Source organism: Mus pahari, chromosome 14, assembly GCF_900095145.1.
Source record: "Mus pahari chromosome 14, PAHARI_EIJ_v1.1, whole genome shotgun sequence".
Lineage (NCBI taxonomy): Eukaryota > Metazoa > Chordata > Mammalia > Rodentia > Muridae > Mus > Mus pahari.
In genome coordinates, this window is record NC_034603.1 from 19,730,302 (window position 1) to 19,798,592 (window position 68,291).

General features: G+C 50.2%; 5 protein-coding genes across 8 annotated transcripts in view; 2 read left to right on the plus strand and 3 right to left on the minus strand.

The window, feature by feature from the left end:
- The window catches only part of Phykpl (5-phosphohydroxy-L-lysine phospho-lyase), a 17,910-nt gene extending 6,473 nt beyond the window's left edge, over nt 1–11,437 (plus strand). Inside the window, exons 5-13 of one of the 3 annotated variants that reach the window (XM_021211682.2) lie at nt 1–34; nt 110–226; nt 1,535–1,617; nt 1,847–2,072; nt 6,795–6,949; nt 7,157–7,246; nt 7,956–8,086; nt 8,960–9,013; nt 9,496–9,645. The exon at nt 1–34 is cut by the window's left edge and continues 54 nt beyond it. In XM_021211682.2, the coding sequence (XP_021067341.1) occupies nt 1–34; nt 110–226; nt 1,535–1,617; nt 1,847–2,072; nt 6,795–6,949; nt 7,157–7,246; nt 7,956–8,086; nt 8,960–9,013; nt 9,496–9,629 (1,024 nt within the window). In that variant the 3' untranslated portion in view covers nt 9,630–9,645. Of the gene's footprint in view, nt 35–109; nt 227–1,534; nt 1,618–1,846; nt 2,073–6,794; nt 6,950–7,156; nt 7,247–7,955; nt 8,087–8,959; nt 9,196–9,495; nt 9,646–11,183 lie in introns of those variants that run through there. The other 2 variants (XM_029545721.1, XM_029545720.1) reach the window with 2 other exon arrangements.
- On the minus strand, nt 9,263–15,124 carry Hnrnpab (heterogeneous nuclear ribonucleoprotein A/B). Of its 2 annotated transcripts, XM_021211683.2 has the most exons (8): nt 14,939–15,124; nt 14,612–14,858; nt 13,729–13,897; nt 12,945–13,103; nt 12,679–12,810; nt 10,981–11,083; nt 10,139–10,279; nt 9,263–9,866 (listed from the first exon to the last, which is right to left on the minus strand). In XM_021211683.2, exons 2-8 carry the CDS (start codon nt 14,833–14,835, stop codon nt 9,796–9,798), a joined length of 999 nt encoding a protein of 332 aa, XP_021067342.1. In that variant the 5' UTR covers nt 14,836–14,858; nt 14,939–15,124; the 3' UTR covers nt 9,263–9,795. The 2 variants fall into 2 exon arrangements, with proteins under 2 accessions (XP_021067342.1, XP_021067343.1); XM_021211684.2 differs by lacking the exon at nt 10,139–10,279 and having other exon boundaries at nt 14,939–15,122.
- A 12,881-nt stretch (nt 15,125–28,005) lies between these two features.
- Nhp2 (NHP2 ribonucleoprotein) lies at nt 28,006–31,538 on the plus strand. Its single transcript, XM_021213397.1, has 4 exons — nt 28,006–28,228; nt 28,339–28,408; nt 30,631–30,736; nt 31,183–31,538. The coding sequence occupies exons 1-4, from the start codon at nt 28,069–28,071 to the stop codon at nt 31,306–31,308; spliced, it is 462 nt and encodes a 153-aa protein (XP_021069056.1). The 5' UTR covers nt 28,006–28,068; the 3' UTR covers nt 31,309–31,538.
- A 915-nt stretch (nt 31,539–32,453) lies between these two features.
- Rmnd5b (required for meiotic nuclear division 5 homolog B) lies at nt 32,454–44,920 on the minus strand. Its single transcript, XM_021213253.2, has 10 exons — nt 44,655–44,920; nt 38,308–38,493; nt 36,767–36,912; nt 36,508–36,648; nt 35,591–35,691; nt 35,327–35,493; nt 34,341–34,506; nt 33,208–33,310; nt 32,964–33,118; nt 32,454–32,881 (listed from the first exon to the last, which is right to left on the minus strand). The coding sequence occupies exons 2-10, from the start codon at nt 38,444–38,446 to the stop codon at nt 32,818–32,820; spliced, it is 1,182 nt and encodes a 393-aa protein (XP_021068912.1). The 5' UTR covers nt 38,447–38,493; nt 44,655–44,920; the 3' UTR covers nt 32,454–32,817.
- A 7,351-nt stretch (nt 44,921–52,271) lies between these two features.
- Nucleotides 52,272–60,275, minus strand: N4bp3 (NEDD4 binding protein 3). The gene is made up of 5 exons (XM_021212847.1): nt 59,876–60,275; nt 55,103–55,450; nt 54,350–54,862; nt 53,456–53,710; nt 52,272–53,329 (listed from the first exon to the last, which is right to left on the minus strand). The coding sequence occupies exons 2-5, from the start codon at nt 55,418–55,420 to the stop codon at nt 52,802–52,804; spliced, it is 1,614 nt and encodes a 537-aa protein (XP_021068506.1). The 5' UTR covers nt 55,421–55,450; nt 59,876–60,275; the 3' UTR covers nt 52,272–52,801.
- Nucleotides 60,276–68,291: the final 8,016 nt, after the last annotated feature.

Genomic DNA, 68,291 nt, shown 5'->3' on the forward strand with positions numbered 1-68,291 from the left:
GAATCTGGATGGCCAGAAGGAATGGGTCCATGTGGTATGCACACCCGCCATCAGCAACAGGTCAGTCTCCATCGCCAAGCCTGGATGACATAGAAGTCTCTCCCCACAGGCTCCTCTCCCAGACACCTACCGGGGCCCCTACAGGGAGGACCACCCCAATCCAGCAGAGGCCTATGCCAGCGAGGTGAAGCATGTCATCAGCAGTGCACAGGAGAAGGGCAGGAAGGTAACCACATCTTGGCCTGAGCAACTTAGTGAAACCCTATAAAAAATTACTTTAAGTTTTTAAATTATTTCAGTTATTTTGTGTGTATGGGTGTTTTGCCTACATGTATGTCTGTGCACCATGGGGGCTAGAAGAGAATATTGGATCCCCAGTATGGTTGTGAGCTATCATATGGGTGCTGGATATTGAATTCAGGTCCTTTGAAAGAGCAGCCATGCCCTTAACCACTGAGCCATCTCTCCAGCCCCAGAATTTTTTAAACAGTCAAAAGAAAGACGGGAAACCTGGTATGGGTAGCACACATATTAAATCCCAGCTCTCGGGAGGCAGAAGCAGATAAACAAGGAAGGTGAGGAGACCTGAGGACTGGCTGTTCTCTCACTCTTGGGCTGCATGGCCGATGTATTTTACTGGGGCAGCCTAGAGACAGGGACCATGGGGCTGCCTTTCCAGGGTAGTCTATGGGGATTCTGTGGAGAGACGGAGGGTAATGTATACCCTGGGAGACCAAGGCCTCTGCCTCCCCACAATACTAGCAACTGGGTTCTCTAGGACTGAAGCAGTAACCAGAAAACAGTGTTTGGGAAAGGGTAAGTCAGCAGAACCAGCTGAGGGTCTTTAATGCTCCGCAGACAGTTCTAAAGATCCAATTTCCCAAGATGACCATAGTGCAGCAAACCTTTAATCCCAGCACTTGGGAGACAGACATAAGAAGATCTCTGAGTTCAAGGCCAGCCTGGTCTACAGAGTGAGTTCAATATATCCAGGGCTACACAGAGAAACCCTGTCTCGAAAATCCAAAAGATAAGTAAATATAAAAGAAGCATCAGCTGTCCAATGTGCCAGAGAAGCCTCCAAAAAGCTCCAAGAGGAAGCACTGAGGAGTTCACGCATGGGTAAAGGGCTTTAGGTTAGACAGATATGACCTCCATGTCTGGATTGGAGCATCCTGAGAGCAGTATGAAAAACAGAAAAAGGTATTGCATAAGACAGCATCTGCAATAGCCAGAGACAAGAAGTGGACTCAGAGATGTGACAGCCATGAGACAATGGATGTCATCAAGATGTGTTAAAGGAACGTGTAGGTAAGGATAGAACTACATTTTTGTTCTAGGGAGGGTGACACTAGTGCTGGTTACCACATGGGGACAGGGCAGAAAAGGTTTAAGGTGGGGGGGGGGGTGCTGCTTATGTGAATTTAATTGAAGCAAGCCCAAGTACAAGGGGCTAGAGATATCAAGAAGGTGATGCACTCTTAGATGTGACGCAGCACGCAAAGGAAGGGGCACTGAACTGTCTCATCCACAGATCGCAGCCTTCTTCGCAGAGTCTCTGCCCAGTGTGAGTGGACAGATCATTCCCCCTGCTGGCTACTTCTCCCAGGTGGCAGAGTGAGTAAATGGGCAGGCTCTGCCCAAGGGAGGGCAAACTGTAACTAAGTTTCCTGAGGTCAATTCCAAATTCCAAATATAGTCCGGCCTGCCTGCCAGAAGTTTCTGAAACAAAACCCTTAAAGAAATAATGGCCCAGAGAAGGCCAACCATAGGCCCAAGGTGAGGACTCAACCTCCCAGCTCCTGGTCACCTCAGCACAGCCCTGTTGGCCATCTGTCCTCCACAGGCACATCCACAGAGCCGGAGGGCTCTTTGTGGCAGATGAGATCCAGGTTGGTTTTGGCCGCGTAGGCAAGCACTTTTGGGCCTTCCAGCTGGAGGGAGAAGACTTTGTCCCCGACATTGTCACCATGGGCAAGTCCATCGGCAATGGTCACCCTGTTGCCTGCATGGCCACTACCCAAGCTGTGTCAAGGGCATTTGAAGCTACCGGTGTAGAATACTTCAACACGGTGAGTAAAGTTGCAGGACAGGGGCTCTACTACTAAAGCCTTCAGGGCTACCGATATATCCAGCATGCCATCCTCCAGGAAGCTGCAGTTAGGGCAAGGTTTGTTTGTTTTTTTGTATGTGAGAGAGAGACGGACAGACACTCACTGTGTAGCCCTGACTGGACTGGCCTCAAGATCCACCTAGCCGGGCGTGGTGGCGCACGCCTTTAATCCCAGCACTCGGGAGGCAGAGGCAGGTCGATTTCTGAGTTCGAGGCCAACCTGGTCTACAGAGTGAGTACCAGGTCAGCCAGGGCTACACAGAGAAACCCTGTCTCGAAAAACAAAAACAAACAAAAAAAAAAAGTTCCCCCTACCTCTGTCTCTCAAGTGCTACAATTAAAGGTGTGTGTTATCTCACCTGGCCCAAGTTAGATTTTCTCTTTAATACTGTAAGACATCTTTGAAGAGTACTATTAATCCAAATGAGTCACAGATAAGGTTGTATAAACCACATAAACTGTAAGAAGCCTTCCCCTCCAGCAGAAGCTGCCTGCCTGTGGCAGAAAGCTCAAGAACCTGAGTGACAAGTGAGTGAAGCACTGGTCAGCCTAGGACACAAGGTCCACATCGCGTCAGAGGACAAATGGTTCCCTGACCCTGCAGCAGACGCCAAGCGCTTTCCCTAGCAGAAGCCGACACACACCAGCTTTAGGTATGCAGAACAGCAGATGCAAGGTGAAAATAGCAGACCCTTGGCTAGAGCCTCCTTACACCACAGAAACAAACCATGCAAAGGAGTGTCACTTGGCTTTGCTGTCTTTTGTTTCTAAGTGCTGGTGAACAAACCCAGGCCTATCAGCACTACACAACCACTCTACAACTGAGCTACTCTGATTCCCAAGGTTTCCATGTCAGATATGGGGAAACTTTTCTGGTGGTCAGTACAGAGGAACTAGTAGAGTAGGAGATTCATCTGGACAGGAGCAGGAAGGAAAGGAGTTGGGTAGTCATCATGACTTTCCATAAAAAGCCAATTGAATTTTTAAGGAAGTAAGCATTTGGCAAGATGTCAGACAGGCAGTGGGGGTCACTGGGCAAGGAAAGTGGAGGCTGGTCTGGTTCTGTCATTGGTGGCCTTGATGTCAGGGAAACACACAACTCCTAGACTCAGCTGTGATACTAGCCTAGTGGACATGGTATGTCATGGTCCACTATGAGAGCAGAAGGGACATCCCAGGCAGGAAGTGAACACAGGGTTTAGGGACAAGTAGAGGGAACAGAGAAGTCAGGAGCAAAGCCTGTAGGCGAGCAATAGTTAGCCAGCTACAGAGGCTTGTCACCTGGAAGGCAGAAGGCCCAGTGGGCCCTGACCCTGAGTCCCCTAAGGGCATAAGCTGAATTCAGCCCTTGCCTTTGTATAGCTCTCCTCTAGTTAGCTGGGTACTTGGTTATTTGTTAAGGTTTTTACATTTATATGTATATGAGTGTGTATGTGGTTACTCATGTTACTGGGGGGGGGGGTGTCATTGGTTCCTTCTGGGGATCTCAGCCCACCAGGTTAGGCAACAGGCACCTTAACCAGATGAGCTACCTCACTGGCTCTATTTGTTTCACTTAAACTCATGATAAGTTCTCACCTCAGACTAGGCTCCTGATACCTAGTGTTTGTCCCTTAGCAGGTAACTCAGAACCCATTTGAACCCAATGTTGACTGTTCTAGTTGCTTTTTGGCTTTATTTGAACTCTCTCATAATGCATGCTAACTATGGTTTCGTTTTCACCTGACATTTTACTGTTACTCCCATTTTCCCTGCTTTATAACATCCACACTTGACTCACTCAGAGATCAGTGTGCTTTGAGGCTGTCCTTTTCGTCTTGTGAGCATCACTACTGTCAAGAATTCTTAACAGCCTGTTCTCCATGTGCAGAAAGATCAGTTACAAACTAACCCAGAGGTGGAACTGCTAGGCCAGAGGCTGTGTCCATACTCAGTTTGAGAAGATAATGACATTTTCCCCAAGTAGTTACAGGTTAAAACATCACCAGTAGTGTATTGTTTGGGGTTTGTTTTTTTGTGATTGACTTACTGTGAAGTCCTACCTGGCCTGGTACTGAATACATAATCCACCTGACTTGACGGCAATCTTCCTGTCCCAGCTGAGCACTTGGATTACAGGAACCCTTCATGCTCAACTCATCAACACTAAGTTTTTGTCAGTCAAGGAAAATAGAAAATAGTGATCCATGTCATGTGGATTTGATATGCTGTTCCCCAAATTCAGATTTGTGAAGCATCCCTTGATTTATATAGTTTTAATAGATTCTATGTACTTTGTTGTGTACCTGAAAGACAGTAACTTGCAGGAATCAGTTCTCTCCTTCCATCAATGTGGGTTTCACAGATGAAAACTCTGGACTTCAGGCCTCTTTTTCCAGTCCTCTTCCAGTTTACTGTCCACATGTTCCCTCTTCTGTGAAATACTGGTGTGTGTCTTTTTTTCCATTCTTTAGTTGCTAGTGCTTGTGGAAATTTCTGTGTATATGCATGTCTGTTTGTCTGTCTGTTTCTGTGTAGAAGAGGGAGATACCCATTTGAGCACAACAATCTAGGCAAGGTTAGTGTCTTGCTAATAGTGTATGCTGTGAATGTTTAGCCAGTTGGCAGTAGTCTTCACTTCCTTATATATTTTTAAGAAACCACATAAACATTAACTGTCAATCATCTTTTGTTTTTGAGACCGATTTAATTACTATGTAGACCAGGTAGCTTCAAACTCAGATCTTCCTGCTTCTGCCTCCCAAATTCCAGGATTAAAAGCATACACTACCATGCTACTCGGGTACATTTGGCTTTTTACTTTTTACTTTAATTCCAGGGATCAAACTCATGTCATTGGGCTTGCATGGCTCTTACAGAGCTCCCTGGCCATCAGTTTTATATGAAACCAGGTATGGTGGTGCATACCTTTAAATCCAGCACTCGGGAGGCAGAGGTAGATGGACTGCATGAGTTCTAGTGAAGTCCTACCTCAAAAAAAAATTTGAAGAGCCGGGCGTGGTGGCGCACGCCTTTAATCCCAGCACTTGGGAGGCAGAGGCAGGCGGATTTCTGAGTTCGAGGCCAGCCTGGTCTACAGAGTGAGTTCCAGGATAGCCAGGGCTATACAGAGAAACCCTGTCTCAAAAAAAAAAAAAGAAAAAAAAAATCCTATGTAACCTGGCTGTTTGGAACTTACAATACAGTTGAATAACTTCAGGGCACTGAGCATCCTGTCCAATGCATGGAAATGTTTATATTTATCTGTCCACAACAGCACATGTTTAGCAAGTACAAAGCCCTTGGTTTGATTCCAGAATCACAAGAGACATCTTAATACATCAGGGCAGTGCTAGAGCCCAAATACTCTGCCACTAAGCTACATGCCTTAGGTTGTATCTTGTTCTCCTCCTTCCTAACACAGTCAAATACACAAAAGACAAAATCAAACAGACCCATGAAGGACAAGAGAGTTCAGTCTATAAAGCAGTTTGCCCTTCAAACAGGAGGACCAAGAAAGAACCCATATAAAAAGCCAAGCTTTGTGGCACAGGCCTGTAATCTCAGAACTAGGAAGGCAGTGACTCAGTTCCTGGGCTTGCTAGACAGCCAGCATCATCTCTAAGTATAGCCCCAGGTCCTAGTGAGAGATTGTCCCCAAAACCAAGATGGATATCTCCTGTTAACATCCACATCCAAGCCGGGCAGGGCATGGTATCGCACACCTTTGATCCCAGCACTTGGGAGGCAGAGGCAAGCAGATTTCTGAGTTCGAGGCCAGCCTGGTTTACAAAATGAGTTCCAGGACAGCCAGGGTTGCACAGAGAAATCCTGTCTTGGAAAGACAAAAACAAATCCACATCCAAGGTTAGGTTGGCCTTTCATCTCTGCACCCATATGAATATATGCACACAATTTTTGGGTCTCACAAACTGTTTGGCCTGGACCTATGTGGACCAGCCACCTGCCTCTGCCTCTTGAATGTTGCTGACATTAAATGCTTGGCACTCAGTAGGTCCTACTTCTTTCCCCTTTTTAAGACAGGGTTTCTCTGTGTAGCCTTAGCTGTCATTCAGGAATTTAATCTGCAGACCAGGGTGGCCTCAAAATTAGAGATCCAAAAGCCTCTCCTTTCTGAGTGCAGGTATTGAAGGCATGTGCCAACACTGCCCAGTAGGCAGAAACTTAACTGAGTCAAATCCCCAAACCACTGTCCATTGGCTTATATAGCTTTTCAAAAGATTTTGGGGTGGGGGGTGATTTACCCAAGTACCACTGACATGCCTGGTGTCTAGAGGCAAGGAGACAGGGCTAGACCAGGTCTCTCTAGGTATCTTGCTACCTGGTCAAGTTGAAGACCCAGGAAGACAAGCAGAGTTCATAAAGACAACCCCATCCAAGAGACCAATTTAAGAAAGCCCCAAGTAGCCGGGCGTAGTGGCGCACGCCTTTAATCCCAGCACTCAGGAGGCAGAGGCAGGCGGATTTCTGAGTTCGAGGCCAGCCTGGTCTACAAAGTGAGTTCCAGGACAGCCAGAGCTACACAGAGAAACCCTGTCTCAAAAAAACAAACAAACAAAAAAGAAGGCCCTAAGTATGAAGGCTTTGTGGGTCTGTAACCTTCCCAATTGTCTTTTTATGATAATCCCATGGGATCACAGTCCACTGGCAGAACATCTGACATTGTTATCCCCTGGCTCAGTTTGGTGGCAACCCTGTATCCTGTGCTGTGGGGCTAGCAGTCCTAGATGTCTTGAAAACAGAACAGCTCCAGGCTCATGCCACTAATGTGGGCAGTTTCCTTCTGGAGCGTCTCAGCCAGCAGAAAGCCAAGCATCCTATCATTGGAGATGTCAGGTAAGGCTCTGGGGATAAGCACACCAACCAAAATTCCTGTCCCACTCTCCTGCCCCGGGAAAAATTTCTACATCCATTCTCCAAAAGGAACTAGGATTCTGAACATCTCATCCAGACCAAGACCACCCCCTCCAGGGTAAATTGGGGTGGCTAAGGTCAGGGCAGAGTAAGGCAAGGACCATGGCTACCAGATATTACCTCCTTTAGGGGCACTGGACTCTTCATTGGTGTGGATCTGATCAAAGATGAGACCCTGAGGACACCAGCAACTGAAGAGGCAGAATATTTGGTCTCCAGGTACTTTCTCCTGAAATTAAGTTGCTTTCCCAAAAAAACGGGAAGCGCTGAGTTCCTATATAGAGTATTGAGCCTCCAGCCAACCTCAAACACCCACCCCCTTCTACTGAACCTACTCCAACCATGAAACCTAGAGTTTAAATGTTCACACTGTAAAATCTGTTCATTTACCTACTCAATAGTAACTGACATTAGCCAGTTTATCTACTCCAATGAGCAGGGCTGGCTGTCCTGGGTTTGACCTTTACCTCTAAGATAAAAAGTGGGGATTCAAAAATATAATACTTTCATACTCCTGGGTCACCAGTACCTGAACTACATAGTGATAATGTAGTGCTGTGTAGGCATGGTGATGTGGTGGCCTGGACTACATCAGAACAATTAAAGCCTGGGCAATTTGGTAAAATCTTGTGAAACTCAAAAAAACCTGTCATGGAAGCTGGGTGGTGGTAGTAGCACATGGCTTTAATTCCAGCACTTAGGAGGCAGAGGCAAGTCAATCTCAGAGTTCAAGGCCAGATCTACAGAGCAAGTTCCAGGACAACCAGAGCCACATAGACAGTGGTAGGCTCAACAAATTAAGTGTACCTTGGGTGAGGACAAGTTAATTGGCCAAAGGTAAAGTAAGGTGGGTGCCTGTTCAAGGTTAGCTTCTGATAGTTACAGGACAGAGGACAAGGCCTGTCTGTAAAGTATCTTGTTCTTGCAGGCTAAAGGAAAACTACATTTTACTGAGCACTGATGGCCCTGGGAGGAATATCCTCAAGTTCAAGCCTCCAATGTGCTTCAGTCTTGACAATGCACAGCATGTGGTAGCCAAGCTGGATGACATTCTGACAGGTAAACTTGACAGAATCCCATCTTGCACGGGTCAGGCCCTGTGTAACTAGAGCCTCCCAGCATGCACCAAGGGATCCTGTAACAAGCCAAGTATCCATTAGATCAGAAAGCATGGCCTTTGTAACCATTAGCTACTTGCACTGTTAGACATGGGCATCACCACCTATGATCCCAAACATTTGGTAGGTAGAATGGGGGAGATCACATGTTCAAGATAATCCCGGGCTGACTACAGCTCATCTTTTTTAAAATGCAAGATGCTTTGTGGTCAGCCCAGCAGCAATGGCACACATCCTCAATCCCAGCCTTGTCTATAAAGTTCCAAGACAGCCAGGACCGACAAACAAAAAAACCCAGTCTCAAAAAACCAAAGAAAACTGTTAATGACAGGAGCTTCATTTTATCTTCAAGATAGGGGCACCCTCACATGTGAGTGGCTAAAATGGCTGGCTGGCTATAATCAAACCCCCCCCATAACCTTTAAATCACTCAAGGTCAAGAACAGCCAGCCCAAGGTCTCCCTCAATTTAAGAAACTACCGAACTAGAAATGACTTTACACCAAAGTGGTTGTTATACAAAGCTCAGATCCCAACAAACAAAAAACAAGCTACCAAGGACCCCTTCCTATTCGTTCTTGTTAACCAACCCCTACTGGATTTTGGAATTGATACAGCTCTTAAAGGGTTCTGTGTACAGAACATTGAGTGGTGACTTGCTAGAAACAACTGCTTTTGGATTTACAAATGGGACCATCTGTGTTAGGGAAATGATGAGACATAAGCCAATCTCTAAACTATCCCAAGCATCCTAGAAACCGAGGGTAGCAGACAATGGAGAACCAAGTAGGGCAGATCTGTGATCATTTTTCCAGACATGGAAGAAAAAGTAAGAAGTTGTGAAACACTGAGGATCAAGCACCCTCCAGGTAAGCCAGACTTGGCCCCACTTCCCCAGCAGATCCAACTTGCACTTGTTAGACTGAAACTAAGAATGTGGAATATATATATAATACGTGGCAACATGTTCTCTAGCTAGGGAAGACAATGGGCACAAAAGGGTAGCTGAAAAGACCAAGTGGGAAAACTAAAGGACCTCTGCTATGCTACAGGAGACCTGGCACCTCTAACACTGGGCAAGGTCTCACAGAGCATCCCACATTCACCCAGGCTTGGGGTTTTGTTTTTCATTTTTATTTCAAAAGCTTGGATAGCTTCAATATCCAGGTCGTGGCAAAATCAGGACACGTGTAAAATACCTTACAATACATTAGATTCCCAAAAGGTACCAAAAAGTACAGTAAAATTAACACTTCCATTACTGGAAATGTATGACACAAATAATATAAAATTAAAAGGTGAAAAAGGTGACACTGGTTTCCTAAGATACAGTTTTACTCTTTACAACCAGGGTCCACAGGTCCAGGCTGCAGAGCGGCAGCAGGAAGCAGACCCTCCGATCTAGAACAGGGTAACCTGGTAATAAATCAGCCCCCTAGTGCCGCTCTGGCCTCTGAGACGCCACACGCTGCCTACAACAACTAGAGCTCTGGAATAGTAAACAGGANAGTGATTTCTGGGGGAAATTTTAAATAAGATGCACATGGGACAGGCCATAAAAGTTTGCCAAGTTAAATTTGGTACATAATTGTGTTCACTCCGCGTCCAAACAAAGCGTGTGCGGTCGTCACTCGGCCGCTCCTGCTGCCTCTCAGTATGGCTTGTAGTTATTCTGATGACCACCGCGTCGCTGGCTCTTTCCGTAATTTGTACTACCCTGACCTAGGAATAAGAACAACGTTGTGGCTACTACTTAACTATACATTTACCCAGTGCCAGGCGCTTGCCATACATCCTCGGAATTTAACACTGCACAGCAACACCAGCTTCTTACTTACACCTTACTAAGAAGGCTAAGCTAGAGCTTCATTCAGTAGCTCCAGTGCCTGTGCCAGGCCTGTCTGACTCCAAAGCCCCTGCTGCCAGTGGCCCCTGCACTACCTAACCTGCCTCCCCTAGGAGGAAGTAGATAGGGCCTCCCTTCTCCTACTTACTGTAGTCGTAGCCGGGGCCGTAGCCGTAATAGCCATAGGGCGAGTAGTCGTAGCCGCCATAGCCCGGCCCGTAGCCCTGCTGGTAGCCGTAGCCCTGGTTCCAGTAGTTGCCGTAGCCCTGATTCCAACTCTGACTCTGACCTGTGGGGGGGAGCAGGGCACAGGGGCCCATGGACCATTTAGCACACGCAGGAGCTAGGATGGAGGAAATCCTGCCCTTTGGGTGGCGGGGTTATGACTATGGCAACTCAGAAGCCATGAGGCTACTGTTCTGGTACAGAGGGCCCTAGGCCCAGCCTTATAATCCAGGAGGGCCAAGATGCCAGTAAACTTCACTTGTCAACACAGAAAGCTTACACTCACTCAGATCACCCTCTGATCACCTCCACCCTCTGATCACTTCCACCCTCCCTTGGCAGCTTTGCCTTGAAAAAGATGCAGTTCAGGCTTTGGAGTTAGAGGGGCCTGGGATGGAGGGAGCTGAGCTAAGCGCCTGGCACAGCTTTGCCTTTCTGCCCACAGCTATGTGTGTACCAAGACTCAGGACAGCCACAAAGCTAAGCATAACCCAGTGTCACCACCATTCTTTCCCAGTGCAATGCAAATATCCCATTGGCCTGGGGCCCCCAAGCTGCACAAATGAGAAAGATAAGGCTCCTTCATTCCATAAAGCCATGAGCCATAGCAGCACAAGCATCCAGCTTCCACCCAAGAAAACCATTCCAATCCCACTTCCCACCCAGCCCACCCACCCACCCTTCAGAGCACCAAAAGGCAATCCCCAGGACAGGCACGGAAAGCTCTCTGCAGGCAGGCAAGGTCTTCATCCAGCTCCCACTTACCTCCACCACTGCCTCGGTTCCCTCGATTGCGATTTCCTCTGCCCCCAGAGCCATACTGCTGTTGCTGATACACCTCTTTGGGCTGGGCAACCTTGATTTCACACTAAAAGCCAAGAGGACACTGGGTCAAGTCCTATGGAACAAAGCTCAGGACTGGAATGGTGGGCAGGAGGCCACTAAGGCTTTTACTCTTCTTTTTACAGAAATACTCCCAACAGGACAACAGGACACCCACCTTACAGATGAGACAAGTGTGTGAGGCATGACATGCTACCTGCTAGTCTCTAAGCATTGGTCAACCACTGTTAGGCTTTATTTCTCAATCAAAACAAGGCCCAGTCAGACTTTTATGCCTGAAAACTTTGAAGAAGGTGTACATGCTTCAAAAGAATGATGTATTTAAAGACAATCCTGCTGGGCATGGTGGTACTCGCCTTTAATCCCAGCACTCAGGAGGCAGAGGCAGGCGAATTTCTGAGTTCGAGGCCAGCCTGGTCTACACAGTGAGTTCCAGGACAGCCAGGGCTACACAGAGAAACCCTGTCTCAAAAAAAAAAAAACAAAAGACAGTCCTGACATACTCCCATTTAAAAAAAAAAAAAAAAAAGGTAGAAAATGAGCTGGCCATGGCACATGCCTTTAGTCTCATCTCACTGGGAGGTAGGAACAGGCCAAACTCTAAGTTTGAGACCAGCCTGGTTTTGTCTAGGGCAGCCAGGGCAGCAGTACGATGATGATCTCTCAAACGGGGTGGAAAGATGAACTTTATCTCCCTATCAAGCTATGCCTTCTATTTCATCTGAATTAAAGACACTGAATAATTTTGAGTATTTACTTCTAAGGCCCATCAGCAGTTTGCACTACCATAGAGGCTCAAAGTTCTTCCTACTACTTCATATTAGGGCACACCAAAAAAAGAAGTCATTGCTCACTAGAATAACTAAAATTGTCACACCCAACTAACTGCCTGCTTTATTTAATCCAACCCAAGCTTTTTTAAAACTCCCAAAAACAATGGCAAAGAATCTTTCTGGAACCCCACCCAACTCAGTCACAGCCAGCCACACCTTCAATCCTAATCAATTTCAAGTCTTTACTCCACCAACACACCACTCCACTAAACATGACTTCATTTGCAGGACCCCAGGAAGGTTTTAGGTCTTTGCCTACAGTAGGGTTGACTACAGCAGCAAAGCTTCCTCTAAATCAAAAAAAAAAAAAAAAAAAAAAACTTATCAGCATATATGGAAACCTATTAATTACTGAATTCCAGAAAACTGACTTCTAGTAAGACCACTCCAAGACTCATGACCTCTAACACCGAAGCATCTAGTAGTCACCAGCTCTATTCACAGAGGCCAGGCTTCCTCTTTGCCTCCTATATACCTGCTGTTTTCATTTTCATTAATTAATGGTCCTTGTAAGTACAGTACATGGTGCCTACAGAAGTCACCAAAGAGCATCAGGTCCGTTGAAAAATGTGTGCTTATAGGTGGTTGTGAGCCACTGTGGGTGTTAGAGAAGGACCAGGGTCCTCAGAAGAGCCAGCTGTTTCCAGTCCAGTATTTAAGGGCCAGATCATCTATTTTAATCAGCATTGTGTGCTGTAGAGAAACATAAGGTCTTATTGACCTACAAGGATTTCACTGGTAATCTATGACTCCAAGAGCCAAAAGCAGGTGACAGTTTTGACCTTACCTTGCTTCCACTGACAGTATGAAATTTCTTCTCCAGAACTTTCTTCACAGGATCTTCCTCTTTAAATGTAATAAAAACAAAACCCCGTCTTTTGTTCAACTTGGGATCTATTGGAAGCTCAATGGCCTCAATCTGTAAAAATATAAGAAAGTCCAGGTTTTAATTGATACCTCAAAACAGAATACAGTATTAGTGAGAACACCCCACACTATTACTGCATCCAGGCCAGGCCAACAAAGACCAAGAAAAAAGCAAGCCACCCTCACCTCCCCAAACTGGCCGAAGTATTCTCTGATCTTTTCCTCTGTGGCTTCAGGGTTTAGACCTCCCACAAAGATTTTCTTCACAGGATCCTTCTTCATAGCCATAGCCTTTTTTGGGTCGATGACACGGCCATCCAGCCTGTGCTCCTTCTGATCTAAGACCTGTGTAGAACAGAAACGTGTCAGGGCCTAAACATGAGTACATACCAAACGGGCTCAATTCTCTCTGGAGCTAAGCCAGATGGGAGTTCCCAACCCTGCGTTCTTCCAAACCTCCCATACAGATGAGCATTTGAATGGACACCTATATCCCAGTCCTATACATTAGTCCCAACTTAAGATCCACCTCCTTTCGACAGAACAGCAGTGACAAAGCACATCTAGTGCTTAAATCCTCACTCTGCCTGTAAGTGCATGCACCTGCACTGTCTGAGATTTAGGATTTGGGATGTCATCCCCATGTACTTGGATTTAAAAACAAGACACCAAACCTAACCTCATACCAATCTCAAGACTTTTAATCCCTACAGTAAACCATTTAACACCAAGGCCATGAGTCGGTATGAAAGGGAGGCTGAAGGCAGGTCTCTAGTTCCTGCCCAGCTCCCTACCCTCCTGCAGGCTTCTCAGTTTTTATAGTATGAATTGTAATCCTCCAGAATCACTCAATCTACTATCCCTCAAAACAGGACTCTAAGCTCACTTGTGGCAATCATCTCAATACTGCAATGCCTGAGTTCCTTAGGATTCAGAATCCTAATAGATTGCTGCCAAATACCCAGCTTACCTTTTCCACACTGGAAGAATCTTTGAAGAGAATAAAACCAAACCCTCTTGATCGTCCAGTGTTGGGATCCATTTTTATTGTACAGTCAACAACCTCTCCAAACTTAGTAAAATAATCCTTTAAATCTTTTTTGCTGGTATCCCAGCTCAGACCACCAACGAACATTTTTCTGCAAGTGAGAGACACGACCACAAACCTTAGAAGCTGTAAAAGAATTCTGAGCCTTTTCCTGGCTGGGGAAGGGCTTATGAAGCCGCAGTCCCATGGACCAGTCTCAGATGGTGACCCCTTTCAAGTTAAACCCGTGCGTTGCTCTGCAATCTCGACTCAACTGCAACTCACTGCCGAACGAGACTGTACAGCCACACACTTGTATGTCCGGGCCAAGAATGTGACCCATGACCCCCTCACAAGTTTAAAATCAGCGTGCCCTGCACTCGTGAATCTACTCGGAGCTCCCGGCCTCCCAAGTACCTGTCCCAAGGAACTCTGGGTTTCCCGGTGCCAAGACCGCCCCAGGGTTCAGACTGGGACTCCGCCCCTCGACTCGCGGCAGGCTAGGCCCGGCCCGCTGCGCGCCAACTCCGCCTACGCAGCACCGACGCAGCCCTCGCGGCCCGATTCGCGATCCGCCGCTTTTCCTCTTCCGGGGCCGCCCGCCCCGAGGCCCGCTGTAGCCCAAGCGCCGCGCGAGCGGCCCAGGTCGGCCCCAGAGGCGACCCCGCAAACTCCTGCAAAGTCCGAGGCGCGTAACCGCGCCCGGGCCCGGCGGCCAGCGCGCCAGGCAGGCACTGCTCCGCGGGCCGCCCGCCCCTCCCCCCGCCGCGTGGCGCCAACAAAAGACGGCCCCAGAACAAAGGCGGCGGCCCGCGGCCGCACCTACCCCGCGTCCTCCTCGTTCTTGCTGGCGTTGATCTGGTCGCCCTCGGCGCCGTTCTGGTTGCCGCTCGGGGCGGTCGTGGTCCCGCCCCCGGACCCGGCCGAGGCCGCGGGGGCCGCGGGCGCCGCGCTGGGCTCGACCGGGGCCTCGCTTTCGGGGGCGGCCTCGTGTCCGTTCTCGGTGGCGCCCGTCGTCTCCATGGGCTGCTCCTCAGCCGCGTCCGACATGGTCGGCCAGGCCGCAGCGGCTACTGCAACGAGCGGCGACACCGCGTCAGGCCCCGCGGCGCTCCCCGAGCTCCCGCCCACCGCCCGCGGCCGGGCCGCTCACCTCGCCGCCGATGACGCCGCGAGGCCCTACTCGCCGCAGAAGGCGACGCGGGCTTGGCCGCGCTCACGCTCGCACCCCCGAGGGCTCGTCCGCGGCCACCGACTCTCGGCCGCCGCCGTACGCTAGCGATAAAGAAGACCTTAACTCCGTCCCGCGCGGTGCCACCGCCTGACAATGCCAACTCGTGGAGCTCTTTATAATGCCGGAGCCGGGCACCACCTCGTAACAACGGATACTCTCATTGGGTAAAGCGAACCGCCACTCACCATTGTCCTGGCATTTTATTGGCTGCGTCTGCGCGCGCGCTCTAGATCCGGGCGGGCTTTGTCCTCATTTTAGAACGCGCGCGAGTCGGAGAACTGTCTACGGTTCCGGTCACCGGGCGAGCTCGTCCAATGTCTCCAGCTGCCCGGGGTACACGGCAGTCTGTCATCCCCCTCCTTACATCCCATCCCACACTAGCAACCCCGGCCTCCCAAAAGAGGAGAATGAGCCGGAGGAAGTCCCTAAATCCAAGGTCGCCCGGAGGAAGGAGCCTAATCTTGGAGTGCTCCGGCCAACCGAGGCCTTCAGCGCGGCCTGCTCCTAAGCCTCGGCATCCTGAGATGCCGGGGCTCCTGCCCCTCTTCAGTGAGCTAGCTGGGGCCATCCGTGGAGGCCTGGCGCTGTGAATGTGGGACCGTAGTATTTCCAGTCTCTGCTTGACACCCATAGATACTTAATATCGCATTCGTGATTAGCTTTGCCTTTAATTTTTATTTCTTTACTTTGGTTTCGTTTTGTGTTTTTTTGAGACCTTGTCTGGTATCCTCCGACTGGCCTTGAACTCATGACCCTTCTTTTTCATGCCCTCAGCGCTGGATTTATGTACTGCACCACCACCATGCCTGACTTAATTTCATTGATTTTTTTTTTTTAGATGATCCTAAATAGACAAATTAAGATAGAATCCTTTCATGTAGCCCCAGGACATGGTTACAGACATGTACCACCCTGCCTAGTCTAACAACTTGCTTTTGGAAAAATAGCCCTGTTAAATGAGATTATGGTAAAGAGGGGTACTTTTCTTTTAAGCTTTGACCACAAAACTTTAAAGGCCCGAGTTATGCCATGATTCCTGTGTATGTGTGCATACATTTGTGTTGAGTATAAGTCTATGGCTTGCGTGTGAAAATCAGACAAGGTATCAATCTTCGCTTTCCATTTTGTTCTTTATAAATTCTTTTTTCCTTTAAACAAACTAGCAAAAACAAAAACAACAACAACAACAACAAAAACTAGTTGGCCCACAACTTCATTTGTAGACCAGGCTGGTCTTGAAGTCACAGAAAAGGACCTGACAGCTTTCTAAGTGCTGGAATTAAAGGTGTGAGTCACCATACCCAATGGACATATTTTTATTACCTGTGAACAAACTGTGGTGATCAAAAGACTTGAAGGAGCCATTTTCTCCCGTTTATTTTATGAGTCCCTGAGAATGTTATTCTTTCATAGAAAGCCCCTGAGTCTTCTCACGAGGCCTCCGCCATGTTTTGAGACACGATCTCCACTATTTCATTGCCCCAGGCTAATGGTCCCAAAAGCGACGGAGATTCTCTGTGTCCGCCCATACTGGTGCAGTAAGCTGAAGTTCAGTTTGTGCTACCGTGTTCAGCTGTGGGTACTGGAGTCCTGAACTCAGTTCCTCATGCCACTTGTGCTTGGCCCACTGAACCCTCTCCAGAACCTCTCGACTTTTTAAATTTTTTTATTTTATTTTTGAGACAAGGTCTTTGTACACATCCCTGGCTGTCCTGGAATTCACTATGTAGGGACAGGCTGGCTTGAAATTTACAGAGATCGGTGTGCCTCTGCCTCCTGAGCACTGAAATTAAAGGTGGGAAAGTGAGTGTTTTTCAAGACAGGATGTCTTTGTGTAGTCCTGGTTGTCCTGGAACTCACTGCGTAGCACAGGCTGACCTCAAAATCACAAAGATCCGCTTGCCTCTGCCTTCCAAAAGTGTGTGCATCCACCATCTGACTTTTTTTTTTTTTTTTTGGACTGGGTCTCACTGTGAATCTCATGCCCAGATTGTCCTTAATTTCCTAGGCAAGTCTCTGTCCAGTCAGTCTGACAAGATTGGCTATCACTGCCTTGCTAGGAAGCCTCTCACATACCACCATTTTCCTCTATTACCACCCTAGTCCTCCCCCAACAGCAGTGAGGACCAGGGTTATGATCACAAGAGATGATGAGAAAAGCCACCCAAACAATGACGACAACTCAGGAAATGAGGCTCAAATCATTTAAGAGTAAGGAATCTAGGGAGCCAGCTCAGTCAGGAAAGAGAAAAACGTAAGGACCAGAGTACACATCCCAGCGCCTATGTAAAACAGCTGGGTGTGGAGTCCCTTGGGTGTGCTGGTGTAGGACTTTCAGAATGACAGCACTTGGGAGGCAGAGGCAGATGGAGCTTTCTAATCTACAGAAGGAAGTTCCAGACCAGTTAGAGTTACACAGCAAGACCTTGTCTCAGGAAAAGAGGAGGTGAGGAGCAGGAGGAGGAGGAGGAGGAGGAGGAGGAGCAGGAGGAGGAGGAGCTAAGGCAGCGGCAGCTGGGTGTTTGAGTGAGCTGGGGCTGGAGAAGCGGCTCATCTGTTAGAGCCTGAATTGCTCTTACAGAAGATCACTTCCAGTCTCCCAACCATCTGTAACTCCAGCTCCAGGGGACCTGAAGCCTTTTTCTGACTTACTTGGGTGCCAAGAACATATGCGATGCATAATATCTATGCAGAGTAAACACTCATGCACATAAAATAAAAATAAAAAAAGTTGAACATGGCAACACTTATCTCGGTCCCTACAGTGGTGGGAGTGGAGACAGGCAGGCAGGTCCCCAGAACTCACTGGCCAGCCTCTAGCCAACCAATGAATGGGGGAACACGACACTCAGTGGGAGACTTTGTCTCAAAAGATAAGTTGACAAAGGTGCTGAGAACAAAATTCAGTTGATTTGCCCTTTGCTGAACCACCAAAAGCAAACAAACAGGAAAAAGATAAGGTGGGGCGCACTGGAGGGATTCCCAGTCTTGCCTTCTCTCCTCCACACACAGACGCTGTACGCGCAGGTGCACATGCACACAAAGAGCAGCCTCAAGACAGAGCTGGGGACACATTCTCTTACCTACAAGGATTCATTAGCACAGCTCAGAAATACTATCTTGCCAGGCAGTGGTGGCACACACCCGTAATCCCAGCACTTGGGAGGCAGAGGCAGGCAGATTTCTGAGTTCCAGGCCAGCCTGGTCTACAAAGTGAGTTCCAGGACAGCCAGGGCTACACAGAAAGAAATACTTTTGTTTTTTGGTTTGGTTTGGTTTTTGTTTTGTTTTTTTTGAGACAGGGTTTCTCTCTGTAGAAACATGTATGTATATATATTTCTATATTGTATATAGGAATATGTACATATATTTCTATATATGTACATATATATTTCTCAATATATGTACATATTTCTGTACATATATAAATATAAATAAATAAAATATGTGTGTATGTATATATATATTTTTTTTACAGCTATTCGTGCTTTATACATCAGAACACTGAAGTAATACAACTAAAATTGTAGCCAGACTATGTATTCTGAATATTTTGATCTAATAGGATCTCATTATAATTAGGTTACATTATTCTTTTCCTCTTCTTCCTCTTCTTTCTCCTCCTCTTCCTTCTCCTGCTTAGGCAGGATCTCATGTAGCCTAGGCTGTCTTCAAACTTGCTTGACATGTAGCCATTGATGATTTTGAATTCTAATCCTACAGCCTCCACTTCTAGAGTTCCAGGACCATGGACTCATGCCACTATACTTTGCCTCCAGTTAAAGAATCAAGAAAGTGATGGTCTCGGCACAGAATGTCATTGTGTTACTTGCAAGGGGTTTTCTGATAGCAAGATGAAGTCAATCACACAAATATCCACATTCTTGTTATTGGGTCCAAGTTATGGACCTTGAGAAAGGACATTTTTTTCTATGATAAAGAAATCTTTAACAAGCATATACCTTTGATACCAGCACTCAGGAGGCAGAGACAGAGGCAGACAGATCTCTGTGAGTTCAAGGTCAGCCTTGTCTTCAGAGCAAGTTCCAGGAGAGTCAGGGCTACACAGAGAAACTCTGTCTTGAAAACAAGAGGTAGCCGGGCGTGGTGGCGCACGCCTTTAATCCCAGCACTCGGGAGGCAGAGGCAGGCGGATTTCTGAGTTCGAGGCCAGCCTTGTCTACAGAGTGAGTTCCAGGACAGCCAGGGCTACCCAGAGAAACCCTGTCTCGAAAAACCAAAAAAAAAAAAAAAAAAAAAAAGAAAATGAGAGGGAGATGGAAAGCGTTTTTGCAGGGTGGTGGTGGGACTCACTATGTATTCCTGGCTGGCTTGGGACTTGCTATGTAGACCAGGATAGTCTCAAATGTATAAGCCTTTGCCTCCCTGGTTCTGGGACAAAAGGCTTGTGCCACCATAGCTGACTTCAGGTTTATCTTTAGGGGGCTAGAGAGATAGCTTATCAGTTGAAATCACTTGCTGCTCTTACAGAGGACCTGGATTTGGTTGCCAGCATCTACCTAGTGGCTTTAAACATCTTTAACTCTAATTCCAAGGGATCTGGTGCTCTCTTCCACCCTCTGTTAGTACCAGGTACGTATGCAACCCACATTCATATGCATAAAATGATCTTTCAATTTGTTTTTCAAGAAGCTGAGGTTAACAGGCAATTGCCCATGTGGCAGGCAGTATGTACTCCTAATCACTGAGCCATCTCTCTAGCCCAGATGACTCAGGTGATTCAGCCAGGCACCCCAACAACCCCTAGCAGGTTTGGGGATTCATGCTACTCAGCAATCTATGTCTGTGATTTGTAGTCTCCAGTGTAGAGCTGGGTGAGCAGCTCTGGAGTAAAGCACTTGCCTAGCTCAAGGCTGTGGCTTCAGGTAGGTTCTCTATTCACCCCCACCCCCAGACAAAGTCACATAGAACCTAGGCCAGTCTCAACTTTTTATTTAGGAACAGAATAACCATTAACTCTTAATCTTCCTGCCTCCACCTCCTAAGTGCTGGTATAACAGACAACACCAGTGTATGCCAGGCTGGAAATGTATGCAGAGCTAGAACTAGAAATGTGTGCAGGGCCCCTGCACACTAACAACATCCCCACCCCCACCCATGAATTTTATTAATTTTTCCCACCTTCTCTCTGTGTTTGAGTTTTGTCTGCTGCTTGTTTTGAGTTAATCCACAAGTTGATTCCATTGACAGAAATTCTTCAGTCCCTCTGCTACAATCACATGTCACTCTGCACTGTGCCTACTGCTTTGGGATCCTCCGCCTCTACACACACACACACACACACACACACACACACACACACACACACATACACACACACACACCCCAGAGGAGTCTTTGTGAAAAGACTGTCTTGTCAATACTCTGCGTGAAGACTCCTGACTGCTGGCTTCCCAGCATTCTGATGAAAAGGTTCTCACTCTAACTTGAAGTGACAAGAAGGAGCCGGTTAGCTAAGGCCTCCAAACATTGGCGGTCCCTCTGGCCCAGATCCCCTGTCTTGTGACTTGTGTTGCTTTCCACCCAGGGTAGACTCAGTAGGAGTTGGATGAACATATACTGTGTGTGCCTCTGAGGACAGGTCTCCTTTCTAAGTGACCATGCTGCCTGCTTTTTTTTTTTTTAAGATTTATTTATTTATTATATGTAAGTACACTGTAGTAGTCTTCCTCCAGAAGAGGGTGTCAGATCTTGTTACAGATGGTTATGAGCCACCATGTGGTTGCTGGAATTTGAACTCCAGACCTTAGGAAGAGCAGTCAGGTGCTCTTACCCACTGAGCCATCTCACCAGCCCCCTGCTGCCTGCTTTATGAAGCCCAACAGGTCTGACCCACCAGAGCTCATAGCCACTCTCCACTCCAGCTTTGATCTGTTTATTTCCCAGAACTCACTAGAGCTAGATTGCTTCTCTATACCACAAAGTATCTCACCCACCTACTTTCTCCTTCTACTGAGGGTTAAACTGTGGCCCTCAAAGAGTATGCTAAGGACCTAGCTCAGCTGGGACAGAACACACCTAGCTTATGTAAAGCCTTGGGTTCAATCACCAGCACTGTACAAGTGAGCAAGTCTTTAATCCTAGTGCTCTAGAGAGGGAGGCAAGAGGATCAGAAGTTCAAGACCATCCTCTGCTGCAAGTCCAACTTGAGACCTGCCTAAGACACATGGAAGATGCTGTGTATCCTCTCTACCACTTCCTCCCATTACTGCAAGGGACCATGAAGAAGGAAACCCCTTCTGGGTTTTCTGGGTTCACAGTGGGCTTTCAGCAAAGGGGCATTGAAACTGGGGAGATGGTTCAGTGGGTCAATGTTTACTGTGTAAATGTGAGAACCTACATTCAGATCTCTTGGGCAGCTGCATAAAACAGCCAAAGCAAGAGGCAGATCACTGTGAATTCTGAGGCCAACCTGGGCTAAATAGCAAGTTCTAGATCAGCCCGGGTTTCACAGGAAGACTCTGTTTTATGAACAAAACAAAAACAAAGCAGATCTCTACATAAAAGCCAGGCACAAGGGACTGGAGAGATGGCTCGGTGGTTAAGAGCACTGGCTGTTCTTCCAGAGGACCGGAGCTCAATTCCCAGCACCCACATGGCAGCTCACAGCTGTCTATAACCCCAGTCCCAAAGGTTCAGACATCTGCACTCAGATACACATGCAGGGAGAACACCAAACACACATGAAAATAAATAAATCTTATAGACAAACAAAAACAAAACAAAGAAGCCAGGCACAGCTGTACATGCTTGCAAACTGGGCAGAGAAAGGAAACTCTTGGGGAGCTTGTTATCCAGCCAGTCTAGCTGAAACAGTGGGGTGGAAAGCGGTGGAGGACACCCGTTGCTGGCCACTGGGCCCTACATGCCTGTGTGGACTTGAGTATGTGTATACACGCCACAAGATAAATAAGCAAGCAAAGAAACTAAAAGATCTGTCAGCCTTTAAGGCATGGCTCCAAGCACCTGTCTTATATAATGCCATGACAGGCCACCAGAGAGAATGAGGCATTTTGAGGAAAAAGCAGAAACCAAGCAAATGGGTAAGGCAATGCTTCCAATAGGAGGAGAGACCCAGGCAGCGTTCTGAAGAAGTCGTCTAAACCGTGACAAATAAGAAGGGAGGGATGCAGGGAGAGGAACCCGCTGGTGCAAAGGCTCCAAGCTGAGAAGAGGGACCACTGTTCTCCCAGGGACACACAGGGATGGATCTGTGTGGGACTGCAGAGAAGCAGGGGCTTTCACATCCTGGCATGGGGTTCAGACAGAGCACAAACCGGAAGTCAGCACATACAGCTAGTGTGACAGTTGGGGTGTGTCTGGAAAGGAGGGGGATGAGTCTTCAAGGAGAGTGAGTTGGCCAGAACTCTGCATATATTAATGACCCCAACTCTACACACTGATGCAGAGGGTACAGGCAGAAAGGGGCAGGAACCACACAGCGGAGGGACGGACTGGGGCAGGCTAGCCATCCCCACTGCAGAGGGCAGGGAAGGCGAAAGGAAAGGAGGAAACCAACCATGATACCCCAGGCGGAGCACCCCTGGATGCCTTGTCATCCAGTGCCATGGCGTCTCCTAGTCCCCTGATGCCAGCTTCTTGTAACTACAGGAGAGTAAAGAGATGATTCATTTCTTGGGCTGTAGGAAATAGCTCCGTGGTTAAGAGCACAAATTCTCGGGAAGAAACTGCTACTGCTCTTCCACAGGTCCTGAGTTCAGTTCCCAGCAACCACAGGGTGGCTCACAACCACCTGTAATGGGATCCAATGGCCTCTTCTGGTGCGTCTGAAGACAGCTACAATGTACTTTGAAATGTAACAAGTGCTTGTGATACCAAGGGAGTCTGAAGGCCAGCCTGCACAACATGTGCTCTCCCATGCAGCCTTATGACCCTTCTGCCACACGTAAATGAAATGATTCCTTTTTGGCAAATGAGAACCGGTTTCACAAGTTCCTCACCAATGCTTGCTTTTATCTAACTGCCAGGAATCCTCTTAGACTCCAGCTTGAGCTCATTTCTGAATATTCGGACTGCCTTTTGCCTTTTGGAGTTTGGAGAATTTACATTCCTCTGGGCCTGACAAACATATATCTTTAAAAGAGAAAGATACTCCGTTTCAAAAATAAAGTCCAACCTTCTCTTTGGTAAACTCAGCAAAGAGGACAAAAGGGAGGCCAAATAAGTAAAGGCAGCAGCCCCCCTGGCCGTTGTCCCCCCAGTTGCTCCAGAGCGGTCTACCCTCCAGGCTTCTGGGTCCTCATCGCATAGCGCCCGTGAAAGCCAGAGTCCACAAACAACACCAGTTCCGCCCTTCCACCACCCAGCCCAGAAACCGGAAGAGGCGGCGACAGGACAACCTACTGACTGTCCCTCCTCCCTGCTCAGCGGAGGGAAAACTAAAGCTGGTTTGCTCACCTCTGCGGAGTCACCGAGCAAGCCAGAGCTCCCAAGCCCAACAAGTGGCAGGGACACGGTGCAAGAAAGGAAAGAGGGGAGATTTGGGGTGTCGGTCAGGGGACGCTCTGTCTCCAGTCAACCCAAGAAAACTGCCAGACCCTATCTCGTGCTTTTTGAATTCTGGAGGCTGACTGAAGCCTCCTCCTGTGTCTACACCCTTCTGGGGAACTAGTCAGACTGCTTCTCCACTAGGAAGGCAGGCAGGGCCTGGCTTACCCAGCAAAATAAAACACAGCTACTTTGCCACCTTCTTATGTAGCCAAGAATGACTGAAGCCAGATCCTCCCGTTTTAGGATTACAGGCTCAAGTCACCATATCCAGCTTTATTTTGTTTTGTTTTGTTTTCTGGGACTTGACCCCAGAGTTTTGTCTATGCAAGCAAGCAGCCTACTGACCCAGCTCAACCCCATTTTAATTTTTTTTTTTTTTTTTTTTTAAGATTTACTTAGGGGTGGAGCTGGAGAGATGGCTCCGTGGTTAAGAGCACTTGCTGCTCTTGCAGAGGACCCAGGTGCAGTTCTTAGCACCCACATGGTGGCTCACAAACATTTCTTTCTTTCTTTTTTTTTTTTTTTTTTTGGAGACAGGGTTTCTCTGCATAGCCCTGGCTGTCCTGGAACTCACTTTGTAGACCAGGCTGGGCTTAAAGGCATGCGCCACCACGCCCGGCTCCTCTTCTTCTTTTTTTTAATTTTAAAGATTTATTTATTTATTATATGTAAGTACACTGTAGCTGTCTTCAGACACTCCAAGAGGGCATCAAATCTTGTTACGGATGGTTGTGAGCCACCATGTGGTTGCTGGGATATGAACTCCGGACCTTCAGAAGAGCCATCTCACCAGCCCTCACAACCATTTCTTAACTCCAGTTCCAATGCTCACTTCTGGCCTCCGTGAGCAACACACACACACACACACACACACACACACACACACACACACAGTGTATATACATGCAGGCAAAATATTCATAATGATAAAATGAATAAATCTTTTTTAAAAAAATAGATTTTAAAAAATCTGAAGCCGGGCGTGGTGGCGCATGCCTTTAATCCCAGCACTCGGGAGGCAGAGGCAGGTGGATTTCTGAGTTCGAGGCCAGCCTGGTCTACAGAGTGAGTTCCAGGACAGCCGGGGCTGGGATTAAAGGCGTGAACCACTACGCCCCGCTTGACTCTAACTTTATTACACCTTTCTGGCAAAACAATTAAAACCATCTCCTAGCCAGGCGTGGTGGTACACACCTTTTATCCCAGCACTTGGGAGGCAGAGGCAGGTGGATTTCTGAGTTTAAGGCCAGCCTGATCTACAGAGTGAGTTCCAGGATAGCGGGGGCTATACAGAGAAACCCTGTCTTGAAAAAAACAAACAAACAAAAAAACAAAAAACAAAAACAAAAAACCACCATCTCCTTAAACTTTCTTCCTAAAATGATTTGAATCAAATGAACAACTCTATAAAGTCATTAATTCCTCTAAACAGCATTAATTCATGAAAGTTCATCTTCATGTTATTTGTAGGAAATTTGCCCCAAAGGGTTGGCTGATGCCCAGGAATCATTAAGGGATGTAATAGTGGCAGGAAGGCATATCGGCATCAAGAAGCAACCCTCGGACGAAGTCCCTGGGCCATTGCAGCCATGCAGAATAATCGGCCACCTCCAGGAAACTCATTTGCTTGCCATAGCCTTTCCTGGATGGCTTCTGTCATATTTAAACCTTCTTAACCACGTATCTATGGAATTTCTATTTAGTACTTTTGGATTAAGGTGGGCCTCAGATAACTAATGCCACACGGAAAACAAAACCCACCATTGATTGGGTCTACCCTACAAACAGAGAGCAATGTCAGCCACGGCTACCGGTAATTTCAGGGCTTTCCAGAAGGTGGCGGTATAAGAAAGGTAGTAGATTAGGACAGAAGCTGCCAGACCTCTTCCACCACCACCACCCTGCAAGTTCTGGTGAAGATGGACCATCAGAAGCTTGGGCAGTAGAGGGGCCACCTTTCTTCCCTGTCACATTATATGGGTATTTTCCCCACCCTGTCACAATGTATGGGTATGTGCAGACCTAACATCAGAAGACAGGTGAGTTTCAGAAGTCACCCTGGCTGTCTCCCTAAACTAGCTCTCCCTCAGATTCAAATCAGCTGGCAAGTATTAAGCATTTGCTGTTTAAATACGTGATTTCCCCACCGTTTAGTAATCGCTTGCTGAGACACATTCAGTCCTCCCTACAACCTGAAAAAGAGAGAGGATTACAATCTTTACTAGGCTCCCCAGTGCTCCTTCCTCCGACAGCGTTCCCGGCAGGCTTTCTTGGCAACTCAGAGAATGTATCCCCCAATCTGGCATATTCTGGTCCTCTTGCTGCTGTCCAAGTGGTGGCTGGAAACTAACTCAACTATCTCACAGGTCTCACGGTTGTCAATCAGGGATGGGTAGGTTCTCTGTGTCCTTCACATAACGGAGATCTAAATGTGGGCCTGATTTTTGGCATCTGGCACTCAGGATCCTCCTTCATATTCACCCTTACCAGCTTCAGTCCCTCTCAGTCACAAGGCTGAGGTCCCTGTTTCGTGTTGCTCCAGGGTCCCAGGGTTCTCATTAGCTGGACTCATTGTCCAGCACATGTCACGTCACCTCCCTTCCTACCTTTCTGGCTCTTCCGATTGACTTTTAACATTTAACAACTTTGCTATTTTTAAAGATTTATTTATTTTATTTGAGTACACTGTTGCTGTCTTTAGACACACCAGAAGAGGGTATCAGATCCCCATTACAGACGGCTGTGAGCCACCATGTGGTTGCTGGGAATTGAACTCAGGTCCATCTGGAAGAGCAGTTAGCGCTCTTAACCGCTGAGCCATCTCTCTAGCCCAACATTTAACAACTTTTGATTGACTTAATTTCATGTGTGTGAGTGTGTTGCCTGAATGCACATCTGTGCAGCACATGCACGCCTGGGGCCCTTGCAGATTAGAAGTTTTCAGATTCCCTGACGCTGGAGTTTTTTTTTTTTTTGGTTTTTCGAGACAGGGTTTCTCTGTATAGCCTTGGCTGTCCTGGAACTCATTCTGTAGACCAGGCTGGCCTCAAACTCAGAAATTTGCCTGCCTCTGCCTCCCAAGTGCTGGGATTAAAGGCGTGCGCCACCACGCCCTGCTGGAATGATGATTTTGAGCCAGCATGTGTGTGCTAGGAACTGAACCTTGGTCTCTGCAGCAGCAACAGATCCTCTTAACCACTGAGCCACCTCTCTACCCTCCAGATTTATGTGTGTGTGTGTGTGTGTGTGTGTGTGAAGACAGGGTTTCTCTGTATAGCCCTGGCTGTCCTGGAACTCACTCTGTTGATCAGGCTGGCCTTGAACTCAGAAATCCACCTGCCTCTGCCTCCCAAGTGCTGGGATTAAAGGCTTGCGCCACCACTGCCCGGCTTTTTTTTTTTTTTTTTCTTTGCGGTTTTTTGAGACTGCTGTTTCTGTGTAGTCCTGGCTGTCCTGGAACTCGATCTGTACAACAGGCTAGCCTCGAGTTCAGAGTTCCTTTTGCCTTTGCCTCCCAATTGCTGAGATTAAAGGTATGTACCATCACTGCCCAGCGAAAGTCACTATGTAGACCAGGTTGACCTAGAACTAAGAGATCCCCTTGCCCCTGCCTCCTCACTGCTGGAATCAAAGTTGTGCGGTTTCTAGTTTGTGCAACAGAATCTAGGAGGGTGAAAAGACAATATGGAAAAACTTGCCGGGCGTGGTGGTGCACGCCTTTAATCCCAGCACTCGGGAGGCAGAGGCAGGCGGATTTCTGAGTTCGAGGCCAGCCNGGTCTACANAGTGAGTTNCAGGACAGCCAGGGCTACACAGAGAAACCCTGTCTCGAAAAACCAAAAAAAGAAAGAAAGAAAGAAAGAAAGAAAGAAAGAAAGAAAGAAAGAAAGAAAGAAAGAAAGAAAGAAAAATGAAAAAACTTTCAGGTGTGCCAGGGTTTACCTAACCAGCAGCAGCAGGTCACAAGGAACAGGAGCTCAGGGGACACACTTCCGTTGCATATTTTGTTCTTTTTTGTTTTTGTTTTTTTTTTTTTGAGACAGGGTTTCTCTGTATAGCCCTGGCTGTCCTGGAACTCACTCTGTAGACCAGGCTGGCCTCGAACTCAGAAATCCACCTGCCTCTGCCTCCCTAGTGCTGGGATTAAAGGCGTGCGCCACCATGCCAGGCTATTTCCTTCCACCGGCTCCGCATCAATTTCTCCGGGCCCCGCCTCTTTCCCTTTGGGCCCCACCTCTCGGCCTCAGGCCCCGCCCCTTTCCCGCTGGAACCCGAGTTCTAAATTCGGCTTCCCCGGGTTCCCGCTATAGAAATCCAAATCCCGTGCTTAGATTGACCTTTAACCCCGCCCCCATATCCAAAATCCCGCCCCTAGAGATCTACTTAGAGATTGGTCGGTGCAGAATATTTCGTTTCCCAATTGGTCACAGGGTAGGGCCGCTTCATAACCCGGAAGTGATGTCGGAGGCGGCGACCGCGTGGTTCCCCGATGCCCCGACGGAGTTGTAGCTGCTAAGATGACCAAAGTCAAGGCGGTTCCCGAGGAGTCCGAGGCGCAGGCGGAGGGCTGCAGTGAGGAGCGCACGTACAAAGAGCTGCTGGTCAACCTGAACCCCATCGCGCAGCCCCTGGCTTCCCGCCGCCTGACGCGCAAGCTCTACAAGTGCATCAAGAAGGGTGAGGCGGGCGCCCGGCGATCGCGATCGCCGCCCGGGGCTGGTGGCTTGGGTGGCCCGGGGTCGAGCCTCGTGAGCGAGGTCTCGGCTCACGCTTCTCTCTCTCTGTAGCTGTGAAGCAGAAGCAGATTCGTCGCGGCGTGAAGGAGGTTCAGAAATTTGTCAACAAGGGCGAGAAAGGGTAAGAACCCGCCTTCCGCTGCCTTTTAAGTTTTGTGCGTTTTTTGGTTTTTTTCCCCCCAGTGCCGGGGATTGAACCTAGGGCCTTGTGCACGGTACACAAGTACTATGGCACTAAGTTTGAACTATTAACTGGTTAAGAAATTCCATCTACTCAATAAAGGTGAAGTTGACAGACCAGTCAGGTAGTCAACTCCCTGCACTACCAGTAAATGGAACTCCAGGTAAATGACAGGGAAGAGAATAGAAATCCAGCCCGTGTAAACTACAGCCCTGTCCGTTCCCTCTGTCGAATGGCACGACTTTTTCAGGCTTTAGGCAACGTGCTATATGTAGAGAGGCAGGGGAGAAAGGGCTAGCCTCCGAAGCATAGCTAGTTTAAGGCCATCGAGGTCTATGAAAAGGTCTCAAAACAAACAAAACTCCCAAGAGGATAGAATAAGCCAGTGATAATAGACCTTTAATCCCATCAAAAGCAGATCTCTTAAGTTTTCGGCCATGACTATGTATAGAGGCCCTGTCTCAGAACAACAAAGGAAGAGAATGAATGAAGGTTTATTTGGGGTGAGGGGGTGGAATCCTGCCTCTTGGGCAGGGCAGCATAGTGGTTACATAATGTAAGTGGTGACACCTTTTAAGTGCATGAATGTTTTGCCTGCATGTATATGTTGGTGCATCACTGGTGCCCTTGGCAGCCAGAAGGCAAGGTGTAAGGTCCCCTTGGCCTGGAGTTACAAATGGCTCCCCAGCCCTTGTGGGCTTTCTAAGGAATGGTAGGTATAGTGTTCTCAGAACAGTGCAAGGTGAGGAGTGACGTCAGGGAAGAATTTGGAGAGGCAAGGCAGACTTAGGAAGCTGTTGTGGCCCAAGTCAGGTGATGGGCAGGAGCAGTGGATTTGAGAGACAGTGACATGCGTGAGACTTTGCATGCTAGTATGGGCTGTAGTGTGACTGCAGACAGACAGTGGAGGAAAACCAGGTTTGTGTGAAAACATCTTAAGTGTGGTCTTATTACGTGTCGGTGCCAGCTTGCATGTGTATGCACACGTGCACTCTGGTACCCATGTGGACACCAGCGGACAACTTGGAGAGCTGATTCTCTTCTACCATTTGGGCCCCTGGGATTGAACTTAGGTGGTCAGGCTTGGCAGTGAGTGTCTTTACCCTTATAAGCGTCCTGAGTTGACATGGAAAATGCCCTGGACATGCTCTGCTTAGCTAGTCTACAGGCAGATAGATGATTGTGTTTTGGTAGGGCAGATGGGGGCTGGTAGCTTCAGGTGGCCCCTGGCACCATGATAGGTCAGGAAGGCAAGGAGAAGGGACTATAAAGGACAGCAAAGGAGGGAGCAGGCGGAGAGGACCAGCTCTGTGCCAAAGGGAATGGAATATGCAAACAAATTTTGTTTCCCACCCTTACAGAACATTCTTCCTTCTGTGCGGATCTTCAGGACTTCTGGGTCTGGTACACTGACAGCTCTCAGCCATGGTTGAGGGCGCTGGCAAGCTTTCTCTTGGGATAGAGCCTGTGTGTTACTCAAACACTTAGGTGTGATCCCTGCCAGTCTCTCGGCTTTGTTCTCTGAACCCCCTCCTCGTTATCTATTACAGAAGGCAACCAGCCCTTCAGTACCACCCTTGGCCTTATTCTGTCCCCACACATGTCATTCTGGGATTCTCATGGCACTCAAGTTCAAGGGTCATCTCCTGGTTGGAACATTACTGGCTCTAAGGAGAGCCAAGTTCCTATTTCTTGGTATTTTTCCCATACCTCATCTGTCCCAGCACTTCACCTCTAGTCACATTCGGTAGCATTTACATGCTATCAAGTAGAGACCATGTCCCCAGAGTAGTGCATTTGCCAAACATGACTTTATACTCTCTTCAGAAGTTGGAGGCTAGCATTAAGTGTGGGGGTCCTTGGTTGGCGTGGGGCATCTTATTGGACTCTGTGCTCTCACAGCCTGGCTGGAGGTAGCTCTTAAAACTGAAAGGGAGCCGGTCGGTGGTGGCACACACCTTTAATCCCAGCACTTGGGAGGCAGAGACAGGCGGATTTCTGAGTTAGAGGCCAGCTTGGTCTACAAAATGAGTTCCAGGACAGCCAGGGCTACACAGAGAAATCCTGTCTCAAAAAACCAAAGGGAAAGAAAAAAAACAAAAAACCTGAAAGGGAAAGAGAGGGAGCAAAGGGGAAACCGATGGTGCTTTCTCTCGTTGCAGGATCATGGTTTTGGCAGGAGATACATTGCCGATTGAGGTGTACTGCCATCTCCCAGTTCTGTGTGAGGACCAGAACTTGCCCTACGTCTACATCCCCTCTAAGACGGTGAGAAGCTCATGCCCACCCTGCCCCACTCCCATCTTGGCCCTAGGGAGGCTATTTGAGGAAGTATCTCAGGTGTTGGAATTCTCAGGTCTGGGTGGCTTGAGATCCCATCTCATCCTGGGACTAAAGTGCATAGCACATGGCTGGCAGGCTTCCTTCCTGTAAGATGGGAATCGTCTGTGTGCTGAGACTATTTGAACGTGTGTGAAGGGTGTCAGGGACTTATACAGCAGAGGTACTGCCCTGCCTGCAGGGCTACCCTCAAAGGCTGTGTGGGAATACTCAGGATTGGCTTGGAGGACCATGGCTTGAGAGCTTAGTGTACATGATGGCAAACACCTGAAGTATTTTTAAATGTAATGTTTATCAACGGGACATGACTTCGTGCCAGGTTAGGCTGGTAGGCTGTGACCCCTGTTCCCAGCAGCTCTCTTCTTTCTGTGTAGGACTTGGGTGCAGCCACAGGCTCCAAGCGTCCCACTTGTGTGATCATGGTGAAGCCCCATGAAGAATATCAGGAGACCTACGACAAGTGCCTGGAGGAGGTGCAGGCACTGCCTACACCTCTGTGAGAGACTTGGGCTGCAATCCAGCCCTGTTCCAAGAGATCTGGCTGGCTGCAGGCAGCTGCCTACCCTAACAGCATCTCCCTGATTTCTGGCTGTATGAGCCTTCCCAGGCAGCTCCAGCAGCTGCTGTTGGAGGTGGAGCCAGCATATCTGCCATCATTCCCATCTTCTGAGCTTTGATGAAGACAGTTCCAAGAATATGGGATAGAAGTAAATGCTAAGGCGAAAATGTGGCAAGCGTGTGGGTGTTTTTTAAGAGCCAAGAAGTTGGCAGGAGGAGCGAAAGCAGCCTTTCAGCACAGAGCCTCAAGGGTGTACCTGGCAAATGTTCTGCACCGTCTCCATAGCCCACCCGTCTTCAGGTCCCACTCTAGGATAGTTGGGATGAGGAGATGAGGCAGCAGGGCCCAAACCCCACTTCACACACCTCCAAGAGCCTTACATACCGATAGAATTAGTTTGCCCGTCCATATAAGTTTTCAGTAGGCCAACCCTGGAGGGGTTGGAGGTCCTGGGGGCTGGAAAGATGACTTGGCAGGTAAGAGCATTTCCATAGTTCCTAACATGCACATTGTGACTCACAACTATCTGTAATTCCAGTTACAGAAAACTGAAACTGGTTTTTTTTTTTTTTTGGTTTTTTCGAGATAGGGTTTCTCTGTATAGCCCTGGCTGTCCTGTGTCCTGGAACTCACTTTGTGGACCAGGCTGGCCTCGAACTCAGAAATTCGCCTACCTCTGCCTCCCGAGTGCTGGGATTAAAGGCGTGCGCCACCACGCCCGGCTGAAACTGGTTTTTGAGGGCACCAGGTGGCAGACATACTTGATAAGCAATATACCCCCACACATAAAAACAAACCCCAGGGGAGGGGGAAAAAAAAAAAAACCCAAGTCCTCCCACTTGACAGGACTTTGAAGCATTTTATATTTAATGTTTCCTAAAGCCCCACACTGGATTAGGATGCAGAACAACCAAGTTGAATCAGAGGAGTTTGGGCTTACTAGTAAAGTCTTACACAGTACATGGGATCTGCCCAGATCTGCTATCCTAGAGCTTCCCCAACCTGAGATATCAGATGGCTATGGTTTGGTAGCTGCTGCCACCAGACCATGCCCAATAGCTTATAACAAGACCATGCAATCATTGGTAAGGAGAAGGGCTATGAATATATTTGCTCAAAGTTATAAAACAGCATTCGGTTCTAACGGGCTATTTACAGTGGAGAATGAATGGGTAGATACAGTTGAGACTGTACAGTGGAAGGAGGGTTGGCCACAGCTGGAAGCCCCTTTGATGGTCAGGAACAAGTGTAAACAGAAAGACACCAGAAACAGAGTAGCCAGTCCCCCTTGAAGGTAAGGAGCCATAGGCTGGTTCACAGCCTTCCCTGGCCTCTGCCTAGACAGGTTGGGTCTCTTGGTAATTCTGGTCTGAGAGGCATCAGTCTGCTGAAGCCAGTCCCCCCACAAAGGCCCATGAGTGGATCACACCTTCTAGACTGTTCCTTGGAATCAGAATATGATGCGTTTCCCATCTGCTGGATTCTGTTCCATGGGACAGTAGGGACACTTTAGCCTGCAAGGAAAGGCAAAAGCAAGAACGTCTCCGGGCTGCCCAGGAAGGTCAGGCCAGGATGGAAGCAGGCAGGGGAACTTACTTTCCTCCATTGATGAGTTTGTTGAGTGCATCTCTGGAGATGACGTGGCCACAGATGAGCTTGATGGGGGGGTTGGAATCTGAGGTCTGCTGTCGCAGGATAGGGCATGCAAACACGGAGTGGTACCAGCACTTCATGCCCAGCTCGATCTCGATCTGGGGGTAGCAGAAGGCTGAGTTAAGTTCTTGTTTGAGCTGTGTGCCCAGCACCTGCTTCTGAGGGCACCTCCCCAGCCTGCTCTTACCGGCAACTCATCCTTGTGACTCCACACCCCAGTGCACTGCCTTTGTTCGATCACAGCTTTAATGTTCATCAGCACCGGCAGCGCCACACAGCCAGAAGCGAAGCTGAGAAACAGAGCAGAGACTGAAGCAGCTGGGATCACAGGCCCAGCACATTGTCCCAGATAGGACTGGGGACAAAAATTCTAAAGTGGGATAAAGTCAGATTGGCCCCTGAGAATACAAATGTGTACTTATATATGTGTTTGGACCACATGCATGGCTGTGGAGTGTCAGCTCTCCTGGAACTAGCTAGTGAGAGTCTCCATGTGGGTGCTGGGAACCAAACTTAGGTCCTGAGCAAGAACAACAAGTACCATTAACCCTGAGTCATCTGCGCTGCTCCTAAAAAGCCACTAGCAACGTACATAGATAGGTATGTTGAACTCTATTTGCTCTGGTGCACCCCCAAATTTGAAAAGTTCTAGTAAAGAAATCTGCAAGCATATGAAGTGTTCCTGTGGAAAGCCCCTGATTGGGGGACAGTGTTCAATTGAAAGAGCCAGAATCTGCCTGTTTAACCAGCTCTATTACTGTGGTACAAAGTAAGAGTGCCAGCACTGGGTAGCAGGGAGCCCACTGGCTGGAACCTTGGGTTGTGAGTACAGTACAGCTCTGCCCAATGCCTGCCTAGGGGCTGTGGTGACCTGACTCCACAGCAGTAATGTAGGCAAGTACAGCCTGTTCTCTACACTGACAGCTGTCCCCTATGGTGAAGTCACTTTCTGGGGCCAACCTAGGTGCTCTTTGTTCCTTTAAGAGCCTACAAGTTAGCTCATGGCAAAGCCCCACCTTACCTGCTAAGCTGGGTAAGAGGGTCTAGCCTGGGCTTGCTGTGAGGTGAGCAGTGCCTCAGCACCCTCCATGCAGGGGGTGCTGTCTTAGTGAGGTTGTGAGAGGGTGGCTGGATGAATGAGTGGTCTAGTTTCCCAAGGGAACGGTGCAGGCGAGGTGGCCCTGTCTGATTATAAAGCCAAGCAGTGTCTATCTCGAGGAAAGATGGTGAGCCAGCTTAGGTCTGTAAGCACAGGGAAGGACCAGCACAGTTGTCCCTCCCCGCCTTTCCCTTCTGCTGACCCAGGAGACTGGGCTGTACCTGACACTAAGTGGGGACTCCACTGAAAGTCCCAGGAGGGAGCATGCATCCCGAGTGAAGGTCTCACAGATCTCCGCCCAGTGGCTGTTGTCTAAGAGGTGGCAGTAGGGTGACTTCTCCAAGCCCAGCCGCAGGTACACCAGACTGCCCATCATCACCTGGATCTCTACAAGACAATGGGATGACAGCTGAGGGAAGGCAGAGCTCTGGGCCATTCCTCAAGGAGCCACAGGACTGCCAAGCCCTCTAATGTGCAGAGGACGGCATCTACAGGCTGCTGCAAACATGGAGGCAAGTGGGAAGGCAGCTGTTTCTGGCCTCTGGCCTTCTGACTACATCACAAGCATGGCTCTACTTGGCATAGAAGGTCTCCAGTCACTCTCCCCCAAGTTCTTTGAGCCTGGTGTCTGTATATAAAGCTGACCTTGAAAACAGTTGTCAGTCTGGTAAAGAAGTGTTGATAAAGTGAGGTTCAAACCCCCGGTATCACACTCACACTTACACAGACATACACAAATACAAATGAATAGTATCTCTGCTTGGTTTTATAATTTTTATTTTTTTAAATATTGTAGGCTGGAAAGATGGCTCAGGAGTTAAGAGCACTGATCACTCTTCCAGAGGTCCTGAGTTCAATTCCCAGTAACCCCATGGTGGCCCATCACCGTCTACCCTAACGTCTGTTGCCCTCTTCTGCAGGCATGCATGCAGGTAGACCACTGTAAGGTAATAATTGTATCACACCTTATGGTCTCTAACTCTCGAGTCAGGTCTTGCCATTGCCACGCTAGCCTACACTAGTATGACTAACATACACTAAAGCCATCCTCCTGCCTCAGCTGTGCTTTTGCTTTGGACTTCATTTGAGAGGCAAAAGAGAGTCAAAAATTTCTAGCTGTGGGGGAGGATCTTTCTGGTAAGAGACTATCTGTGGGTACAAAGACAGGCTGGAGCCGAGCGCTCGCCCCAGCACCCTGGGCACTTACCTCTCTGGTGTAGCCGAGCAAAGGGCTGGAAGTGCCGAGCATAGCTAAGGGCCTCTAGCTGCTTCTCGGGGCCTCCAGCTAGGAGGCGGATAAAGTGCAGCCGGTGCAGCTTGAACTCCAGTGAGCTGTTGAGCTCCAGCAGGCGCTGCCTGTGAGACACAGCCCATCTGGGGAGAGACAACACAGAGCAGTGGGTAGTGGCTGCAGAGGGCCCTAAGACAGAGAATCCCTAAGGCGCAGCTGGGATGAGTCAGGCACCCTTACTCCAGCGCAGGTCCTAGGTCTTGCTCGTGCAGAGCTTCCAAGATCCGATTCAACTCCAAGAAGGGCTGCTTGAAGTCCAGGTCCACATTCAGTGTCGATTCCTGGGAAAGATGCAAGGCAGTGTCCCCCAAATCCTTCCCATATTAAAACTTCATCAGCCAAAGGTTGGCTGGAGAAAGGCAAGGAATTGTGGTCTGCTGGTAGCCAAGAGCCCCTGTTGTTCGCTTTCCATCCTGCAGAGGCTAAACATCATCACTGGTCAGACAGTGTGACTCTGCACATAGTCTGCACTTAGACCTGACACTGAATGGCCTACCAAGAAAATGACTTTAATTCACCTAATTACCTTAAGGCAAAGACTCCTGTTAACCTGCTATATGTCATTTTGCTAATCCCCTAAATACAAAAGGAGAGCAAGCCTTGGCTTCTGCAGGCAACAGACTAACTAAAAATCAGTAACTTTGTTTTTTATCAGATACACTTAGAGCTACCTCCTACTTTGTAGTAGGGGAATCAAGTTCCTTTGTAAAATAAATATAAAGAATGTCAGTGACTAGTATACAGGAGGCCCATGCACAGCTACAACCCCAGACCTTGAGAGGAAAAAGGAAGACTGCCGGGAGGCCAGCCTGGTCTATTCAGCCAGCCCTTATCTCAGAAACACAAGAAACAGGATGTGGTTACAGCACTTAAGAGGCAGGAGGATTTCTGTGAACTTGAGACCAGCCTGGCCTACATAGCAAGTTCCAGGGACTGGCTGGAAAACTAGCAGATGAATGCAGTGGGCTGGGCATGGTGCTGTGTCACAACCATAATCCCAGAATTTAGAAGCCTGAGAAAGGAGGGTAACAATGAGGCTAGCCTGGGTTACATAAGCAAGACTATCTCAAACAGCAGGAGATAGGTGCCAACATTACCTGGCACAGCTCCTCAGCTACACTGAGCATGCCCTGCTGGTACAGGTGCTCCACAATGGCCATCTGCAGGATCTGCTGCTGCTTCTCACGGGAGTCCCACACAGCATCTGAGACCACGCCGCAGATCTCAGAGTCGAAGTTCTGACAGAGGAGAGACGCGTTTGTGACTTGGGCACTGATACATGTGTTCCTGCCACACCAGTACACATTAGCTCTGTGGTGTTCCCACTCCTAGACCCTGGACCACTCACACACTCACCCTGTCAATGGCTTTGCCCACTCGGGAGACGCTGCTGTGAATGTCCTTATGGTCGGAAGCCAGTTTCTGGACCGTGTCTTTGATCTTCCGACAGCACTGGGACATCACAAGGGAGAGCGTGGCTGAGAGAGGGGTCCCCTGGAGAGCTGTGGAGATAGCAGACTGTCAGGAGCAGGAGGCAGATCGTGGGCAGCTTCTGCAGCAGCCTGCCTGCTTCCTACTACACGTCTGTGGTAACCCAGAGGGCAGCCCTGCATGCCAGACCTAAACACCTGCTTCTAGTCTGTGCCCGGATGCTTATTTAATCTCACTGTGCAGCCCTGGTTGCTCTGGAACTCACTCTGTAGACCAGGCTGGCCCCTAACTCAGAGATTCTCCTGCCTCTGACTCAAGAGTGCTGGAATGGCCGGGCGTGGTGGCGCACTTGGGAGGCAGAGACAGGCGGATTTCTGAGTTCAAGGCCAGCCTGGTCTACAAAATGAGTTCTAGGACAGCCCAGGCTATACAGAGAGACCCTGTCTCAAAAAACCAACCCCCCCCCAAAAAAAAGTGCCGGAATCAGCTTCCTGGTACTCAGATGTCAGGGACTTGGAAATTGCCATGTCAAACAAGCCACTAGTTTGTTTACTTATTTTTAAGATTTTTAACAGCTGCAGGGCATGGTAGCATACACCTTTAATCATAGCACTTGGAAGGCTGAGGCAAGTGGAGTTCTAGGCTGGCCTGGTCTACATAGTGAGTTCCATAACAGCCAGAGCTATGTAGACAGACCCTATCTCGAACAAACAAAGATTATTTAGTTAGTTGCACAGGGGTTGGGGGACAGAACATGATACACACATGATGCACACAGGAGGGGAGAAGACAGCTTCCATGAGTTTCTCTCCTTCCACCATGTGGGTCCCAGGGATTCAGGTACTCAGGCTTGTCAGCAGGTGCCTTGTACTTGGTGAGCCATCTCTCTAGCCCACAAGCTAAGACCTTGGTGACTTCATTTTCTCAGCTATAAAAGTCTAGGTTGCTGCAAATTATGAGTTTGCAGCTATGTGCCTTGGTTTATCTTGTGTATTGGCTCTGTGCAGGCTTTCCTGGGAACTGGCAGCTTAACTCAAAGGTTACCCTGACCCAGCAATTCCACTTCTAGGAGAAATGGAAACACAGAAAGCCATGTGTGGAACTCTTTTAGCATTCTTCAGAATAGCACAGAAATAGCAACAAGCCAATTTCCATCCACTAGTAGGTACAGAATCCCACACCTGCATACAACAGGCTATCGGACAGCCATAGCAGATATGATGTGCTGATACATATTACAATAAAAATAAAACCTAGAATAAGTCCTCCTCAGAATAAATACATAAAAGTTTGAAAACAAACTGGCAATGTTAGTGGTTTCAAGTATATTAATCATTTCTGTCAGGTTTTCTGAAGGAGCAGAAGCTTCCTTTACTACCTTCAAGGAAGCTTAGGGATTCGTGTCCAAGACTTCACCACCCAGTAGGTGGCCGGTGCTCACATGGTCCCTGGGGATGGCCACCCACCTGCACTGGCTAGCTCGGCTCTCAGCTGGCCCACGTAGTGCAGCAGCTCCTCCAGGCTCTGCTCGCAATGCTGCCCATAGGTCAGGAACTTGTGCAGGACCTTGTCGAGCTCCCTCTCCACACAGGCACACTGCTCCATGGCGGCCTCTGCCTGGTGATGCCAACTGGGTCAGGCCAGTGTGGATCCTGGTGGGGTGGGGTGGCATGGAGGGGTGTTATGCTTCCCATAACGTTTCTTCAGATCCCCTCACCCCCCCCCGAATAATAATAAATCAGTTCCCCGATAAACAAGGACAGGGTTGTTTTGTACTGGTTTTGTACTGTGGTCACGCACACACTGTCAGCTGGGTGTGGTGATGCACGCCTTTGATCTTAGCAGAGGCTGGTGGATCTCTGTGAGTTCAAGACCAGCCTAGACTACAAAGCGAGTTCCAGGACAGGGCTGTTACACAGAGAAACCCTCTCTTGAAAATCAAAAACAAAACAAAACAAAATTACTGTCTCAAACTTTTTGCTCTGTTATCTTGGTATTACTTATATGTGTGCATGTGGGTGCCAGAGGAAGTCAGAAGCAGACTTCTGACGGACAGGCAGTGGTGGTGCATGCCTTTCTCTGTGCGAGCTCTATGACAGCCACAGTTACAGAGAAAGCATGTCTCAAATGTCCTCCCCCTCTCTTGGAGCTGGAAAGCTGCTCCATATGGGAGCTGAAAACCAGCGGGTCCTCTGCAAGAGCAGCAAGAGCCCGTGACTACCGCCGTCCTCCAGCCCCTTTCTAATGCACAGCCACCTTCAGTATCATCCTTTTAGACCGGGCTTCTCATTCCCTGGGCTGAAGCTCACCAACTGGGTTAGGCTGGCTGGCCAGTGAGCACCAGAGATCTTCTGCTTTCCAGCTCCCTAATACTGAGATTACAAGGATGAACCACCACACCCAGCATTTCTTTAGAGTGCTTTATTATATTTTATGTGTGTGGGTGTTTTACTTCATGTACATATGTGTACCGTGTATGTGCAATGTCTGCAGAAGCCAGAAGAGGGTACCGGATCCCTTTACAGGTAGTTATGAGCCACCTTGTGGACTGGAAAATCAGTCCTGGACCTTCTAAGTGCAGCCAACGCTCTACCTGCTGAGCCATCTCTCCCATTTTTTACAGGATTCTGAGTATCATATTCAGGTTTCACAGACCACCTGCTTCAGAGACTGAGCCTCTGACACACCCCCAGTTCCTCTCTTACTCATGGCATCCTCAGCGGGCTGTATGTCAGACAGCCTAGGCCCACACTGCATGTATTTTCATATACTCACTATAGCCACCTTCCCTTTCAGTCACTGGAACTGGTTTTTCTTTTTTCTTTTTGGTTTTTCGAGACAGGGTTTCTCTGTATAGCCCTGGCTGTCCCGGAACTCACTCTGTAGACCAGGCTGGCCTTAAACTCAGAAATCCACCTGCCTCTGCCTCCCGAGTGCTGGGACTAAAGGCGTGCACCACCACGCCCGGCTTGGAACTGGTTTTTCATGTACTGCAGGGAAATAAGCCATGAAGGCAGAATGGGTGTTAATTTCAAGTAGTTTCGGGAATAACTGCCTATTGTGGGAACTGTTTGCCCTCCTCGGCTGTCTGCCTACCGACAGTTCCTTGTATGTGGACAGCCAGAACCCTTGCTCTCACAGCTCCAGACCCCGGAGCATGATGTAGCCTCTGCATGGTTGAGTCCTCCAGCCCAACTCCCCTGTTGTTGCAGGCAGCCAGCCCCAGCCTAACCTACATGATGCCCTCCACTCTCTCTGCTTCCTTAGTTCTGATCACTGAGTAACTGACAACCTGGGTCCTGCCTCCCTGCCACACCAGACACCCTCTTGCTCAGTTATGCCATGGACGGTGTATATGGTAGTTGTGTATGATGTGTGCATGTGTCTGAGGACAGGCACATAGTGACAGCCACAGTATGAGCAGAGGGGTCAGAGGCCAGTCTCGGATGTCAGTCCTCTCCTTCTATCTTGTTTGAAACAGGGTCTCTCTGTTGTTCACTACTGTATATTCCAAGCTACCCTGCGCTCGGGAGCATCCAGCAATTGTCCTGACTCTGCCTCCCATCTCACCATAGGAACTGAATGAACGCTGGGACTAGCTGTCCTCTACCATGCTAGAAATTCAAACTCAGGCCCTTATGCTTGTATAGCAAGCAACACTGAGCCAGCAGCCAGCCTAAAGTTAACCCCTTACTCCACCTCCCGCTCACTGCGGGCTCCCTCCCCTCCACTCTGCTGCCCTTTTTTTGAGTAGCCTGCAACATGGAGTATACAGACACTCCCCAGAATGTCAGCAACAGAGTAGAGCTTCTGCACCCGCACACAGGACTAGAAATAGAACTGAGTTATGTGTCCCTCCAAAGGGATCAATGAAGCCAGCTCTCTCAGAAGTGACATCACAGGAAGCCAGTGTCCATCGTGATCCTGGGATCTTCCCACTTCCTGTACCCTCCTAGTCCCACAGGCACCACCCATCTTGGCTTTCCCAGCTCAAACCTGTCTCCCTCCCAGATGGTGACAAATGACAGGGAAGCAGTGCTGGGCCCTGGCTGACACCATCTGACACACTAAAACTTGTGATCACATTGTCCAGAGAAATCAGACCCCTGAAGTCAGACTCTAAGGTTATATTATGGATAAAATGTAACAGGGACTCCCACTTAAAATGACATAGTTGTTTGGCTTGGTAATAGCTAAAATTCTCCAGAGGCTCATTAGGCGCTAGGCTCTGCTCCGGTGACTTCACCCATTGAGTCGCTCACTCCTCACAGCACTATGAGGTAGGTACAGTTATTAGACCCACTCTGCAGCTGAGAAAATGAGACCAGGAAAGATAAAACAAATACCCCAAGGCCGCTCAGCGGGGGGAGTGGAGGAGTGGGGACTGAGGAAGCCTGCTGTCTGGCTCTGGGCTGAAGCCTTCTCCTCAAGTACTTTGCACAACAGGACCAACAGAGCTGGCTGCTGTCCCAGCAGGAAAAGACAGCTGTGTGTGAGTACCACTGGGATGAACTCATCGGGTCTCTCAGTTATGACAACAGGAAGGGATTTTGTTTTTTGTTTTTTGTTTTGTTTTGTTTGGTTTTTCGAGACATGACAACAGGAAGTTAACTGGAGCAAGCACAACCACCAGCTAGGTAAGATGGCAAGAAAAATATGACTGCCAAGAGAGTCTGGATAACAGAGTCACAGTTTTTCAAAGATTAACATGGCTCAAGGACAGGACCTCATTGTGGTCAAAATGACTGGCTTTGCCAGATACCAACTGATACCAGGACTATCAGAGAGAAGCCTTGAAACTATGAAAAAAGTTGAGGATGAGCCAGGCCAATGCTCACTGGGTTACATGCTTGCCATCCAGCCTGGTGACCTGAATATGATCATGGGAACCACAGGTGGAAGGAGGGAGGACTCACGGAGCTGTCCTGACTGCTCGGTGCATGCCAAGGCAGTGAGGCCCACCCGCAATAAGTAAAGACATCAATTTTTAAAGCAGAGGAAAGCCAAGCGTGGTGGTGTATGCCTTTGAAATTAGTGGTAGGGAGGAAGAGGCAGACCAACCACTTTTAGTTCCTGGCTAGCCTGGGCTACATAGTAAGAAACTGTATCCTGCCCAGTGGTGGTGGCTCACACCTTTAATCCCAGCACTTGGGAGGCAGCAGGCGAATTTCTGAGTTTGAGGCCAGCCTGGTCTACAGAGTTCCAGGACAGCCAGGGCTACACAGAGAAACCCTGTCAGAAGAAGGGGGAGGAGGAGGAGGAGGAGGAGGAGGAGGAGGNGGTGAGTTGACTGGCCCCCAGGAAAGAGACCAGGGAAGTTGCTGTGCGGAGGGAGAAAGAGGTGAGGAGGAAGAGAAAGAGAGAGGGAGCACTCAGCTTGAAGCCAGCAAGGGCACTAGGAGGAGAGAAATGACAGGGAGGAGGAGGAGGAGGATGACGAGGAGGAGGAAGAGGGGGATGGGGAGGGGGAGGAGGAAGAGGGGGATGGGGAGGAGGGGGAGGAGGAGGACGGGGAAGAAGAAGGAGGAGGAAGAAAGAAAGAAAGAAAGAAAGAAAGAAAGAAAGAAAGAAAGAAAGAAAGAAAGAAAGAAAGAAAAGAATCTCTGTGCATGTCCAGTAGACAATTTTTTGTTCTGCTTTTTAAAAACATATGTATTCGTGCTTCTGATTTGGGCAGAAGGGGTCACACATGCCACGCTCAGACAACTTTGTGCAGTCAGTTCTTCTTTCCACCTTTATGTGCGCTCCAGGGATTAAACTCAGGTCACCAAGACTATGTAACAAGTATTTGTACACACGGAAACATCTATGATGCTATTTTGTTGTTTTGAAATGGGTTCATGCTGGCCTCAACACCAAGCATGCCCTCTCCTGGGAACCCCCACCCCAACTGAGCCACACCCCAGTCCACTGTGCACCTGTTTTCAGATCTCTCTCTGTAGACCAGGCTGACCTGGAACTCAGAGATCCGCCTGCCCCTGCCTCCTGAGGGCTGGGATTAAAGGCGTGCGCCACCCCGTTCTAACCTCAGTGTTGTTTGAGTCACTATCTCCCTAGACTGACCAGACTGCCCTTGAGCTCATTTTGTATCTCAGACTGACCTTGAACTTGGAATCCTCCTGCATTAGCCTTCCGAGTAGCTGGAATTACATATCATCAGGGATGCATTCATTTTTAATCAATCTATTGATTTCTCAGGGCCAAGCCCCCACACATGCTGGACAAGTGCTGAGCCACTGAGAGTGTTACACCCAAAGCCCTTGCCTCTCTTCTTCATTTCATTACACCCACTTACTTCATAAGCATCCTCTTCACACCTCTGCCAACTCAAGTTAAACACTAGCTCCCAAAAGGTCACCAATCTCCTCTCTCTGAAATCCAGGCTGACCTTGACCTTGAAGCTCCACCTGCTGAACTAAAGGCATGTGCTACATCCCTGGTCACATGCGCCATTTTACATGGCTTCCTGGGCTCCAGCTCAGGCCTCTTCTCAGGGATCTTCCTTGTGCAGCCTTCTTTCCTGCTTCACAAATCTGATGTGTTTGGTCCCACACATTTCCGCATCCTCCTGACTGCTTCTTCAGATGTGTCTCCTCAACTGGGCTAGCAGCTAAGCAAAGCCCGGAGACCGCTCTCCTCCTCTCCCTCCCTGCAGGGCCTAGCCCATCCCTGGGCCGGGAAGGCCTAACTAATTAAACATTACCCCTATTTCCTAGCCTTTGGCTAAGAAGGCCTGAATCAAAAGCTTCCAGTGGGTAGAAAGAGGTATGAAGGAAATGTTAAAAACTTCACACTAGAGGGGCTGCAGAGATGGCTCGGTGTTTAAGGAGAAGTTGCTGCTCTTGCAAATAACCCAGGTTCTGTTCTCAGCACCCACATGACAGCCACAACCTCCTGTAACTCCAGTTCTAGAGACCCTGAAGCCTTCTTCATTCACTGCATCTCGTGGTGCACAGACACACACGAAAGCAAAAAGTTGCCATACACCTAGAAATAAGAAGTTAAAAAAAAAAAAATCTGTTGGGTGTGGTGACTCACACCTTTAATCCCAGAGCTAAGGAGGCAGAGGTAGGCAGATCTCTGTAACTTCAAACTAGCCTGGTCTACACAGTGAATTCCAGGACAACCAAGGCTATGTAGAGAAATGCTGTCATTGTCGTCGTTGTCTTCATCGTCATCATTATAAAAGAAAATAAATCTGAGGTTGGTGCATGACTTTAACCGCCCCCCTCCCCAGCACATGGGAGGCAGAAGCAGATGCATCTTTATGAGTTCAAGGCCAGCCTGGTCTACTTAGGAAGCTCCAGGCCAGCCTATGCTAAAAGAGACCCTGTCTCAAAGTCAACAACAACACAACAACCGAAAGGAAAACAAAAGTTCTATGCAAACAAACTCCCTTGTTATACTTACTCCAATGACTCTCCCCATCACTTGCCACACTCTACCACCACCGGACTTTCTGTTCTAGGGTACATCCGGTTTATTTCTGCCTCTATCCTCTCACACTCTCTCACATCTTCCCACGGCTGGCTCCTTATCTAGGTCTCCACACGAGTGTCATCTTTTCAAACCACAGTATCTAATGCCCTGTATTTTACCCTCAAACAAATCACATCCCTATAAATATTAGAAAGTTTCACATTGTCACTTCTTCACCTAAAACTGAAAGGACAGGAAAACCCACCATTTACCCTAGGGGCAAGCCACGACCCCGACTTGACCCGCATTATAGTGCAAAGACTGGCAAACTCCTACTTACTCCCAGAGACCCTCCTGCAGTGCTGCCGGGACCCCGCCGCCCACGGCTGCTTACCTCTGACCCTGTCAGGTGCACTAAGACGGGACGTCCGAGTCCGGGCGACTCCACCAGCCCTTGGCGGGTGTGGCCTACGACTGCTCCAGGCTTTGGTAGGGGCGCTCCGCACCCCGGGACCCGGAGCCCGCAGGCTGTCACCTAGTCTTGCAGCTCAGCCCGCTTCCGGCGCCGCTGTCATCGGAACCGGAAGGCGCGGCGGTTGCCTCTCGGGTGGGTCCGGGCTCGCCCATGCGCGGTGTCGCGGAGCGTGGGGAGACCGTGTGGCTCGCCCGCGGCTTTGCAAGGAGCTCGGCAGCAGTCAGCGCCTGCGCAGTGCCGGCACGCCGGGTCCCCGCGATCCGGAGCAAACCTGGGTTCCCGCGCGTCAGAACCACCCGAGGGCTGTTGCGAGTTTCTACCGGAAGTATTAGCTGGCGCACCTACATAACCCGAGCCCCCAACCACAATTCCTAGTCTTAAATGTCCAGGCTGGGATGGGGGACGCTGAGGCAGGACGAGCGCCGAGAGTTCCAGGCCAGTCTAGACTACAAAGCGACACTCTGGCTCAGAAAATAAACAAACGTGGGTATTGTGGTACCCGCCTATAATCTTATAATTATAGGAAGATCAGACGGCCAAGGATACAAAGTGAGTTAGGCCAGCCTGAGCTAGGACAGAGAGAGGGGGGAGGGAGGAAAGGAGGGAGGGAGACAGAGAGAGACAGTGAGACAGAGTTAAAGTGCACGCAGGTACCTTGGTCCAACCCCAGCACCCGAAAAAATAAAATTTTAAGAGACCATTACATGTATGTGGTCCAGTGATTAAGTATTTCCTGTGATGCTTTTTGAACTAGCAACTAATGTTTACAGGAAGAGTCTGAGGTAACGGGGAAAGTGCTTGCAAAACAGTGTGAGGGTCTAATTTGAGATCCCAGATACTGTCAAGAGAGCTGGCTCACACCTACTGGCGCGAGCCAGTAATTGCAGGACTGGGGTTAGCAGAGACTTAAGGATTCTTGTGCTTGCCTGCCTGCTAATGTAGCTAAAGAGCAGAACTGTAGGATCAAGAGAATAAAGTGGAGAGTGATGGAGCGAGACGCCCAAAATCCTTCTCTGCTCTCACACACTTGCACAGCAAGTACACCCCCCGTTCACATCACACACACACAATTTTTAAGAGTTCGGTTTTTGTCCTTACGGGGTCACCTAGCCCTATGCATCCATAGCCCCCGGCCCAGGGGCTCTCTGTAAATAGCCCATCTTTAGGGGCCAGATGAAATAGGGGTTGTATATATGCCCTAACTAAAAAGAGTGAAGGAGCCCGGTGTAATGGCACACACTTTTAATTCCAGCATTGCGGAGGCAAAGGCAGGCAGGTCTGAGTTTGAGACCAGGAAAGAAAGAAGAGAGAGAGAGAAAGAAAGAAAAACGTGCCAGGGGGAGACGAAGGGCCAAAAGGAGAGGAGGTGCTGATTTTCCAAACTAAAAAGGACTAAAAATTTTTTTCTTTTTACTCTTTTGAGAAAGGGTCTTCTGTACTCCAGACTGGCTTTGAACTCCTTACATCACGAAGGACATCTTTCCACCTTCTGTGTACTGCACCACCACCTGGGGTCCTCCAGCAACTCTTGCACTCCCCCCACCCCCTTTTTTTTTCTTTCTTTTTCTGTTTTTTTTGTTTGTTTGTTTGTTTGTTTTTCGAGACAGGGTTTCTTTGTGTAGCCCTGGCTGTCCTGGAACTCATTTTGTAGACCAGGCTGGCCTCGAACTCAGAAATCCACCTGCCTCTGCCTCCCAAGTGCTGGGATTAAAGGCGTGAGCCACCATGCCGGGCTTATTTTTTTTATTTATTTTTAAAGATTTATTTCTTATTATATCTAAGTACACTGTAGCTGTCTTCAGATGCACCAGAAGAAGGCATCAGATCTCATTATGAATGGTTGTGAGCCACCATGTGGTTGCTGGGATTTGAACTCAGGACCTTCAGAAGAGCAGTCGGTGCTCTTAACCACTGAGCCATCTCTCCAGCCCTTTTTATTTTTTAAATGAGAACATTGTAGCTGTCTTCAGACACACCAGAAGAGGGCATCAGATCCCATTACAGATGGTTGTGAGCCACCATGTGGTTGCTGGAAATTGAACTCAGGATCTCTGGAAGAGCAGTCGGTGCTCTTAACCGCTGAGCCACCTCTCCAACCCCCAGCTTCTTTTTACGGACGGTTTCCCTACAGCCATTACATGCTCCTCTTTCCGCCTCCTCCACCTTGTACAATCTAGCTTTGTTTTCTTTACAGCCTTGGCTTGAAATCATGTGTTTATGTGTTGATTTTGCTTTCTTGCCCCTATCTCCGCCTCCCCAACTTTTAGAATAAAAGCTCCATTGGGCTCAGGACTTTGTCCTCCTCGCTACTGGAACAAAGTGAGCACAGAGATGCTGGGAGCTGACCAACATTCTCTGCTCAATAAAAGAGGAAGCTGTGGCTCACAACCTGATGAAACACAGCAGGGAAGAGGGCGTTGCAAAGAGGGAAGCTAGCCCGCAGGGGCATCGTGACCCCCGCATCCTGGAGATGCCTGGCGGTGTCTCAGAGCTTGGGTGGTCCCAGCCCCACGCGGAAGTCGCGGGGGCGAGGAGTTGAATGAGCTCTGCTTAGGGCGAAAAGCCAGAGCTGAAGAACCCGAACCCCAGCCGGCAGGACCTCACAAGCTTTCTAGAAAGCCCCAGGCTTTCCCACTTCCTCTCCCAGGCTGCCTCACCGTCAAGCAGGGTGTGAACAAAGCCGGCTTCTACCAGAACCTGGAGCGTCTCACATTTAGGCTTTTGAACCCTTGTCACCACATGGCGGGTCTCCCGTTCTGAATTATTCTGCATTTCTCCTGTGCACGAGTTTTCCTATTCGGGTGATTCTGTTTCTCTTCCCTCGTTCAGACTGGACTTTCGATTTTTGTTGGAGGAGTTTGCTTTAAGTGGAATAACCAAAAACTGTTTCTTTAGTATTTCCTTTCTTTTGGACCAGTTTCCTGGGAATTTTTTTTTTTAATTCAAAAAGAATAATAAAACGAAACTAGGGAAACTTCAGTTGGTAAAATGTCATGCAAGCTTGAGGACCTGAGTTCAATTCTGCCACCCATCAAAAAAACAAAAAACTTACTGTAATGCAACCACTGGGGAGGCAGACAGTAGGTTCCTGGGTCTTGAGGGCTAATGAGCATAGCTAAATTAGTAAGCCACAGATTCAGTGAGAGCCCCGCAAAAAAGATGGAAAGCAATTTAAGAATATACTCAATGTTGACCTATAATTCTACACACACAAAACAGAAAAACTTTGATGCCTATTTTATACAAGGTAGTGCCAATTGTGGCTTACTTTGCCCCATATTCAGAAATCAAGCCAAACAGCTCTGGTTAAATTGTGTTCCTTCCATAAGCCTTCCCTTTATCCTGTGTGATTTTTGCAAAAATATGATTTATTTCTGAATCTCCACATATATATATATATATAGAGAGAGAGAGAGAGAGAGAGAGTGAGAGAGCGCTGTGATTAAATACTCCCTCATTTTAAAAAAAGGGGGGGAACCCCTACAAAGCATTTTGAGAAAGTAGCCTGGGGACTATAAATGATGCAGACTTACATTCAGGCAAGACACACATGTAAAAATAAAATCCTGTTAAAAAGTGGACAAGTGGGCTGGTGAGATAGCTCAGTGGGTAAGAGCACCGGACAGCTCTTTTGAAGGTCTGGAGTTCAAATCCCAGCAACCACATGGTGGCTCACAACCATCCTTAACAAGATCTGATNCCNTCTTCTGGAGCGTCTGAAGACAGCTACAGTGTACTTACATATAATAAAAATAAATAAATCTAAAAAAAAAAAAAAAGATCCGTTTAAAAAAAAAAAAGTGAACAAGTGCTGGGCAGTGGTGGTGCACGCCTTTGATCTCAGCACTCAGGAGGCAGAGGCAGGCAGATTTCTGAGTTCGAGGCCAGCCTGGTCTACAGAGTGAGTTCCGGGACATCCAGGACTACACGGAGAAACCCTGTCCCCGAAGCACCATGGTGTGGCCTGCATCCTCCCTGGAGGGACAACCCCTATGCCCCCTCAGGATCAGCATCTCCTCGACTCAGGCAGGTTCTTCCCTTTCTTCTTGCTCTCCTGACTTGTCTCAATCATGGAGGCCTCTGTTGATACCCCTGCACTGTATTTACGATCTTCTGGATCATCTATCCTGTTTAAAACTATGTATCTTATGTGTGTAGGTGATTTCTCTGCACATTATGTCTGTGCCAGTGGAGGCCCGAAGAGGGCCATGGTATCCCCCAGGCTTGGAGTTACAGGTGGTTGTGAGCCACTTTGTAAGTGCTGGGTAGAGAACTGGGGCCTCTGGAAGAGTAGTCAGGGTTCTTCTGCTGAGCCATTTCTCCAGACCTGTGTCCTCTGCAACCCCTCCCTGGGTTTGCTGTCTAGAACATTCACTAGTATAGTCACTAGTGTAGACTTGTCTCCCTCCTCCACCGGAAGACGTCTTCCTTCCCTGTGAACTGTATTTGACCCATGGTCTCAGTAGTGACTAAGTGCTAGAGCTTTGAACTTGTCACTGACCTGACCTAGAACCAGTGCCCATGAATGGCTCAGAATCAAACCATTCCCCAGGCCTTCACCTTAAAGCTAGACTGTGGAGGAGCCTGGTCACCCCTGCTTCCATATTCTACCTTTCTCACCCCTACCTTCTAGGGTTGGAGCCAGAGCAGTCTGAAGTGGAATGGAGGTCACAACCCAGCGTTGGCAATGTTCACAGCCCAGTGGAGTCAGGCAAACCAACAGTTAGAGCACTGGGGGGAAGACAGCAGTGGAGGGGCTCTGCAAAGTTCCCTTTGAGAAGCAACACACAAGTGCTGGCTACCTCTATGTGGGACCATGGAATCAGGACTCCACTAAGGGAGCCCAAGCTACCTCCCCAGTCAAGCTCAGGATCTACCCTCGAGCCCCTCTTCTTCCATTCCCCAAAGGCTCCAGAAATTAGTCTCCTCCTCCTATCAACTTTGGTTTGGGCCGGGACAGTGGTCTGACCAATGAGCCAAGAGCTGCTGCCAAGATCACTGAAGTTGGAAGGTCCTAGAAGGCTGCTGGCATCAAGTACCAGGCTAAGAGGAAGAAACGTTGTGTGAGCCGGAGGGATCCGAGGCAGAGAGCTGGGAACAGTGTGAGATATTAGATTTCCACACAAACGGCTGGGCCAGGGGTCTTCCAGAAGCAACAGGGATGGGCTTCTCTGGTAGCTGTGACAGTGACTTCTATGACCAACTGGCCCCAGAGCCACCCAGCCTGCTTGGGGACCAGGGAACTGGTTTGCCAAGGAAGGATGAGCTAAGAGATCTGGTTCTGGGCCACCCTCCCCCTCTACATCTGGGCCTGGCCCTGGTTTCTGGCACCACTGCCAAGTTTTGGTACCGCCCACCCACCCCCGCTGGCTCTACTGGCCAACCCAGGTCATAATTGCTGGGTGGGGAACTGCACTGTGGAGTGGGTACACCAAAAGGTGGGCACGTGGGCACCTGGCCTGGCTGGCTTCTGGCCCTGCTGAGGAAGTAACTCAGACTTTAGGCTAACAACTGACTTATTAGGGGAGACCTTCTCGGGACCTAGTAGCCCAGGGACTCATGTTTGCAGGGACCTATGAAGTAGAAGTGGGTATCATGGTCTGTGGGGTTTAGCTTGCCTAACCCCCCACTTCTGATGGGAACCAGGGCTCAGGTGTGGACCTCTGTGTCTGAAGCTACTCCCAGAGGACTAGCTAAGATGCAGGGTCTACCTAGTGTTACCAGTGCAAAGGGCTGGAACAATCAGGAAGAAATGGAAGGGAGAGGGTCAGGAAGCGAGCCTGGCTTCCACCCAGGAGCTGGCTTTTAGAGCCAAGGTGCCACACACACCCCCTTGGACACACCTACCACCCCCAAGATCATCTACACACACCTGCCACTCACAGATCATAAACACAACATCCTCACACCAAACAACACACACGCCCAGTCCTCCACCCTAAGAAAGGTGGGGCCCATCAGTCAGATCAGGTGTCACAGGCCACTGCTGAGCATCTAAACCGGGCCACCTACTTGCTGGACCTCAGAGGCTCACAGACGGGGACGAGATCAAGAGATCTGTGACAATTTGGAACAAAGGCTTCTTGAATGGTTCCAAGGAAGGTAATGGAGGCAAATAAATGGCTGTGTTTAGTTGGGCTGGCGGGTCTCTGTGAGTTCAAGGTGATCATGGTCTACATGGTAAATTCCAGGACAAGAGCTACATAGAGAGACCCCGTCTCAAAAATCAAAATAAGAAAAATGGCTATTAGACCCTCCCTCCCCTTACTCAGAGCAGGGAAGTACCCTGAAATTGCCTTGTGTCCCCAAGACCACCATTGCCCAACATAATACCAGGCAGACAGTACGTCTGTGGTAGCTAAGTAGCTATTCCTATCACACATCTGTGACAAGTGGTTTCTCTCTAGAGGAAGAGAGCCCAAGTGGGGGTACAGGCCTATAATCCCAGCGTTTAAGAGGCAGAGGCAGGAGGATTTTGAGTTCAAGGCCAGACTGGGCTATACTGGGAGACCCTGTCTATCTAACACAAGGAAAAGGAAAGGCAGCAAGCTAGAATCTCTACAGGTCAGTCTGGGCTACACAGTGAGTTCCGTCCCAGTCTGGTCTACAAGCCTACAGAGCAAAACCCTGACTCAAAGGAAAAGAAGAAGAAGAAGAAGAAGAAGAAGAAGAAGAAGAAGAAGAAGAAGAAGAAGAAGAAAGAAAGAAAGAAAGAAAGAAAGAAAGAAAGAAAGAAAGAAAGAAAGAAAGAAAGAAAGAAAGAAAGAAAGAAGGAAGGAAAATAAGAAAGAAGAAAGCAGGTAAGGTAGGTGGTGGGCCAAGGAGGTGTCAGCTGCCATCCGTCTCTAACCCAAGGGGAACAAAGCCCATAGGATGCTCGCCGCTGCTAAGGTAGGGGTGTCTGAGGGTTCGGGGACCTGGGATCAGCTTTAGCTGGAAGCGGAGATTTAAATAGGTCAGCTTGGGCCAGCCTGGTCTACAGAGTGAGTTCCAGGACAGCCAGGGCTACACAGAGAAACCCTGTCTCGAGAAAAAAGAAAAAAAAAAAAAAAAGGTCAGCTTGGAGTGGAGGCCAGTTACAGAATGAGGGGCTCTTTCCCTAGATCTTTCTAGAACACAAAGCAGATCTAATGCAAGATAAAATACCCCACCGGCCTCTACCGCTCCTGGAAATGACCAGAGTTCCTGCACCTGCCTCTGGCCCCCATGCCACGGAGGGAGGGGCACACCACAGCTGGAGGTGGCAGAGCCCACGGGAGCTTTTACATATTACAGAGGAAGCTCTCTTGAGCTGGCTCCAAACCCAGCAGCTGCCCGGACACCCAGGGTCCAGACATCCCACCAGAAAACCACTTCATGTTCTGCAAATGCCTGTCGACCAATCCTTTTTTGTTTCCCTGGCATTGTTTCTTCTCAAACATCTGATGGTGTCGAAGAAAGCGCTTGCAGCCCACACAGCAGCTAAGGCCTGTGGGGGTATGGAAGCAAGGAATAACATTCCTCCATTCTCAAACACATAAGACCAGAGACTGCAACGGGGTATATTCTTTCCATTATTGGGACCATAGAAGGAACTACAGCCTAGGTCCAAGGCCTGGAACACTAACCATCCAGGAGACTCTGGATTCAGGCCAAGGACAATCTTATCAACTAGGCCTCCTCATAAAAAAAACGTGCTTTTTATTCTGGAGGAGGCCAATCTTCCCACCCCTGGCTCCTTCCATGAAGACCTCAGGCCAGGTCACCTGCCACCCTCCTCCTCTCCTGCCCTTCTGCATCTTGGGGCTGAAGCTTGGACGGCTCCAACCTACTTTGCTGGGCCACACCCACTGTTGGAAGCAGGGCTAGGCCCTCCCTGGGTGTGGTTTACTGCCAGCAAGACTTTGCCACAGCTTTTGGAGCAGGCACCCTATCCATCCCGTTGCCCGCCGGAGCCCTCCACTGGGCGGGTGTCCCATCCCCGATCTGGCCTCTACAGATTCTGCCTCCAACCAGTGCAAGGGAGGGGCCTGCCATCTCAGGGTATCTTCTGACTGTATGCCCGCTGTCAGCACACTTGGCGAGCCTCAGATCTTGGAGGACTCCAGCCGGGGACTCCAGGATGTAGGGGGCTCCCGCAGCAGCCGCAGCTCGTGTTCAAGTGCCTGGTTGCGGCGGTACATGTCCATGTAGCTCCCTTGGATTTCTCGCTGGTAGCGCAGCACCCTCTCCTTTTCCTCCTGCCAAGTCTGCCTCTCCTGCTCGAAGCGCAGAGCCTGCTCCTGGCCCCGAAGCCGCTCCTGCAGCAGCTCTGCCCTCAGCTGCTCGGCCCCTTCCCTGGCTTCGCTGCCTCCTGCCTCCCCCAGCAGTCCTCTGCTCTTGCAGTCATCCGTCTCGCAGCTGCCTGGGGCTTCCTCCCGTGGCGCCTGCTCCTGCAGGCTGCGCACTGCCTCCCGCAGCCGGGCTAGCTCAGCGTCCTGAGCCTGGGCTTGTGCCCGGCTGCCCCGAAGTTGCGTCTTCAAACTGAAGATCTCTGCCAGCTTCTGTGCCAGCTCCGCCTGGGCTTCCCGAAGCTGTTGTTTCAACAGACTGATCTCCGCGGTCTTCTGGCACACCTGGGGGAAGGGACAAACCTTGAGCAAGGGCCAAACACGGTGTGACACTGGGGCCGGCTGTCTGATGGAACAGAGCATGGGACCAGGACAATGAGACAGAAGGGGATGCCTCAGATGGTGTCCTACCTCCCATCGGGCTTCTTCCTCTGGCCGGGCATTGGGGTCAGCCTCCATGGAGGACCCAGAGGTCCGAGGCTCTGGGGCCAGGCCCTGCTGAGCCCGCAGCTCCTTGCGCAGGCGCCGCTGCTCCTGTTGGGCCATAAAGAGCTGCAGCTGGAGGTTGCGCTCGCTGCGCTCGGCTTTCTGGGCCACCTCATGAAGCCGTTCCACGTACAGACGCTTGAGCTCAGACAACCACAACCGCTGGCGTTCCTCTAGCACCTGCAGCGGGGAAGAGGAACTGGTTAGCAGTGGGCACAGCCTCGCTCAGATTTCCATACTTGGCCTTCCCCAGAACAACGTTCATTTGTGCCCATAGCCAGTCACCATCAATGTCTTAGGCACCTAGGCCACACAGATCCCGGCGTCCTGACCACACGTGGTTCATACCCAAACAGGCTCTCCGCAGACAGTGTTCCTAATACATGCAACTCACAGAAACAATCTCCCTCCGTCCTACACAGTTCCCAGGCAGGACCAAAGGGGCATGGAATCCCTCCATGTAGTTGAAGGGTAGCTAAGGCGAGCTGCCTCTTTCTTTTCAGTGGTGAGATTCGAACTTAGGGCCTCGCACATGCTAGGCAAGTACTCTACCACTGAGCCATACTGCCAGTTTACAGGCGGTTTTTGTTGGTTTGTTTGATGTTTTCTCTCTTTAAGCACAATGGGAGAAAGGACCCCACCAGGGCCATATCCTCTGGTCTCATTCTCTGCTGCCTCTACCACACAACCGGCCCCCAATATCAGCTTAGGCCTCGCTCACGGTTTGTCCCTACCTCAAGTTATGCCAGATGTCAGAAATGAATCTGGTCCATACACCAATGCAAGGGACAAAGCACTCCAGGGCAGGGGTCCCCTCACCTGAGTAAAGGAGTTAGAAACGTCCTGGTCACCAAGGTCCCTCTTGAGCTCCTCACAGGTCTCAGGCAACACGGCCACCTCTTCAGTAGTGGGGCAGGAGAACTCGTAGGGGGGAGGTGGCTCGGGCAGGCAGCTCAGGACCGCCAGAGGTCCAGACTCCTTGGGGCTCCTTGGAGCACGGTCCAGGGAGCCTCCAAGGTGATTAATGTGGCCCAAGGAGGAGCTGAAGGGGCTGGGGCCAGTACCTGGACTACGGCCAAAACTACCCCCGCTGGAAGAGTCCGATAGGCTGGGCTCAGGGCCACCTTCATCTAGGCTGAGAGCGTGAAGCAACTGCGCACGGGCCTGACTGGCCCGAGGTCCAGGGCTCAGGGGCGGGTGACAGGCCAGTGTGTGCAGGCTGCCGTTGCTTCGCCACAACTTCTGGCCCTTGTGGGCTGCCAGGCTCTGCATGGACAAGAAGCCTTTCCCAGAGCCCACAGGAGGCTTGAACACAGAAGGACGGATTCGGCACTGTCAGGAAGAGAGTGTAGGTGTGAGCAAGGTTGAGTTGGCCACTTTTTTCTACCTCATGCCCCCAAAGGCTCTAGGGAATCCCCTCTGAGAATACAGGGTCGTGTCACAGAGAAGCACTGGTCAGGCGTCAGACCTCTCACACCTCACTCTGCCCCATCCCACGGTCAGGGCCTCCCAGCTGGCCACCCGAGCAGCACAGTCTCTGAGTTGGACCCAATTCCCCGAAACGCAGATCACCTTGTCAAAACGACCCCGCTCAGGCAGGGAAGTCTTGCTGAAGTCACCAGCCCGAGGATGCTCCCGGTAGTAGAGGGTGGCATAGTCTGGCTCGTTCCGAGGGGCTCGCTTGGTGGTCTTGCCGTCTTTCTTGGGGAGATGCAGGTAGCTGAAGAACTCTCGCTGACCCAAGCCTTTCCGGAGGAGCCCATCGGGCTGCCGGGAGCCCCGGGAGCCGGCCAGTGCGGCACGAAGTTCTTCAGGGGAAAAGTCCTGCCGTTCCAACAGGCTGCCTACGCTGCCCATGGCAATGCCAGCAGGACCCGAGGCTGTGGCCATGAAGGTTCAACAGGGCACGGGCAGCTGATTCTGGGAATCAGAGGGTTCCATTAGTGGCAGATGGGCACTCAGTACCCGAGTTCCCAGATGCACTAAAACCAGACACTTGCCATCTGTAAGCAGCTCGCTCTGCCCAGGCCCGTCAGAAGCAGATATGTGTGAACAGAATGGGAGTCACGGGATGGCAAGAGACGGAAAGGGTACACCGACTACTGTCAGACGGAGTCTAAAGCAAAGGAAATGGGACTTCCACGGGGACACCTAAAGGCACAGCTCCCAGACAGGGGTCTGAAGTGGAATGTAGAGGCAAGGCAGGAAGGCGAGGCCCTCAAGTAGTAGGGCAAGGGCCTTCTTCCTAGGAAGGAGCCAGCAAAGGGCGGAGGGTGGCTCGGGTTTTGTCTGACCTTGCTTACTTCTGATGGGCTCGAAATCAAATTTGGGGGATGGGGGAGGAGCAAGAACCCAGAACCAGAACGTAGGAGGTCTGTCCTTTTGGCTTCTCTAGGTGGGAAACCCCTCTTCCCTCAAAGGGTCAGAGGTCCCCCAGGGAAACATCTGGAGTGGGTGAGGTTGGGGGTAGGCGGGGTACAGCGGGAGGGATACAAACAGGAAGGGCCCAAGGGGAGGAAGGATGGTGATACACACAGGAAGGGCCTAAGGGGAGGAACAATGGCCTCTGTTTCCGGAACAGGTGTCCAGGTCTAGGCAGTGACGGGAGACAGAGGGAAGAGAGGCAGACAGGCTTTATAATGTCTAATGTCGTGTTCTGTTGTTAGGTACCACCAGCCAGGTTCACAGAACCTTGTGACCTTAGCCATGCCTAACCCATGTGAGCGGTGCCCTACTTCAGGAGCAGAGAAGCTACGATAGTCAGCATTTATCATGTAGAGATGCCAAGAGCACGGGGTAAGATAATGTGACCAGGTCTGGCCCGAAGCCACAGTCAGTACAGAACACCAAGGCTGAGCTTAACCACACACTCCAGCTCCATACCACGGGACCAGACTTCTGAACCGTCTCCCACATGTTCTGGGGCCCAACTCTCAGGAGACGGGTGTGTGCGCCACACCCACTGCCCAGCATACGGTAGGTGCAAACAACCCGCAGTGAATGGCACCTTTTCTGCTTCCCATCCACCCACACACAGCTGCTCCCAGTGCCAGGCAGATGTCTGGCAGGCAGGCTGCATCTGGGAGTACCCACCGCCACCCACCCACCCACCCACCCAATGAGCTTCTGGGACACCCACTCCCACCCCAAAACAATGGGGGTTAGGAGGCTCCATCCTCAACCATTTCCAGGTTTTGTGTTTGTGGAAGACAAAGCGCTCTCTGGGAGAGGGAGGGAGGGCAGCCTGGTCCCCACCCCCACTCCACAGCCAACTCTACCCTAGGCAATAAATAACTGGAGTGGCCCGCTGTGCTCCTGAATAACACACCACTCAAGGTGGGGGTGCAAGTCTGAGTTTGGACACCCAGCCCAGCCCCATATGAACAGTCAGACCCTTCTGTGAATATCTCTAGGACTGCTGGAGCTGGGGCTCTTGCAGTAACATGGCATTTTGCAGGCGTCTCAAGGAGACTGTGGCGTCAGTAGCCCTTTTTAAATTTAACTCATTTATTTATCTTGGGTCTTGAGACAGTGTGCTGAGATTAAAGGCGTGTGCTGACACCCCCAGCTCAGTATCCCTTTAAAAAAAGGTAAGCCCTTGGAGGCTCAAAAAGATGGAATGACCTACCTAAGGTCACAGAGCTGGTCAGGATGAAGACTCACGGGATCCCAGCACCAGGACTGCCAAGTGTCTAGGAGGACTCAGGATGTCACCCACAGTCAAAGGAACTAGACCTCTGGGTCACCTTGTCCCCCCCATTCAACACTGCCTCACCTTGACAAGCCCACCCAGTTAGACAGACATGACCGCGTGTGAAACATCCAGTTGCTCCTCAAGGAACAAGATCTAGTCTCCAGCCATCTCCCTGTCTCCCTCTCCAGTCACCTCTGTCAGGATAACTGACAAAGAGACAGCGGAGGAGAAAGGGCTTTGTGAACTGGTTAAGTCCTGGATGCCCGCTGGGGACAGTGCCAGAATATACCCATCGCACCCCAAACACACAGACCCTCACTTTCCTCTGTACGGTCACTCGCTTGCAGTCTCATGAGAAACAACTGACACTATGTGGTACCCACGAAAGGCTCTCGGGTCTCAGGGATGAACCGTGAGCCAAATTGGGCAAATGGCCTCATACAGAAAACAGTGTCCTGTGGACAAATGTATGTTACAAGACCAGAGTGAGAGACAGTGCTGTCCAACAATGGACAAATGGCTTATACAAGGTCACCCACCATCTACCCAACCAGGTCTCAGCAGCACTGTCTGCTCCACCTGCTGGGCTGAGGCCAACCCAGGTCTCAGTTTGGCGGCTAACCCTTTTCCTAGAGAACCCAACCCACCTCTGCCCCTCCCCCAACACACACGCATTCCTGCCTTCCCGTTGCTTAGGAGCCTTGGGATTGCCTGCCTGGGCCAGGGCAGCTGTGCAGGCTCTTTGGCCAGTGATTTGGTGTGTGTGTGTGTGTGTGTGTGTGTGTGTGTGTGTGTGTGTGTGTAGAGGAGAGAGCTAGCGAGCTAGCAAGAGCCTTATAACCTCTGGGAGACCAGAGCAGAACAGAAAGTGGGGGTGGGGGTGGGGGTGGGGGTTCCCACCAAAAGCTAGGGCTGTGCTGCCACAGTAGGGGGGTGCCTATCTTAATGCCCAGGGCTCTGTAAGGAGCTGAATACACCATTACTCATCCAGCCACAGCAGTACCCCTTCATTCCTGTCTCCCTCTGGCCCCAGGATCAGCCAGCAGTGCAGAAAGCCTCCAATAGAGGTACTTCAGGGATACCCAGTGGGGTGCCCCAGCACCAGACCCTGGATGCCTCCTCAGAACACACCCAGGAGGTGGAATGATGTGCCCAAGGTCATGTTCAGCAGTATGGGAGGCAGCTTTCGCTGCATTTCCTTCAGGTTGGGGCACCTCATCCTCCCTGAGGCAGGAGTTACAGTTCAACCTAAACAGCCATTAGTCCCATCAGAGTGCCCCAGGGGAGGGTCACACCACCTGCTGGAGGGGATCAGCCCTTCTGAGGGGTGTGCCTGCAGCTGCCACAGAGGAATGACACTGGAATGTCCCAACTCCAAAAATGGGGACAGCCTGAGAGGCAATGGGGGCGGCTGGCATACCCTACCCCCTGGACAGAATTATCTACATTTGCTCTATGTACAGCGCTTCAGTGTTTCTGAGCTCTTCTATTTCATAATGTCACATCATCTCCACACTAGTTGGTGGAGCACGGCATAAAGGACCCAATCTACACATAGGGAAACTGAGGCTTGAAAGAAGGAATCACACGCTGAAAGAAGATTCCACGCTGAGAACCAATCTGGATTCCCACAGTAAAGCCCTCTATACTACACCCAGCTGTCCCAGCTAGGGGTCACCTTCCACTAGCATACTCTGCTGTCTACGTAGCCTGCCCAGCCCCCCATGCTTGTTTCTCCCAAGGGCAAGATTGAGAGGGATGGAACTTAACCCCTCCCCCCTCCCAGAGATCTCTCCTGCCCGCCCTGGGGAAAGAGGTAAGAAGAAGAAATAGTGGAAGTGGCGCTGGTTTTGGGACTCTGAGCTCAGGAAACTGCTAGAGGCGGTGTCGGGATCTAGCTGGTCGCTTTCATTCACAGTCTTGCACATACACACCCACACGCAGCCAGTCGGCAGAGAAGCCCTGCTTGTGAGAGTCTGGGAGGAGGCTCATCTCCAGGTCCAGGAGGGCCTCCCGCCTCTGCTCCCCACCAAGGACAACCATGCCCAATCTGTATCTTTGGGTTGGGTATGTCCCAAGCCCCCATCTTAATACTGAGATACCTTAAGAGTCCAGGTCCTTACTTTTGTCAAAGGCTAAAGTCAGGACTGGAACAGAGTCCCAGACCTCGGGACGTCCCCTGTTCGCAGGTACCCAGGTGAGGATCAGACAAGGTAGGGGGCTGAGGCAGAAAGAGGGTACCCTGAGGGCGAGGGCAGGTGAGTGATGTCCCCGGGAAGGCGGCAGAGAAGACAGGTTGGACATCCCGGTGGAACTGCGCCCAGGAAGGCTGTGGGGAAGCGAGGGATCCCAGAACTACCGGAGGCCCTCCGAGCTATCCAGGGGGCGGGGTGGGGTGCACGTCTCCCGCCCGCCGTCTGTGGGGCCTGCTTAGAGCTGGTGCAGGGGGCGGAGGCCGAGGTCAGACTCCTGCGCCAAGGGCGCCTGCCCCTCCTAGCTGCGGCGCGGGGATCGGGGCGATGCTCCACGGAAAGCGCATTTACAGCTCAGCCTCGTGCGCGGGAGCAGAGGACACCGAGGCGCGCACAGCATCCTGCCAACCCCCGCCGGGTGTCCGAGAACGACCTCAGCGACCCGCCCTACCCACTTACCATGCTGGCGCCGTGGATCCTAGGGCGCGCTGCAGTCTCCAGCTCGGTCTCGAACCTTTCTCTTCCCAGGCTCTTCGGGAACGCGCGGGAGCCGGATCGGCGGGCAGGGGACGCACTGGGCGACACTCGTCGGCTGGCCCCAGAGACGGAGGGAAAACCCGGCCTGACTCACTCGCGCGGCGCGAGCCCCAGCGCCCAGCCCGGCCCCCGGATGTGGGGGGCGGGAACCGGCACCGCCCCCGAGCGACCTGAGCCCCGCCCGGGCTCTCGGATGCTGCGGGGCCGGGTCCTCACCGCTAGCCGCGCACGGTGCAGCGGCCACCCCGATGCGCGCTCGCTTGCTCGCTCGCTCACGTGCAGCAGCTCCGCAGACCCCAGCCCGGACGCGGCTCTAGAGCGCGCGCCGCCCGCCTGCTCCTCCTCCTCCAATTCGGGGCCTCGCCCGCCTCACCCGATTTCCTTCCAGAACCAGCTTCCAAACTGGCTTGCTGGGATGGGTCGGTCAGGTCTCTGCCGCCTCTTTCTCAGGTAAGCGCCACTTTCCTCGTTTGGGAATAAACCCAGGAAGTGCTCTAAGAGCAGAAGAGGTGTAGTAGGCGTTGACCGTAGTTAGCCGCTGGACTTTTATTTTGGAGGGAGGTTGGTTTGCCTCCGCAGCCTTCTAGGGGCGGCAGGTTCAGATGCCTGTAGGGGCCAGACTGATAGTGTAAATGAGTCATATGGGTTGGGTAAGCCGGTAGCGGGGACGGAAACAGAAGGCTGGACACCCAAACTCGTTCAAGAGCAAGAAGTTAGAACACCTTTTCTTCCTTAAAAAGTTAAACATAGATGGGGGGGGTGCGGTGGGGTGGGGTGGTAAGGGTTGTGTATGGAGAGATGGCTCAGTGGTTAAGAGTACTTGGCTGCTCTAGCAGAGGACCCGGGTTTGGTTCCCAGCAACCACGTGGTGGCTCACAACCCTTTGCAGCTTCAGTTCCAGGGTATGGAACGCCCCCCCTGGCCTCTGGGGGCACTACACGCACTTGGTGCACATTTACTCACGCTGGCACATACACATAATTTTGTTTTTGTTGTTGTTGTTGTTTTAATCAAAAACAGTAAGTTAAACAGATCAATGATAGCAGTTCCATTCCTGGGTATATGACTAAAGAAATCAGGTATGCCAACGAGTGCTTGCACTCAGATGTGCATAGCAGTCCTGTGTATACCAGTCCAAAGGACACAGGTCAAACCCTCCAGCAATTAATGAAAGGATAAACAGTGTGGGCCACTGTATATATAATCTAGTGGGATATTACTTACCACAGAAAAGGAATAGTGCCGTTTCATGCTACAACTCAGATAAACCTCTAAGAAGTGATGGTGAGTCAAAGAAACCCACCAGAGACCACGTGTGAACCTTTAGGGACAGAATGCAGGCTAGTGCTAGAAGCTACAGGGAGGGAGAGATGAGGCTGATCCTTACAAGTTATCGGGTTTTGTCCCGGCGGTTACGACACTTTCCTCTTACATTGTCTAACGGAGGGCTGGGGTGAGACTCGGTAGTAGAGCATTCTCTCAGAGGCTGCTTGAGGCCCTGGGTTCAATTCCCAGGACCTTAAGTTAAAATGGATAATTTTGTATCAGGCAAGTCAACTTCATTTAAACAACAAGACATTACTGTGGCCCAACAGGTACCGATTTGCCGCCTCTGTTTTCTATTTCTACCGTAGGTAGCTTTTAACAATGGATTTTTCTCTTTAAGAAACCTCATTCACAGCTACTCAGCATCTCGGTAATGAAGGGGCTGCAGGTATATGGGAGAGCGGGGTTGCCTGAGACAGATGAACACTGACTGCAAGAGCACACGTATGGTCTTGGGGACCTGAGGAAATGCCTCTCTGGGCACGTAGCCCGGCAGAAGCACAGAATTCTAAATGTTTCCTCAGGGAGGTGTATTCATGGTTCTGAGGCCCAGAGCTGGAGAAATCTGGACATGTTCAGATGTAGAGGAGCTCTGAAGGGAAGCCAGGGCCTGGAGAGTTCCCCAAAGGGGGCACACAGGTGTTGATTGTCCCAGAAGTGCCTCATGGATCATCCCGCAGAGCCTCTGCAGTACAGACACAAGAACAACAACAACAATAACAATTACCAAGTATTTGCGGAGTTAGGGCATTTGTAATCCCAGTATTTAGAGTTTAGAAAATAGGAAGATCAGACTGGAGAGATGGCTCAGGGGTTAAGAGCACTGACTGCTCTTCCAGAGGTCCTGAGTCCAATTCCCAGCACCCACATGGTGGCTCACAGCCATCTGTAATGGGATCTGATGCCCTCTTCTGGTGTGTCTGACAGCTACAGTGTACTCATATAAATTGAGAGAGAGAGAGAGAGAGAGAGAGATGAGATGAGATCAGGAGTTTATCTGTCTGGCTAAGGAGAAGCTTGCACACAAGGCTGGACTGTGCACTGTGCGTGCCATGCCAACAGAAGCAGGGAGGCTGGGTTATAGGCACCCAGGCAGAAGAGGTCGTCAGGGGAGATCGGCAGTGTTCGCAAAGTAGTCACAAAGAATGGATTGGTGGGCAGGAGAGATGGCTCAGCGGTCACTGACTGCTCTTCCAGAGGTCCTGAGTTCAATTCCCAGCAACCATATGGTGGCTCACAACCATCTGTAATGGGATGTGATGCTCTCTTCTGGTGTGTCTGAAGACAGCTATAGAACTCACATACATACAATAAATCTTAAAAAAAAAAAAAAAAAAAGAATGGATTGGTTTTGGTGAGAACATTCTTGAGGAGAAAGAAATCAAAGCTAAATTCTAAATCCTTTTATTCTATGTGCATTGATGTTTTGCCTGCATGTATGCCTGGGCGAAGGTGTCAGATCTTGGAGCTGCCATATGGGTGCTGGAAGAGTAGTCCGTGTTCCTAACCACTGAGCCATCTCTCCAGCCCCCTAAATTCTTTGTTTGTTTGTTTGAGAAAGAGTCTCTTGTAGAGCAGGCTGTCCTTGAACTCATTTGGTAGCAGAGGATGGCTTTGAACTCCTGATCTTCCTGCTTCCCATACTCTAAATATTGGAATGACAAATTCCCTAGCTGTGTAAATACTTAGGAGTGATTACTGCTGTTGTTATTCTTGTTGTGTGTGTGTGTGTTGTATGTTGATGTGCATGCATTTGTGTGCAGGTGGAGGACAGCTGACAGTTTGTGGAGTCTGGTTCTCTCTCTCTACCTTTACGTAGCTTCAGAGGATCAAGCTCAGGTCCTCAGGCTTGTACAGCAAAGACTTCGCCCATTGAACCATTTCAGCTGCCCCGTCACTAAGTGACTCAGGTTCAGTGACACCCAAGGCCGCCTCCCTCCCCTTCCTGGATCCCCTTCTATGTTTGCAAATGCAGTGACTTATCCAAGTCCTGGTTTCCCCTTCCTCCCTCCCCCTCCAGTGTCCCTTCCCTATACCAGGCTATGAGAAGAGAGGGACGGTGGATGTATCTCAGGCACCCCAGCAGGAAGGACGAGGTCAGAGGCTCCTGCTGAACCAAACACTCAGAACTGGCGTTTCGGGTAAGGATCCTGGCTGGGATGCAGAGCTGAGGGGCTAGAGTGGAGGGAGAGAACCTGCTGCTAACCTTTGAACAGAGATGTCATTCAGGGAAGCAAGGGGACGTCAGGAGGCAGGCTACTGTCCCCATCCTTTGCACAGGCTGGAGACTCCACAGACCACTCTAAGACCACTGTCCCACCCCTAGGGAGGAGCTGGCCTGACAGATACTGCCTGGCTTTTGGGCCTTTACATATTGTTACTCTTGTTACCTTGATAGGAGGAGCCGGGCGTGGTGGCGCACGCCTTTAATCCCAGCACTCAGGAGGCAGAGGCAGGCGGATTTCTGAGTTCGAGGCCAGCCTGGTCTACAAAGTGAGTTCCAGGACAGCCAGGGCTATACAGAGAAACCCTGACTCAAAAAAAAAAAAAAAAGAAAGAAATGTTACCTTGATAGGAAATGGCAAGGCAGATAGGACCAGCTGACCCTGTAGAGAAATGGGCGGGGACACAATCCAGTACCTTCTCTTCCCCCAGCCCCCTTATGCCTTCCTCTGTGTCATCAAGGCATGGGACATGCCACTGGATTCTTGGATGTCCTTGGTTCAGCTTTCTCTGATGAAAAAGTTGGGGGGGTGTCCAGTGGGGGCACATGATCTACCCCCCCCCCAAAAAAAAAATACACCTCAGGGCTGGAGGGCCTGAAAGGGTCCGCCTTTCCGAGGTCTGGAGAAGGTGGGCCGGACAGAGACGGGGATCAGAAGCTGCTTCCCTCCCACTGCAGGCTCGCCTCACAACATGAACGAGACTAGGTTCACGCAGGCAGCGGGCCCCAGGGAGGGAGGGTACCCACTGAGAGAATCTTGTCCCCACATTTGACAGACCTATGGGTTTGACACGCAAGCCCTGTTGTTCCAATGCCAAGGAGTGAGGCACTTGGGGCACCAGGCCAGGCGTGAAGTGAAACCAGATTCCCTGGGTGTACCTCTTTCCTGAATCGGCTAGCCTGGGACAATTTGATTTCCTTTAGTTATCTGCTGCCTGCAAGTGCCCTAAACAGTAAGGGTCCTAGGGCTACCAGTGTTGAGTAGGGCTTCATCCCCTCTCTGGCTGTCACCCCTGGCCCTGTCACCTCTCCTCTTGACAGTTGCGACAGCCTTCCTAGGTTCCTCTCCAACCTGCCCGAGAGGAACCGTACAGCGCACACATTTGTCTCCAGCCATCCGAAGCCTGTGTTGTAGAGTCTCAGCCCACGACTGGCCCTGCCACCCTCTCAGACTTAGACACAGCTGCTGCCTCCGGGCCACCTGCATCTTGGGGGCTGCCTCAGCCTCAACCTCATAACTGGCTGGTTTGGGGGTGACCCACCATCTTCAGAGTCCATCTTCCCACCCTCAACATAAAATTGATCACAGTGTCGCCGCTCTCAGCCTCTTCCCTGCCAGTGGCTCTTTCACCACGCACCCTCATCACTCCGTCACTTGTCCTGTCTTGTCACTCCCAGAGAATGACAAGCCCTGAGCACATAGGTGCCCGGTTCAGATTCTCCCAAGGTCTTGAAGGAGTTTTGGAAACGCCATCCTAACACAGTACACTTGACTGTGCTGGCTCCTTTGAACTGAGGCCTGAGGAACAAGAAACAGAAGAGCCTTTACCCAGTGAACAATCTGGACAGCCCTAGTTCTAGTTTTTAACACAGGGTCTTGCTATCTAGCCTAGATTATTCTGGAAGTCATAATCCTGCCTCTGCTTCTGTAGTGCTGAGGTTACAGATCAGATGTGCCCCCCGCTGTGTCTGGCTTCTGTGAAGACCAAGACAACATTGAATCTCTAAGGAGCGCCTCCATTCACCTTCCCAAAATTTGTGGCATAGCCAACCTTCCATCCTGAGAGCCCAGAGCCCATATTCTTTTCTATAGCACCAATTGTTTTGTAATAAAACACAGGTTTTCTCTGTTTGTTTGTTTGTTTTTGAGGTAGAGTGTCTCTACATAGCCCTGGATATCCTGGATACCACTATGTAGACCAGTTTGGCCTCAGACTCACAGAGATTCACTGGCCTCAGCCTCCCAAGTGTTGGGACTAAAGGCTTGCACAACCACACCTGGCAATTTTTCTTCCTTTTTGAGATGGAGGTCCCGTGCACCTCAGGATGGACTTACACATAGTTTTAGTTTGTGGCTAACAAAAGACCTCGAACTTTTGCCGCTACCTCTCTCGAGTGCTGAGATTAAAGAGGTTTGCCACCATGCCCAGCCCTGGTACTGGGGATTGAGTCCAGAGCCTTGTACATGCACTCTACTAACTGAGTTACACCTCCAGTCTCCTGTAAGAGAAATGCTATGTAGGCGTGTGTACCTGATTGTGTGTATGTGCCTTATGTCCTTGCAGTACCCAAGTAAGCCAGAAGACCCCCGGGAACTGGAGTTACGGGCAGCTTTGAACGGCTCGATGTGGGTGCTGGGAACCAAACTCAGTTTCTCTGTAAGAGCGGCAGGTGCTTGATCGCCCTGCACCTCTCCCGCCCCAGCTTTCCTCATCCTCACCTGTCTAAGGCTAGCTTAATTAGCAGACCAACCAAGAACTCTCAGGAGGGCAGAGAGATGGTTTGCCATCACTCCGGTCTCCTCTGGGGCCTGACATTTGGCCCTGCTCCTCTCCAGTCTGCCCCCAAAGGAACTCCCTGGCTGTTTGTAAGACGAGAACGAGGAGAGGTAGTGTTTGCTGTGGACCCTGGTTTTGTAACTGCCTGGTGACCTTTCTGAGCTCTGGATTCTTGGCTTTGTAGAACAGGATAAATCACTGGCTTAAGTTCGCTCAGGTGCAGGAGCTGCCGTGACGTTTAGGGACTTGACAGCCCTGCAGCCCCCACCCTTCACTCCTCACCCTCCCTCCTTCCTGCTCCCTCCTGTCCCCTTGGAGCTGAGCCAGCATCCAACCTGAGAGAGAAGACTTGGGCTGTGTTGGAGGCCACTAAGGACCTCAGTCTTTGCAAAGAGCAGGCTGACGGATCCCGCTCGATAGATACCCAAGCTTCCTGTGGGTCATAGGTGGCTGACTTTCTCCTGGGTCCAGTCCTCGCTCTCCTCTTGGCCTGAAAGCAGACTTGGATTGCCCTGCGTGAGCCGACAGAGCTGGGAGGCGCCTTCCCTCGGCTCCTCGCCTGCAGTCCTTCCTCCCTTGGTGACCTGGTGACCTGGGTAGCCCCAGGCAGGCTGTGGGTGGAAGCTGAGACCTGCCAGGACATGCTCAGGTGCCCGCAGCTCAGACCTACAGGAGCCATCCAGGACTCAAGGGTGAGACCCGCCCCCGGAAGTCCAGGCTGCCCAGCTAGGCCACAGAGAGAACTGGACCAGCGAGTCCAGGAGGAGCTACCAGGCTAAGTGGCCAGAGCACTTGGCTCCAGCGCTGTGGAAGCCTGGACCCCAGGCTCTCAAGGGTTTAGGACCTGGGGTGGGGGTCTGGCTTATAAGGCAGTGTCAGCACACTCAACCCACTGAGCACACTCTAGCGGGGTAAGGTGGCGGTTGGTATATGGGGTGTATTTACCTCAGTGCTTTTAAAAGGAAAGGAGAAGTATGCTCAATAAAGCATTTCATCATCGACATCCTAGAGAGGACTCTTTTTTTTTTTTCCCGAGACAGGGTTTCTCTGTGTAGCCCTGGCTGTCCTGGAACTCACTCTGTAGACCAGGCTGTCCTCGAACTCAGAAATCCGCCTGCCTCTGCCTCCCAAGTGCTGGGATTAAAGGCGTGCGCCACCACTGCCTGGCAGGGAAGACATTTTATGTTGCTGTTATTATGCTAATTATGCTTTTATTTGGGGGCTTACTGGAAATTGAATCCAGGGCTGCTTTACACACGCTAAATATACTTGCTCTTATTTCTTTTTTCTTTTCTTTTCTTCTCTCTCTCTCCCCCCCCCCTTTTTTTTTTTTTTTTTTTTTTTTTTTTTTTTTTTTTTTTTTTCTCTCCCCCCCCCCCCCTTTTTTTTTTTTTTTTTTTTTTTGAAGCAGGGTCTCACTGTAGCCCTGGCTGGTTTGGAACTTCTTATGTAGGCCTTACTGGCCTTTAATTCACAGACATCTGCCTGCCTGTCTGCCTGCCTGCCTGTCTCCTGAGCTCGGGGATTGAAGCCGTGCACCACCATACAGCTTTCATAAGTCATGCCTGACATACAGCTTTCTACTACCGGGCTACACTGAAGCCCTGTATTTGTTTTCCTGTGTGATTTCACAGGCATAAGAAAGGAAAGTTGAGGGGAGGAGTTCTCTCTGCTTTGCCCTGCCACCCTTGGCCATAGGTGACGGTGACTCAAACAGGAAGATCACCGGTTTCTTCCCTCACAGGAAATCCAGCGGGGGGGGGGAGCCTTTGGGGGTGTATGGGAAAGATGTGGAACCCTGCCTCAGCTCCCGTGGGGAGAGGGGAACCCCAGGCTTGACGTGTTGGGTTGCGGTATCTGGGGTCTCCGTCACCCGGCCACCCATACACGTCTTGCTCCCTTTGCATCTCCTTGTGCAGTCTGATGGCCCGGCCTGGCCCACTCCCCTCCTTGCCTTTGGGCTCCATTCTACACCAAGTGCCAAGTACAGCCTTTGAAAGATTTCCAAGCATCACCTCTCCTGTACATCTGGTACCAAGGCAGAAGTTTCCCTAGAGCCCAATTCGGTTCTGCTTCCCTAACCCAGTAAATGATTAGATGTGTCTGGCGCACCGCCCAGCTCCCGGCTTCCTTCCCAAACCTGCAGCTAGACCATGTGACAGCCACTGCCTATCCCCAAACATTTCACCCGGCCCCACCCAGGAGAGCCGGACAGCCGCACACACCCTCGACTGCCTGGTACTGCCATGCTTACGCCCAGCCCTCTCTCGAGACTTATGAGAACAGCGGT

Coding starts and splice junctions, on each gene's coding strand:
- Rmnd5b (XM_021213253.2), bottom strand. CDS start 38,446: ATGGAGCAGTGTGCCTGTGTGGAGAGGGAGCTCGACAAGGTCCTGCAC. Junction 36,649..36,766: donor TGGGCAAAGCCATTGACAGG/GTGAGTGTGTGA, acceptor CTCCTCTGTCAG/AACTTCGACTCTGAGATCTG. Junction 32,882..32,963: donor AAACTCATCAATGGAGGAAA/GTAAGTTCCCCT, acceptor CTTTCCTTGCAG/GCTAAAGTGTCCCTACTGTC.
- Nhp2 (XM_021213397.1), top strand. CDS start 28,069: ATGACCAAAGTCAAGGCGGTTCCCGAGGAGTCCGAGGCGCAGGCGGAG. Junction 28,229..28,338: donor CTACAAGTGCATCAAGAAGG/GTGAGGCGGGCG, acceptor CTCTCTCTGTAG/CTGTGAAGCAGAAGCAGATT. Junction 30,737..31,182: donor TCTACATCCCCTCTAAGACG/GTGAGAAGCTCA, acceptor CTTTCTGTGTAG/GACTTGGGTGCAGCCACAGG.
- Hnrnpab (XM_021211683.2), bottom strand. CDS start 14,835: ATGTCGGACGCGGCTGAGGAGCAGCCCATGGAGACGACGGGCGCCACC. Junction 12,811..12,944: donor ACTTCGGCCAGTTTGGGGAG/GTGAGGGTGGCT, acceptor ATATTTTTACAG/ATTGAGGCCATTGAGCTTCC. Junction 10,280..10,980: donor GAACCGAGGCAGTGGTGGAG/GTAAGTGGGAGC, acceptor TCCCCCCCACAG/GTCAGAGTCAGAGTTGGAAT.
- N4bp3 (XM_021212847.1), bottom strand. CDS start 55,420: ATGGCCACAGCCTCGGGTCCTGCTGGCATTGCCATGGGCAGCGTAGGC. Junction 54,863..55,102: donor AGCGGGGTCGTTTTGACAAG/GTGATCTGCGTT, acceptor TCTTCCTGACAG/TGCCGAATCCGTCCTTCTGT. Junction 53,711..54,349: donor TTTCTAACTCCTTTACTCAG/GTGAGGGGACCC, acceptor TCCCCGCTGCAG/GTGCTAGAGGAACGCCAGCG.